Raw genomic sequence first — 71,599 nt, 5'->3', positions numbered from 1 at the left:
GCCAGCCAGGTTACCTGAGCTTCTTAACCCTTTACAGGGAAAAGGATTTTGGAGTCTTTGGCCAGGAGGGATTTTATAGTACTGTACACAGGACAGCTGTTACCCTTCCCTTTATAGTTATGACACGCCCCCCAAATCACAGATAGTGTTGGACGTTTGGTTTCACATTGGCTGTGATTTTTTTCTGGAGTTTTAGGAGAAAACAGAGTTAATAAGACACATGTACCTTTAGACATACTACTGATTATATAAAAACTAACAATATGTTTTATTTTAAGAACAATTGTTAATCAGTTAACTCTGGGAAACTTTTCCGGGAGAGTGCATTAGCCACTTTGTTAGAAGCTCCTGAAATGTGTTGTATTTTAAAATTAAAATTTTGGAGAGCTAAACTTCACCGAAGAAGTTTTTTGTTATTTCCCTTGGCGGTATGAAGCCACTGTAGCGCAGCATGGTCTGTTTGTAGTTGGAAACGCCGTTCCCAAACATATGGGCGTAGCTTTTCCAGCGCGTACACAATGGCATAGCATTTCTTTTTGCTGATTGACCAATGGCTTTCCCTCTCAGACAGTTTCTTACTGAGAAACACGACAGGATGGAATTTTTGATCCGGTCCTTCCTGCATTAAAACTGCTCCCACGCCTCGCTCGGACGCATTTGTGGTTACTAGGAACAGTTTGTTAAAGTTTGGGGCCCTTAGTACAGGGTCAGACATGAGTGTTGCCTTAAGCTGGTTAAAGGCCTTTTGACACTCATCAGTCCACTGAACTGCATTTGGCTGTTTCTTTTTGGTTAGGTCTGTCAGCGGGGCGGCGATTTGGCTGTAGTGGGGTACAAATTGCCTATAATATCCAGCCAAGCCTAAGAAGGATTGGACCTGTTTTTTAGACTTTGGAACCGGCCACTTTTGGATAGCATCCACTTTGGCCTGTAGGGGATTTATAGTTTCTTGACCCACCTGGTGCCCCAGGTAAGTTACTCTGTTTTGGCCTATTTGACACTTTTTAGCCTTAACAGTTAGTTCTGCCTGCTGGATGCGCTCGAAAACTTTTTTCAGGTGCTCCATGTGCTCTGCCCATGAATCAGAAAAAATGGCCACATTACTGAGGTAGGCAACTGCAGATTCTCCCAATCCCGCTAGGAGACCATCTACAAGTTTTTGGAAGGTGGCGGGTGCATTTCGCAACCCGAAAGGGAGTACATTGAATTCATACACCCCTGCCTGGGTGACGAAGGCTGACCTTTCCTTAGCGGGTTCATCTAGTGGTACTTGCCAGTACCCCTTGGTTAAGTTTAAAGTAGAGATGAATTGGGCATGTCCCAATTTCTTCAATAGCTCATCTGTGCGTGGCATTGGATAGTTGTCAGGACGAGTTACAGCATTTAGCTTACGGTAGTCCACGCAAAAGCGTATTTCCCCATCTGGTTTGGGAACTAGAACCACTGGAGATGCCCATGCACTCTTAGTGGGGCGACTTATACCCATCTGTAGCATGTCCTGGATCTCCTTTGTATAGCAGTTTTGGCATGAGGTGACTCCCGGTAGGGTGGGGTTCTAATAGGGTGAGCATTACCTGTGTCAATGGAGTGGTATGCCCGTTCTGTCCAGCCTGGAGTGGCTGAGAAAATTGGTGCAAAGCTTGTGCACAGCTCCTTGATCTGCTGTCGCTGCAGACGTCCAAGGGTCGTGGAGAGGTTCACCTCTTCTACGCCACCATTCTTTTTTTCTTCGTAGTAGACACCTTCAGGCCACTCCACGTCATCTGTTTCCTGGGCTGTAAACTGGCAAACGTTTAATTCTCTGGAATAAAAGGGCTTAAGGGAATTAACATGGTATACCTTAGGCTTTATGTTGGAGGTGGGGGAGGCTATGAGATTGTTAACAGCTTCTAGGCGCTCCTGGACCGTGAATGGTCCTTCCCACGATGCTTCCATTTTATGGGCCTGGAGCGCCTTTAAGACCATGACTTGGTCTCCTACTTTGAAGGACCGTTCTCTGGAATGTTTATCATACCAGGCCTTTTGCTCTTCCTGAGCATTCTTTAGGTTTTCTTTAGCAAGGGCTAAAGAGTGTCGGAGGGTGCTTTGTAGGTTGCTTACAAAGTCTAGAATGTTAGTTCCTGGAGAAGGCGTAAACCCCTCCCATTGCTGCTTTACCAACTGTAATGGCCCCTTAACCTCGCGGCCATACACAAGTTCAAATGGTGAAAACCCTAAACTGGGATGTGGTACAGCCCTGTAGGCAAAAAGCAACTGCTGCAACACTAGGTCCCAATCATTGGAGTGTTCATTTACGAATTTACGTATCATGGCCCCCAAAGTTCCATTAAACCTCTCCACCAGGCCATTGGTTTCATGGTGGTAAGGGGTGGCAACCAAGTGATTCACCCCATGAGCTTCCCACAGGTTTTCCATGGTCCCTGCCAGGAAATTAGTTCCCGAATCTGTAAGGATGTCGGAGGGCCAACCTACCCTGGCAAAAATGTCTGTTAATGCCTGGCACACACTTTTAGCCCTGGTGTTGCTTAAGGGTACTGCTTCCGGCCATCGGGTAGCAAAATCCATGAAAGTCAGTACGTACTGCTTTCCTCTGGGTGTCTTCTTTGGGAAAGGACCCAGAATATCCACAGCTACGCGCTGAAATGGGACCTCAATTATGCGTAGTGGCTGGAGAGGGGCTTTAACCTGGTCTTGGGGCTTTCCCACTCGTTGGCACACCTCACAAGACCGGACATATTTAGCAACGTCCTTGCCCATTCCCTCCCAGTGGAAGGACTTCCCCAACCGGTCCTTGGTTCTGTTCACCCCAGAATGACCACTGGGATGATCATGGGCTAAGCTCAAGAGCTTTACCCGATACTTAGTGGGAACTACCAACTGTCTTTGAGGATGCCAATCTTCCTGGTGCCCACCAGAAAGAGTCTCCTTGTATAAAAGTCCTTGTTCTACAACAAACCGGGATTGGTTCGAAGAGCTGAGAGGCGTTGGGGTGCTCCGTGCCGCCACCCAAGCTTTCTGAAGGCTGTCATCTGCTTCCTGCTCGGCCTGGAACTGTTCCCTTGATGCTGGAGACATCAGTTCCTCCTTGGACTGTGGACTGGGGCTTGGTCCCTCTGGAAGTGATGCAGGTGCTGGGGCTGTTTCCATTGACTGTGGTCCGCTGGTGCACTATGTGGTATCTCAGGCTCTGGCTGAGCCTCTTGGGTAGGGTTATCTGCTGCTTCCGCCAGGTCAGGCTCGCTGGTGCCCTCTGGCGTTGGAGTTGTAGACGGGTTTGCAAGCGCTGGACTCAGTGCTGGCAATGGTCCTGGTGCTGGTTGCGTTGCCAGTTCCGGTTCTGGGACTGGCTTTGGCTGGGTCTCTGGGATTGGATCCACTACGGCTGTTGCAGTCGTTGGCAGGGGATCCGGTTCCACCACCTTTGTCTGGGTCTCTGGTAACCCAGACGGGGCCCTGGTGGACGGCTTAGGAACAGGGATGGGGGTGAAAGCTTGCTTAGCCTTGGCTAGTTCCAGATCATGTTTCCTTTCTTTTTCTCTCTCCTCCATCTCTTTTTCTTTCATCTCCATCTCTCTCTTGTGGGCCTCCTCTTTGGCTTTCTCTTCTCTGTCTCTCAGCTCTATCTCTTTTTCTTTCAGCTCCATAGCTCTCTTGTGGGCCTCCTCTTTGGCTTTTTCTTCTTTTGTAGTCATTTTCCTGTTTTTTTGTGCTGGGTCACCCCCTCTGCAGTTGACTGAAACTGGGAAGCTCTCAGCTCTGGCTGCTGCTGAGTTAACAGAGACTTTCTAACTAGCTACTCCCGAGGATGTAAAAAGAAAAAAAAACAATTCAGCTTCTAAATTCCCTTTCCCTTTGTTTGCCCATTTGAACACTTCTCTTAACAAAGGACCTGTTAAAAAAACTTAACACCTCTGCCTTCAGGCAAGGAGAGATAAGATATGCATCTATCTACCTCCAGCTCGACTTTCCAAGCAGCTAGAAGGAAAAAAAAAATCTCACTGGCTTTTGGGTTTAAAATGATCCCACCACTCTACCACCATGTCAAGGCTGGATCCCCACTTTGAACTTTAGGGTACAAATGTAGGGGCCTGCATGAAAACTTCTAAGCTTAACTACCAGCTTAGCTCTAGTTCCGCTGCCACCATTTCAATTTTTCCCTTTCTGAGAAGCCTTGAAAAACCTTCACCAATTCCCTGGTGAATACAGATCCAAACCCCTTGGATTTTAAAACAAGGAGAAATTAACCATCCCCCCTCCTTCCTCCCACCAACTCCTGGTGAACACAGATCCAATCCCCTTGGATCTAAAAGAAGGAGAAATTAACCATTCCCCTCCTTCCTCCCACCAACTCCTGGTGAATCAAGATCCAAACCCCTTGGATCTTAAAACAAGGAAAAATCAATCAGGTTCTTAAAAAGAAGGCTTTTAATTAAAGAAAAAGGTAAAAATCATCTCTGTAAAATCAGTATGGAAATTAACCTTACAGGGTAATCAAACTTAAAGAGCTCAGAGGACTCCCCTCTAGTTTTAGGTTCAAAGTACAGCAAACAAAGATAACCACTCTAGTAAAAGGTACATTTACAAGTTGAGAAAACAAAGGAAAACTAACACGCCTTGCCTGGCTATTTACTTACAAGTTTGAAATAGGAGAGACTTGTTTAGAAAGATGTGGAGAACCTGGATTGATGTCTGGTCCCTCTCAGTCCCGAGAACGAACACACTCCCAAACAAAGAACACAAACAACAACCTTCCCCCCCCCCAAGATTTGAAAGTATCTTGTCCCCTTATTGGTCCTTTAGGTCAGATGCCAGCCAGGTTACCTGAGCTTCTTAACCCTTTACAGGGAAAAGGATTTTGGAGTCTCTGGCCAGGAGGGATTTTATAGTACTGTACACAGGACAGCTGTTACCCTTCCCTTTATAGTTATGACAGGGGTATTGGTTTTCATAACCATTCATCCCCATAACGAGTGGCACTGGTAGTGATACTGGGAAACTGGAGTGTCTAAGGGAATTGCTGGTGTGACTTGTGGTTAGCCAGTGGAGAAAAACCAAAGTCCTCTCTGTCTGGCTGGTTTGGTTTGCCTTAGAGGTGGGAAGACCCCAGCCCTGGGCTGTAAGTGCCCTGCTTGAAGCGATTTGTCCTGAACTGGCACTCTCCGTTGGGTCCCGCCAGAATCGCCTCGTCACAGCCTGGCTGAGAATTCCCAGCAGCAACAACTGAAGGGCAACACAGTCAGACTCCCCAATAGGCAGCGTTGGTTCTAGGAGCCCTGGCCAGGGTGTTCTCCTGGGTTCGATGGTAACCCTGCCCCACCGTGCAGGCTGGGGCAAGTCACGGAGCTCTCTGGGCTTCAGTTTCCCCAGGTGTCCAATGGGTAGAATTCCTACCTCCCAGGAGGGCGGTGGAGCTTCATTAATCAGGGGGAGTAAATGATGCCAAGAGCCTCCTACCCAGGGGACGTAGAAATGAATTCTGCCAGAGATCTCCCTAGGCCAATCTAATTCACGGGGGAGGCACTCAGGTCTGTGGGGATGGGCAACAGGATCAGAGCTTGGGAGAGACAGAGAGAAAAGTGCAAAGCCAAATTCCCAGTTTGACTTTTTCTGTACTCTCCTGCAGCTTCACCTCCTCTGACTCCACCTGGGTCTCAGCTGCTTTCTTCTTCAGGGACAAGTGCGTCCACCTTCTTGGTGAGGAAACTGTTCTCTCCTCATCGCTATCTGCCATCGAGGTGTCAGATTGGCTACAGACACAGAGTCTTTTCATGCCTGATAGGATGGTCCATGAGAATTTGCTTCTCTGGGGCTTCTCTGGCAAGGCCTGTTCTTGCTGGCTGAGGACAGAGCATGCCTCAATTGCTGCAGGTTGGACGAACACTTTGTGCACGTAGATCTCTCTCTGCAACCTAGAGGCGAGTCTTTGGAAAAAGGAACGAAGCCTGGAGTAGAAAGAAGGAGGAAATGGGTTTTTCTGTCATTCTCTAAAGGAAGGGAATTAGTTTGCCCAGGATTCACAGATCCAAGAGACTGGTCTTTTGAATCCATCTGCGCCTCTAATAGCCAGCACTGGTTCATACAACCAAGAACATAAGCAACACAAGACCGCCCAGACTGGGTCAAACCAAAGGTCCATCTAGTCCAGTATCCTGTCTTCCGACAGTAGCCAGTGCCCCAGAGGGAATGAATGATTTAGTTGGGAATTGGTCCTGCTTTGAGCAGGGGGTTGGACTAGATGACCTCCTGAGGTCCCTTCCAACCCTGATATTCTATGATTCTATGAATGAACAGGGAATCGTCAAGTGATCCATTCCTGTTGCTCATTTCCGGCTCCTCGCAAACAGAGGTTAGGGACACCATCCCTATCCATCCAGGCTAATAGCCATTAATAGACCTCTCCTGCATAAATTTATCGAGGTCATTTTTGAAAGCTGTTATAGTCTTGGCCTTCACAACGTCCTCCAGCAAAGAGTTCCACTGGTTAACTGTGCGTCGTTTGAAAAAATACTTCCTTTTGTTTGTGTGAAACCTGCTGCTTATTAACAAAGACTTCAAAGGGGGCACTAGGATGTGAACCAAGGACCACTCGATCTGCAGTCAAACACTCTACCCCTGAACTCTACCCCAGCTGAAGGTGAAGACACATGGGACCATGGTGAAACAGGAATTCTTCTGGGGACGTTCTAGGGCCTGAGTTATGCAGGGGGTCAGACTAGATGATCAGGGCTGGCCTTAGAGCCGTTGAAACTATGAATTTATGAAGCTAAAGTTGGCTGTAACTGCTAGTGTGAAGGTTGCTGCTCCTCTCCAAGAGGAGATGCTTTGTCTGAGGTTTCCTTGGGGAGAGGCACCAGGATCCCTGTTCCCTCTTTCTCATAACCTTCCTTGGACAGAGCACATCACAGGTTCTCCCCTTTTGTTCTCTAACAGGAAACCTCCATCCACCAGATCTGTAATTCCTCCCATCCTAGCACAGTCGCTGGCTACATTTCCTAGCCTGACTCTCACCCCATGGATCTCACACCTCCTCTGCCATTGGGCAGACATTGAAACAACAAAGGTCAGTTTCTATTTTCTTTGGTCATTGCCTGAGTCTAGTTGCAAAACTGCTTCATTATTAACCCCACTCCTTTGTGCACAGAATGTTGGGACTCTGGGAACAGATAGGGCCAAGCTGAAAACCAATAAACCTCTGTTCCCAGAGAACCCAGGAAAAGGAACAAAAGATTGTCATCCAGAAGGTTTGAGGGTCTGGAAGGATGGATTAGCAGCTGCAAATATGTTGACTGATTTTAGTAGCGTGGGGAAAATAACCAGTAAACTTTAAATGTAGAACTTCCCATACTATTTATAACATCCAGTCAGAAGTTGGGCCACCAACACAATAACAAAGAAATCACACCGAGACCCATGACAAATGTAGGCTAAAGTTTATTTAAACCCCGTTCCTGGAAAGGAATTGCAGGGGGGAATTTACACATCTATTGTATATAGCCCAATGGGGGCATAGTAGAATTTGTAGAGAGTTTTGAAGTCTATCTCCATGAGATTATTTCTGAGAGAACTGCCAAGATGACAGCCAGGGGATGGGAGTGGAGCCGTATCACTTTCAATAGCTTAAGATTTCTTTCTTCTGCATTATTTGATCTCATTTATGTGTGTTTCAGTCATGTAAATTCTGAGATAGATATTGTCTCAATACACATACATTAGCCAATCATTACATGAGACAAAAGGTTTAGATTCACAACTTGAAGGCAAGGAATGTATTGAGGCAACTCCAAGGAAAATACTATTTATGGAGATATCAATCTAAATTCTACACGAGTTTTGTTATCTTCCCTTTAGGTTCTATCCATGGAAATTCACCCATACTCGTCTGCTGAAAGATCAAATAATGGAAATCTGCCTCCAGAGAACGTGGAAGGCTAACGCAGAAGGGGAACTGAAAGATGCCCACATTCAAATCAAAACGGGATGTTGAGAACTGACTGTTGCAACGCTGGCCCCCACCAGTCCCTAGGACAGGGGTGGCCAACCTGAGCCTGAGAAGGAGCCAGAATTTACCAATGAACATTGCCAAAGAGCCACAGGAATATGTCAGCAGCCCCCCATCCACTAACCCCCTCCAGCCCCCAGCACCTCCCGCCCACCGCCAGCCCCGCCAATCACCCGCAACAATCAGCTGTTTTGCAGTGCACAGGAGGCTCTGGTGAGGAGGGGGGAGGAGCGAGGGCATGGCAGGCTCGGGGGAAGGGGCTGGGGCCTTGGGGGAAGGGGTGGGGTGGTGGCAGGACCTGGGGCAGAGCAGGGGGTTGAGCAGTGAGCACCCCGCAGCATATTGGAAAGTTAGCAGTTGTAGCTCCAGCCTCGGAGTCAGCGCCTATGCACGGAGCCACAAAGTAACCTCTGAAGAACCGCATGTGGCTCCGGAGGCACAGGTTGGTCACCCCTGCCCTAGGAAAAGGAGACACCAACCTGTCGTGTGCGATCTAATGAGCAGGAAAAGAATCTGGGAGCCTAGAGCACCCAGAAGGAAAAATTAGTGGGTGTTTAGCACCCACTGGCAGCGAAGCTCTGCCCTGCCCGCAGTGCATCTCGCCCGCCAGCGGCCCCACTGAGCAAGTCCTCCCGCTCCCTCCCAGCACTTCCTGCCCACTGCAAAACAGCTCTTTCATGGAATTCAGGATGCTCCGGGAGGGTAGGGGAGGAGCGGGGACATGGCATACTTGGGGGAGGAGATGGGGAAGAGGCGGGGTGGGGGTTGGGGAAAGGGGTGGGATAGAAGCGGGACGGGGGTGGAGCAGGGGCAAGAAGAGAGGGGGCCGGGGGTTAGAGGAAGAGGTTGATTTGGGGGTGCGGCCGGGGCAGAGCAGGGGCGGGAAAAGGTGGGGCGGAGCTTTGGGGAAGGGGTGGAGTGGGGGCGGGGCCTGGGGCAGAGCAGGAGTTGAGCACCCACTGGCCAGAGGGGAAGTCGGTGCCTACTGAGGGGATGGACAAAGGACTGATAGAATCATAGAATATCCGGGTTGGAAGGGACCTCAGGAGGTATCTAGTCTAACCCCCTGCTCATGGCAGGACCAATCCCCAACTAAATCATCCCAGCCAGGGCTTTGTGAAGCCTGACCTTAAAAATCTCTAAGCATGGAGATTCCACCACCTCCCTAGAGAACCCAGTCCAGTGCTTCACCACCCTCCTATTAGGAAATTGTGTTTCCTAATATCCAACCTAGACCTCCCCCACTGCAACTTGAGACCATTGCTCCTTGTTCTGTCATCTGCCACCACTGAGAACAGCCGAGCTCCATCCTCTTTGGAACCCCCCTTTCAGGTAGTTGAAAGCAGCTATCAAATCCCCCCTCACTCTTCTCTTCTGTAGACTAAATAAGCCCAGTTCCCTCAGCCAATCCTCATATGTCATATGCCCCAGCCCCCTAATCATTTTCCTTCCCCTCCGCTGGACTCTCTCCAATTTGTCCACATCCTTTCTGTAGTGAGGGGCCCCAAACTGGACACAATACTCCAGGCGTGGCCTCACCAGTGCCGAATAGAGGGGAATGATCACCTCCCTCGATCTGCTGGCAATGCTCCTACTAATGCAGCCCAATATGCCGTTAGCCTTCTTGGCAACAAGGGCACACTGCTGACTCAAATCCAGCTGCTTGTGCATTGTAATCCTCAGGTCCCTTTCTGCAGAACTGCTGCTTAGCCAGTCAGTCCCCAGCCTGTAGCGGGGCATGGGATTCTTCCGTCCAAAATGCAGGACTCTGCACAACCTCATCAGATTTTTTTTGGCCCAATCCAGTTTGTGTAGGTCACTCTGGACCCTATCCCTACCCTCCAGGGTATCTACCTCTCCCCCAAGCTTAGTGTCATCTGCGAACTTGCTGAGGGTGCAATCCATGCCATCATCCAGATCATTAATGAAGATGTTGACTAAAACCAGCCCCAGGACTGACCCATGGGAAAGCAGGGGAGGGAGTGGAGGAGAGGAGGCACAGGGTGAGCGGAAGGGACTCCACAGAGCGGCAGTGTAGTGCAGGAGAGGGGGAACTCAGCCTAGCAGCGATGGGGGCTGGGAGAAGGGGCTAAGCAGATACAGGAAGAGATGGAGCACAGGAGCTGCCCCCCCCCCAGCCCTGTGCTCCTCGCCGCACCCCCGTGCCGCCCCAGCCCTGGGCTCTCCCCCCCCACACACCCTGCCACCCCAGCTCTGGGCTCCCCCCTACCCCTCCACCATTGCCCCCCACACACCTCCTGCCGCCCCAGCCCTGGGCTCTCCCCCCGCACCTGCATCTTCCTTCCGCCACAGCCCTGGGTCATTGGTAACTCGCTCCCAGGGCAGGTCATTCAGCAGGAATTTTGGATGTGCACAGAACACAGACAGGATTGGTTCCCATATGGTTACAGAACTGCAGTAAAGTGGAACAATTTTCAGCTTGTGTGATTGGAGGATATCTGGATGCATATTATAAGACTGTCCTACATAAATGAGGAAAAGTTGAGGTGCCTTTATTATTCTTTTGTTCCACTCTTTGATTCTATGGGGAATTTGCCAATGCAATATCACTGTCTTCCTTTTAAACAAACAAACAAACAAACAAACAAAAGGCAATGGCTGTTGAAAATAGCAATTCCAGTCCTAATAACCACTGGGAAGCATTTCTTGCTCAATTTTATCCTACTTTCTCTACAGCAAGTTACAGTGGATCAGTATATTTGATTTGGGAGAAATGAAGTAACAGCTGCCCAAACTGAGCTTGAGCACTCCTGAATTTTGAGGTATTCAAATCTGGAAGGCAGGTGCTGGGGACAGGAGGGCTGTAGCTCCACAGGGGAGCACGGCAGCATGTATGCAGCAGCGTGTCTGGCGCTGCGCTAAGCCAGACATACTGGTCTGAGTGGCACGGTAAGGGGGCTGGGGGGTTGGAGAAGGGGTAGGGGGCTCTGGGGGGGCAGTCAAGGGACAGGGAGCGGGGGGGGTTGGATGGGTTGGAGGTTTGGGGGGGCAGTCAGGGGCAGGGAGAAGGGGGGGTTAGATGGGTCAGGGGTTTGGAGGGGCAGTCAGGGGGACAGGCAGCAGTTGGATAGGCATGGGAGTCCCAGGGGTTTGTCAGGGGACAGGTAGGGGGTGGGGTCCTAGAGGGGAAGTTGGGGGGGTCTCAGGAAGGGGCAGTTGGGGACAAGGAGAAGGGAGGCTTAGATAGGGGGTAGGGTCCCGGGAGGGGGCAATCAGGGGACAAGGACCAGTGGGGTTTAGATAGGGGGTGAGGTCCTGGGGGGCAGTTGGGGCAAGGGTCGGATGGGTTGGGGTTTCTGGGGGGGCAGTTGGAGGGAGTGGATGGTGGCAGGGTGGGGCTACCTTCCCTCCCCGTGGAGTGTCCTATTTTTTGAATGTTAAAATATGGTATCCCTACTCCCAGTGCAGCTCTCCATTCATAGCAGGCTGCAGTATGAGGTCTCAGCTTCCTCACTCCCTCCCCCTCTTTCCTGTTGGTAGTGGCCAAGGGAATGCTGGGAAATGTAGTTCTTTCCCTGCTCCTGGGCTGGCTCTATAGGCAGGGAGCTAACCAAGGAACTACAGCTCCCAGGGCCCCCTGCTGGTTCTCAGCTCCCAGGCTGGCTCCCTGCCGCCCCTGCACATGGGCTGCCCCAAGCACCTGCTTGCTTTGCTGGTGCCTAGAGCCGCCCCGGCCCGGGAGCATGTAACAATGAGTAGATTTGTTTATGATTGGCATAGTCAGGAGGATTGAATTCCCCCTGTGATCCCTGAGGGCTGATGGAAGTCTTGGTTGTTGAAGGAAGGGTCTGTCCACCGAAGTGGGTGTATCGAAGGACCAAGCTGGTCACTGGATTTCCCACTTCAGTTCCAGGGACTGGTTAAGCAGCCAAAGCAGTTCTAGGGGGTTCTCCAGCAGCTCCTAGAAAAAGCAGAAGGAAGTGCATGCACAGCAGCAGCAATACCTGTGAGAGATCCTGCAAAGGGAAATCAACCCAGGGTCTGCTATGCCAATGGACAAAAAGAGCAGAGAAGGAGAGCGCGCCTGGGCTGTGCCGAGAAGGTTAGCCCAGGGAGAAGGGCATGAGAAAGTGTACAAGCATGGCCTAATACCAAGATGGGGACAAGAGTTCTTTGTTTTGGGTGCAGAGAAACAGGCCATATCAAAAGACAGGGCCCGCTTAGGAAATTGCTGAGTGGCAAAATGAGGGGCCAAAGCCCCAAGAAGGTAGAAAGAAAGGAGGTGTCCTCTGACACAAACCCACATGCGGCAGGCAAGGTGGAGGTGGCAGGGATGGCCGTGAACCTTGCAGACCCTCCACCAACACACCCTGTCGAGTGCTGCAAGGGGTGAAGGACGAAATGGTTGGCCCAGAGATGAAGCAGACTGAAGTAGGGACAAACACAAGGATGGAGCAGTCCATGGTGGGTTTTCAGACCCTGTGACAGGGTCTGCTTACCCCGCACTAGCCCAGACAGGGTTAAGCCCATATTACTGACAGCGGAAGTCCCGCCTCCCCGGCGAGACTGGGTGTGTTCCAAGTGCTCTAGCAGTAGAAAGGGAGGAAGCCCAGCTTATTCTGGGCTGGAGGCTGCAGGGGAATGACCTGTCTGGGAAGCTCCTGCGAAGGGCCAGCCACAGCCCCTGACTGCGCCAGGATTCAGAGCCTCCCTGGGCCCACCTGCACCCCGGCGACTGGAGGAGCCACCGGAGGTGACCAGACCCACTGACCACAGAGAACCCAGCATCTCATGGGAGATCCCAATACAGACTCTGGTAGGAAGTGACTCAGGGAGGGTGACGGAGTGGTACCTCCCACCCAGGAAACCTCAGCATGTTTCGGTAGGCTGAGTCAGTGGCAAGTCGCTATGCTACTGTTAGGGCCCTGGGTTGGTGTCTGGTGGAGTTGGGGGCCCAGGCCCCGCTTCCGGGGCCACCACAACCCTTGGTGGGTGCCCCACCATTATAGACTCTGGCCGTTAGGCCCCACTGCCCCGCACCGAAGGGCGGCTTTATAGACTCTGGCCACTAGGCCCCGCTACCCTGCACCGAAGGGTTTCTTTATAATCTCTGTGTGGGAGATTATGTTGCCCCTCTGTGGGGAATCCCTTCCTTGCAGATGGTGTGCTTTGGTTCCTGGACTCTGCCAGGAAGCCCAGCTCCCATCCCTAGCAGCTTGGCTGTTCCCTATCATGCTGTGCACCAGGCCCTCTGCAGAGAGCTGCTCTGGGCAAGGACTGCAGAGCCAGCTATCATCCTGGCCGGTGTAGCTCCAGGTTCCATAACCCTGACCCATGGTCTCCCTCCGCTGACAGGCTCTGAAGAAGGCCTGCCCAGAGACATGGATGACATGCTGAAGAGCTTGCTGACAGCAACCCCCAGCACAGACAAACTCCAGCACATCTTGGAGATGAGCAGAATGGGCAGGGGCAGCAGGACTTTTACCTTAGCCATGTGGAGGCCCGGAAATGAGCGACTGGATGATCCATGTTTCTATTGTGTCCTGCTGCCTGAGAGCCATTGGGCCACCGTGGTCAGGGCAGTCAGTGCAGAGCAGTGTTGGGGCCCTTCCTCCTTCAGGGACAGAGGGAAGGCGCTGGTGCTTGACAACAGGTCTCTGCCTGGTTCTGTTGAGCACTAACTCCAAGGCTCCAGGCAGGCTTGCAGAGTGAGAGCATCAGACCCCTGTGAGGTCCAGGAGAAGGTCCTCAGAGAAGAGCACTGGCTCCTTCCTAGGAAGCTGCTGAGATTCTCAAGGAGGGATTCATCTCTTCTCTCCCATGGACACAGAGGATTGTAAGGAGCAGGGCGTTGTCCTTTGTCCAACAGAGACCTGTCCTCGCTCTAGCCATTGATGGACCTATCCTCTATGAACTTACCTAATTCTTTGTTGAACCCTGTTATAGTCTTGGTCTTCACAACATCCTCTGGCAAGGAGTTCCACAGGTTGACTGTGCGTTGTGTAAACAAACAAATACTTCCTTTTTTTAGTTTTAAACCTGCTGCTTATTAATTTCATTTGGTGACCCCCAGTTCTTGAATGATGAGAAGGAGTAAATAACACTTCCTTATTTACTTTCTCCACACCAGTCATCATTTTATAGACCTCTATCATATCCCCCCTTAGTCGTCTCTTTTCTAAGCTGAAAAGTCCCTGTCTTCTTAATCTTTCCTCATTTGGCCGCTGTTCCATACCCCTAATAATTTTTGTTGCCCTTTTCTGAACCCAATTCCATTATATCTTTCAAAGACGGGGAGACCACATCTGCACACAGTGGGAGTACCATGAATTTATAGAGAGGCAATATGATATTTTCTGTCTTATCTATCCCTTTCTTAATGATTCCCAACATTTTGTTCAAATTTGTTGACTGCCACTGCACACTGAGTGGATGTTTTCAGAGAACTATCCACAATGACTCCAAGATCTCTTTCTTGAGTGATAACAGCTCACAGGAGCAGCCACACTCCAGCACTCCACCTGGCAGCCTGCTGAAAATTGCTTAGCGAGGACCCATGAAGTTCAGCCCCAGTTTAAGGCTCCACTCCTGAGGTCCTATTGGAGGAGTCCCAGAGAAGCTAATTGGCCCCTGGCCCTGCTTAAGGCAGCAGCAGGAACAGGAAGCTGACTGAACACCAGGACTGCTCCCTGTTCTGGACCGTGCGCTGCCCCTTTCTGCTGCCGCTCCCCTGGCTTGATTTCCTGGCATCTGATTTGTGGTTGTGTGTATTATCTACCAGGCAAAGTATTAACAACTTCAACAGAACTTTATTTACAGTGCAAGTCTCTTCTCCAAGCTGTAGCTGCACACTCTGTAACTCTCCCAGCCTCCTCAACTCCTCCCCCCTCCTTCCTGATTCCTGTCCTTTCAGACTCCCAACAGCCAGTGCTCCCAGTTCTAATAATTACAAGCAGCATCTAAACACCACATTCCCTCCTCTCTTAAGAAACTTTCCAAATTAAAATAAACATTGTTGTTCTAACCAGAGGAACAAATATGAAACAAGACACTATACTGTTGGCAGGAATATTACACTGAAAACACTGTAGATACTACATAACATAGTCTTTAGTCCAGGCAGGTGGTCGTCTGGGTCTGACAGGCCGTCTCTCAAGCCCCGGTTCCAGTGCAATGTCTTGTTGTGTTGGTTCTACAGTGAAGTCATCCAATGCAGACTGGGTATTGGCATAATCTCCTCTTGGTGCATGGGCAGGTGCAAGATAAGAAGCATTCCATACCTGCCCATCAGAAAGTCGATAGGTGTAAGGTCCCTTCTTCTTTATGATTTTAAGAGGAGCTGTGAATTTATGGTTCCCTTTGCGTAAGATTCCAGGTTTTCGTATTCTAACGAAGGAACCACACTCAAACTTTGGTTCCTTAGCACCCCGCCGTTTGTCTGTGAAAGCCTTAGACTTTGCTTGGTTTTGTTCAATTGTCTTTCTCACATCACCCCTGTTTGGGGCATCAGGTCCAGCCTGTGAAATTGTATGCCCCAGAAAGGAGAGTTCAGTTTGTCTAAATTTGCATTTGGACCTATTGAGCTTGAGGCCTGCTTTGCTGATGCAGTTTAGTACAGACTGCAGTTTATTGTCATGCTCCTCAGTAGTATTTCCAAACACAATAATATCATCCAAATAGCACTGAACTCCATGTTGATTCTTCAGAATCAATGACATCATTTTTTGAAAGGCACTTGGGGCTCATGCGAGACCGTATGGAACACGTTTAAAACGAAATAGTCCCTCATGTGTAATAATTGCTGTGAGGTCTCTGCTACCTTCATGCAACATAACCTGGTGGTATGTTCTACTCTGCAAATCAAGAGTAGAAAACATCTTTGCTCCGCGGAGTTCTGCAAATACTTCCTCTATGTGAGGAAGAGGATGACTGTCAATCACAATAGCTTTATTTGGCTCCCTTAAGTCCACACAAAGGCGAATGTCTCCACCCTTCTTCTGCATCATTACTATAGGTGAAACCCATTCCGAGGAGTTAATCTCTTCAATAATGTCCTTTTGAACAAGTTTTCTACGTTCCTCTGAAACAGCTTCCCTGACTGAAAATGGTAAGCGCCGTAATTTCTGTCGTACAGGCAACACATTATTCCGCATTTTAACTTTATGCAGAAACCCATAAGCACAGCTGAGTTTCTCCTCAACCTGGAGTTGGGTCCCAGCTGAAACTGGTGTGTGTACCGCAAGAGTGCTTTGCTGAGGAAGATCAATTCGTCCATTAACTACCCTGAGATTTAAAGCAGCTAATAAATCTCTGCCAAGGATAGCAGTGCCTTTGTGGACAATGTAGAACTCCACAGTTACACAGCGATCACCAAAAGTACCTATTGCTGGCAGGCAGCCATGTACTGGAATATGGTTTTTCAAATAGCATACCAAGTGAAGTTTGGGTTCAGTAAGAGGCACATCTTTAACGTAATGCAAATAGATGGAATCAGGTAGTATAGATACTGCTGAGCCAGTGTCCAACATTAGCTGAATAGAGTGTGATTTGCCTGAAGGTATGGCAGAAACATTTACAGTGCACTTGATCTGTTCTGGAATATGTGCAGTAGTGATTTTGTCTACACTCAGCACAGTAACATCTGGCATTGTAACTGCATGCACCTGTTGATTGAACTGGCTACTGCAACATACTTTAGCAAAATGCCCAATCTTTTTGCAATGATTGCACCGAGCTACTTTTGCTGGACATCCTGTGTAGCTTGCAAGATGTCATGGGGATCCACAGCGAAAGCATGCTTTTACTGTATTTTGCATTCGCTGATTCAGTGGCTTTTCATTAGTTTTCCTTTTGCAATTGTTTGTCTGCAGTGATAGTGAACTTTTCTGCAAAGGAGTCACAGCCTGGACTGGGCCTCTTGTACCCTGACTCATTATTTTGGCTTCAGCTGTAGCTGACTCAATCTGAGTAGCAATGGTTATTGCTTTTTCTAGTGTAAGTTGTGGTTCTAGAAGTAAGCGTTCTCTTACATGAAGCACTGTTGTTTTCTCAATGAGCTGGTCTCTAATCATCTCATCTGCCATATTCCCAAAGTCACAAGTTACAATCAGACTCCTCAGGGAAGCCATATACTGCATTATAGTCTCCCCTGGTTTCTGCTCACGCTGGCGAAATCTATAGCGATTAGCTACTACATTCACTTTTGGCACAAAAAAGTTCTTTAATGCAGTGAGTGCAGTCTCATATTTATCATCTGCAAGGGGAAAAGTGTAAAATATACACTGCCCTTCTGCTCCAAGGCAGTGGATTAGCAGAGCACGCTTTCTTACTTCAGAAATCTCTGTAGCACTGATTGTAAGCAGATAAGTCTCAAACATACGGATCCAGGCAGTAAAAGCAGTTGGAGGCTCACCTGGGCTTTGCAGAAAGGGTGCAGGTGGGTTCAGAGGCAGAAGATCCATCCTCATCGCCAAAATGTTGTATCCACCAGGCAAAGTATTAAGAACTTCAACAGAACTTTATTTACAGTGCAAGTCTCTTCTCCAAGCTGAAGCTGCACCCTCTGTAACTCTCCCAGCCTCCTCAACTCCGCCCCCTCCTTCCTGTTTCCTGTCCTTTCAGACCCCCCAACAGCCAGTGCTCCCAGTTCTAATAATTACAAGCAGCATCTAAACACCACATTGTGATCACAAGTTTCTTTTGCTTCTGATCTTCCAGTATCCTGACCGAGCTGACTCTCGACTCCTGTCATGTGAGTGTGGACTCTGGCTCTGACCAGTAGGTCTGGCTGCCCTTGACCCAGCTGTGACATTGACTTTTGTACAATTTCTCCAATGCCCTTTTCTGCTCTCCAGCAAGATACACCAGTACCTTGCCTCCCAAAGTCCTAGTTGCCGGCTATTCAAGGGCGAGAGGGGTAGTGCTTGTATTTCCCCCACCCCCAGCCCAGCGGCTTTTCCTATTGGAATCTCCCTAGAGCAGAGGAGAAATGTGCTCTTCTCTTAGGATCAGTCCCAGCAGTAATTCCACCCACCCTGGCCTCAGCTCAGCTACTGTGTTTACCTGGGATCAGGGACCAATTTTGAAGCCCTTACTGTTAGAGGTGGGAGCAGAGCCTGAAGCTCCAGCAGTTTTCACCAAAGCACACCATCCAGTCTTTCTGTGGTCTGACTAGGGCTCCCCATCCATCTTGGAGCTGAACACCAGATGGGAGCTGATCAGGGCCAGCTCCAGGCACCAGCCGAGCAAGCTCGTGCTTGGGGCAGCAGATTCTAAGGGGCAGCATTCCGTCCGCCTTTTTTTTTTTTCTTTTTCGTTTTGGTTTGCCGCTCCAGCCGCCCTGTAGGGGGCGGCGGCGTGGAGGAGGGGAGTGCCCTGCAGCAAACTCGGCAGGGCAGCCCGCGTCCTTCCCTCCCAGCCGACTGGAGTGGCGCAGAGCCCTCCCGGCAGGTGGCGCGGCAGGAAGGGCCGCGTGGTGAGTGCCCCGCTGAAGCCCTGGCCGCCCCACTTCTGTCTCTCCCCCCCACTCCCTCTCCTTCCCCTCCCCGCTAGACCAAGCGTGCACTCTGCTGCACGTCTGCAGCACAGGGAATCCTCCTGCACCCTGGCTCTGGCTGCCCTGCCGTTTTGGGTTTTTTTTTTTCTGCTTTGCTGCTCCGGCCACCCCACAGGTGGTTTTTGTGTGTGTGTGTGTGCTTTGCCGCTCTGGCCACCCTGCAGGGGTGTGTGTGGGGGCGTGCGCGCTTGGCCGGTCCGCAGGTGTGGTTTTTTTTTTTTTTTTGCTTCGCTACTCCGCCCACACCCCCCCGCAGGTTTTTTTGTTTTTTGCTTGGGGTTGCAAAAAAGCCAGAGCCAGCCCTGGAGCTGATAGATTGTCCTTGGTGGGCCATGTTCTTGTGTGTGATGGTGCTGTGTGCCAGAGAGGGCCAGGAGCAGATGCACCACGCATGGCCAGGACCGGGCTAAACAGCCTGTAATGCTAGGTGAGTCAACCATGGCCACATATAGACACCTTGGGCATCCATGGGGACTGAATCTGGGTGCTTCACTGCTAAGAGCACAACTCACCCCAGTTTGAGTCATTACGGTAGTGACCCCTGCCAGCCCCTCTGAGGGGGGTCCGTATTGTCTCTCTAAGCTGGCGCACTGGGATGGAAAGCAATTGGCTGCAAGGTCACACACAAGGTCATGCCAGAGGCAGGAACGAAGCATGGTACTGATACCAGTCCAGCTCCAACCACTAGATACCACCCACTTCCAAAGCCAGAGAACCCAGGAGCCCTGACTCGGACAGCTAGGCCTTAAATGACAAGACCAACCCCCCTCCCACTCAGGAAGCCATAGAAGGGACCATCTGCTGAGCTCCCCTTTGCAATGCTGCTGTCAGAGACCATTGCTAGTGGATGCCAAGTGACTGAGCAGGGAACTCCTTGAGAGACTCCTAGAGACTTGCAGGTGTTTCACTGTGACCCTCTGGGAGCCATGGAAAGAGCGCTGCATTGAAGAGACTCTCCTGCTCTAACAAAGGGTTTCTGTTCTCCTAACTAGTCAGCCAGTGAGGCCAGTTTGCAGAATGTGGAAGAGCTGTTTGGCGATGGGTTGAAGGATTCACTGTGTAGATGGCAGCAGCTGCAGTGCCTGGGGTGTCCATGGGCCAAGCCTCCACTCCTGACACTCCCAGCTAATTTCCCACTGCTCTCAGTGGGGCTTTGGCTTTAGCTGCTGGGCCTGCGTGCCTAGACAGAAGACTCAGGTATTTCCACCGGTTGCTCAATGGCAAATGCAGCCACCCAAAGAAGTGAAGAAGAATGGAAATGAAAGAGCAAAGCTGGACCATCCGCTGAGCTGCTGCAATCAAGTGAGCAGAGCCGGGGAGAGAAGAGGGAGAACTCGAAGGTAGCTGGCAGCAGTAGGGAGGAAAAGCCAGGAGAGTAGAAATAAAGAGTTAATGATGCGGGCTTTGTCTTGTGTGGTGAAGGGTTGAAAACGGGTCTCTACTATCACACTAAACTTTGAAATAGCCGTGTGTGATGAAAGGGCAGGACTATAAAGGGAAGAGGTAACTCTAGGGGCTTGAATTCCCAGATCCTGTCGCTATTGCGTGCTTCTACCAGCCGATCTCAACCCAACAAATCCCTGAGGTGGTAGCAGTAGTGAGCTCTTGTCCTCTTTTTCTGGACTAGCCACCAGAAAAAGAACACGATACATGTGGCCAAGGAAATAGAGAGGCATGGGGGTCACTTGCAGTGTTGCCTGTTAACATGGCTCTTGTGGGGGAGCACCGCAGGTTATATTAGACTCGGTAGGAGCCACATGTCTCCAAACCTGCACATCCCGAGACTCCAGAGACCTCTCTCCAGATCCCAGAGTTTCCTCAGAGTCCTAAGGAGCCAGATGGAATCTGGCCTCTCCCCTCTCCCCCCCACCCCCCAGCTCAGCAGTCCAGAAAAAGCTATTTGTAGACATGTTGTGTGTCCTCTGCCACACTCACCTGTTGCTGACTAATGCAGTCACAGAGTCCAGGCTCAGTGTCATGCATTCCTCTGGGCTGTGACAAGCAGGAGGACGTGAGCTGCAATGGATCCCCCTGTGCATTGGCTGAGTGGGTAACCTCTCTACTGCCATATCTGGTTTCCAGCCCACACGCACTAAGGAGGAGGGTGAGGGACTTACCCCAAAAGTGGGTGTGGGAAGAAGCAGAGTGAAGAGGTGATCAGAGCACCATCCCATAGCATTCCTCCTAGAGTCACTCCAACAACCCCCTGGCTCCTTCCTGCCGTAGGCCACAGCCCCTAGGTTCCATAGGGAATTTCTGAATTAACCCTCTAGAAAGCTGCCTCTGGCTCTACAAGCTCTCACACAGCCCTGTCACCAGAGGTAAGGAATAAGGTCCTGCCCCCCGCAACTGCTTGGGGGAATCCGCTCAGAGAAATCAGTGCAGGGCTTTATGCATCTCTACAAACAGATCACTTTGTGTGGTGTTGTCAAGAAGCTGCACACTCCTTGGCAGCTCTTTTTAGAGCAACATTAACTCCCACAGGGATTTCTGCTCTAAATGCTCTGGGCCTGAGGGAAAGATTCTGTGGAAAACAGGCCTTTCCCTTGCTCCAATCCAGGCTCTGCTGTTCTGATGCTGCAGAGCCGATAGGGAAGGTGTGAGGGTTCCTGGGCAGCATGGTTCTCTTTCTTTCCCGGTACTTTCCAATGGAGGGAAGAAAGGGAGACATGAGATGGAGTCTCTCCCTGGCTTACAGATAACCCATTCTGCAGTAACACAAGTGTGGACTCAGGGGAATGCTGTGCTGCGGAGCATGTGCCCTGCAAGATATCACTCATGAAGGGAAGCAACACTGCTCTTGGCACTGGAATCTGGGCAATAAGGAAGAGAAGTTGGAAATTCTCCCTGGGGAGGGGAAATGGGGAAACCCAGTGGGATGATGTGTATGACTGGAATGTTCGTGTCGCTGTGACGTTCCCTTCTGGTGTTATCTGGACCAGTGATATACTAGGCCACTCCAATCCTTGACTCTGGGAGCCAGCCTTACCCTGCTCTGCTGTGAAAACCCCACTCCTGGGCTTTTCACCCACAGCCTCTCGCATGTAAGCTGCTCCCAGCTACTCGCAAGCGAATGACACCAGCCAATATCTCCGGTCCCAGACGCAACCCTAGAAACCTCCATCTTGCAGTGTCCAGTTATGCCCACTGGATGCTGCAAGGTTATATAAGTTCGTCAATTTAACAAAGAAATTGATATGCACCAGGCTTGCTATCACAAGGGGAGCCTCCGACACACTTCAAACCAAACACACTGCTTCACGTAGAATAAACAAACAGATTTATTAACTATAAGTGATTATAAGTCAAAGCATAACAAGTCAGATTTGGTCAAATGAAATAAAAGCAAAACGCTGATCTTAACACTTTCAATGTCCTTAAAAATGCTTCTCACCGCAGGCTGGCTGATTACTTTTCAGTCAGGCTCTCCCCTTTGATCAACATTTCAGTTGCTTGATGGTAGTGGTGTCTGTAGATGTAGGTGGAAGAGAGAGAGCATGGCCTTTCTTTCCTTCTGACTTTGCTCCCCGTCCCCTTCAGAGTCAGGTGAGCATTACCTCATCGCAGTCCCAACCTGCCTAAAGGAACAGGGTGACTCCCTTGAGGGTCTAATAACAGATTATTTTGTTGCTGCCTGCCTAAGCCAGTTTCCATTGTTCCTGTGAGGCTGGGCTGGAGCTATCTCTAGACCAGATCCTGCATTCCCTGGGCACTCTAATTCCCTTTGGCTTTGGGAGGTGCACAAGGAAAGTAGGTGCAGGTCTGAAAAGCAAATTCATATTCCCCCAGCAACACCAAAACCACAGCAGTACTCAGAAATTCGAAAGCCACTAACAGTGGGGAAACCTCGGGAAAAGTTCCCCAAAGCCCTAGCTACAAAATAAAATATTGATCATTATTAATGCAGTTTGTTAAAGAACAAAGGCCCAGTGAGGAATCAACTGCAGGAGACATAAGCCATTCAAAACTACATAAAGTACAGTGAATATGATCCAGGCGTAAATCAACATCTCTTCATTTCCATGGCATTAGCATGATTTACACCCGCTGAGAATCTGGCCCATTATGTGTTTGCACATGTTTGATGGGAGGTTGGATTGGTAAACAAAAGCACAATGTTGTCAAGGGGGTAATAATTACTAGGAAATTACTAGTTCTAAAATACATGGCTGGCAATGTGCTCCCTTGCCTCTCTTAACAGCTGTATGGAACTAACAAATCTTAAAAAAAGGCAACATATCAGTGAAATCAGTCGGGGGGAGGGTCAAAAGTTATCCAAAAAACCTGTTTTTTGATGGAAACAGGTTTTCAACTAATAAACATTTTTCACAAAAAGGATCTGCTTTCTGTGGAAAAACTCAAATACTGCAAACTCAAAAGATTTTGGCCCAAAAACAGATGATTTGGGGCGTGGATCAAATTTTGGGAGGGGTTTCAGCTGAAAATTATCAGGTTTTGAATTTTTGCAGGAAAAAATATCAAAATTTTCTGCAAGAAGAAAACCAGCCCATTTTTCTTTCAGACAGGGCTGGCTCTGCCCAAGTGCTGGCAAAGTCCACAGTTCCCACTGACTTCAATACGACAGTGGGCACTCAACTCTGGAAAAATCAAGCCCTTAGAGCTGCTCCTAGAGCGGGGAACTGTATCTAAACCCGCTACGGTTTTCTAGCCATGTATTTTTTTAATGAGAAAATAAAAAAAATTTGCAAGGAAGGGAGCTTGCAGGGACCGCCCCACGAGCCCTGAGCTCAGCGTTACGCGGGGGCTCGCTGTCTGCCAGGGAACTGAGTCTTTGAGTTCACTTGGCTGCTGCCAGGGGGACGGGACAGCTCCTCTGCACTGGGCATCTCTGGAGCTGCAGGCGCCTGGCGTGGCCTTGGGGCTCTGGCTGCCCCTGGCTCCCGGCTCTGCCTGGCCCTGGGGCTCTGGCTGCCCCTGTATTCTCCACACGTTGGGTGGCCCCCGCTCACCTTGAAGCCTGGCGGCTCCCGCAGGTCCCACCGGCAGGCACAGCAGCAGGATGCCCATGATGCCGGTCACCTTCCTGGCCATGGTGTTCAGTCCCCGCAGGACTGGAACCCGCCGGGCTGGGGCTGGGGCTGGGCCTGGGGCTGCTGCATTAGCAGGCGGGGCTTCCTCCTCCTTCCTGGTGCGCTGCCCAGGGCCTGAGATGGGCCAGGAGCCCGGATGCTGCGGCAGGGGGCACAGGTGATCGGCCCATGGCTCCTCCTCCCGGGACTGCTGCAGCGTCGGTGTTTGACACAGGCCATTGGAAATTGGAAAGGTGCAGGAAAGAGCCACAAATACGATCCAAGGGGCTGGAGAAAATGTCTGATGGGGAGAGATTTACAGAGCTGAATCTATTGAATATCACAAAAAGAAGATCAGAAGTGACTTGATTACAGAGCATAAATACCATCCCAGGGAGAGACTCCCGGGTACGAAAAGGCTCTTTAGCCCAGCAGAGACCACCAGAACAAAAACCAATGGCTGGAAGTTAGAGCCAGACTAATTCAAATGAGAAATAAGCATATACGCTGACTTTTATTTTTCCTGGTGGGTGCTCCATCCTCACTGCACCCCAAGGCCCCCCCACTCCACCTCCTCCCTCGAGGCCCCACCCTCACTCTGCCTCTTCCTGCCTCTGCTCTGCCCTCTCCTCCGAGGCCCCATGCCAGCTGCCAAACAGCTGAATGGCAGCCCAGCTGTGACTGGTGGGTGTTGACCACCCCTGCTATTTTTTTCCATGGGTGCTTGAGCCCTGGAGCACCAATGGAGTCAGTGCCTATGCCTGATTCTCTTCTCACTTGTAGCCGTGTAAATCAGGAGCAACCCTAAGGAAATCAGTTAATGAACCCCAGCGGTTCACCAGCCTGGGAAGAGCCTAATGAGTGGCTGTGGTTCAATAACAGATATAAACCCAATCTGACAAGCCAGAGAAGGCACGTCAGACTGGCAGTGCCAGCAGGAATCTGAAACACACTTCTTGAGTTGAAGAGGGTACTCAGCAGGGGTAAGGCTGACTGGCATAGCTATACTGGCAAAGACGCTATAGTGTAAACAAGACCTGCATTAACCACGTTTTCAGGCAGTTAATTTCCCTTGTTTCCTGAGGAAGTGGTGTTAGTGAGGGGGCATGATTGGAGGGCACCTGTGGGAGGGGAATGATCTGCCACTTTAGCTACCAGCTCTGAGCAGAGCAGCTTGGCACGCACAGAATTGGGGAAAGGCAGTGGCAGTGAGTCTGCATGCCCCCCACCCCCAAACTGCACCCATGGTGGAACTCCCCATCCCCCCCCAACACTGCAGCATCACCACCCCCGCCAGGCTCCCTCTGCCTGAAACAGGACTCACCTAGTGGTGCCTGCAGTTGGCACTGGCTGGGAGCTGGAGCTTGCCCAGGAGATCTAGGTAGCAGGCGGGGCGACCCAGGGGAGCAGGGTCTCACCACTGCTGATCAGACTGGGTTTTTGCAGAGCAGAGGGAGCCTGGTGCTCCCCCCTTACCCACCTCTAACCCTAGCTGGAGCAGTGGAGCAGCTCCCTGAGGCTGCTGGAGGAGGAGCCCCACCCTCCACCGAAGTCTGACTCAGGCCTGGGTCAGCCTTTGCTGCAGCAAGCCCAGGGGGGCTACAAAAGTTGAACAGCTAATAGGTGATTAATGCAGCCATCTACCAGCTGATCGGTGGGGGTGGGGCTACTTATCCCTGGCTGGGGCTGCAGCTCTATTGCTGGTGGGTGTTAAGCACCCGCTAATTTTTTTCACTGAGTTCTCCAGCTCTGGAGCACCCATGCAGTTGGCACCTATGGAAATAAGGCCCAACATTATGACAGTGGGGGGTGATTAACCACTAGAACAACCGGCCAATGGAAGCATTTGATTACCCAGATTCTGATTCCTCCAGATCCAACCTGGAAGCCCTGCTGGAAGGTGCTTTCGCCAAACATAAGTCATTGGGTCAATATAGGGGTAACTGGGAGAAATTCTCTGACCTGTGCTATACAGGGGGTCAAAGTCAATGTTCTAATGTTCCCCTCTGGCCTTCAAATCTCTGGACCTATGAAGCTGCTGCCAGGCAGCACTAGGTATGACGGCTTGAGTGTGTGCCAGGCGCTGGGAACAGGCCTGCTCAGTGCATGGCACAGGCCCACATTGCAGAGACTGGGGTGTGGAGCTGAGAACAGAGAGAACTGTCATTGTAGGCTGTGTTCAGGATGGGATTGGAAGGGACAACAGGTGTCTGGAGTTGCCCGTGTCTGGGGTCTTGGACAGACAGCAGAGGGGAAGCTGTGTGTGGTGTACATTGCCCTGGTACAGTTTCCAGTAGCAGGGAAGGGAGAGAGATGAGGAGCCAGAGAGGGTTTCTGGAGGCAGGTTGGGTGGGGACTGTGAACCTGGGACAACAGGGGGTGTTTTCATCAGAAGGATGTGAGTTGTGTCAGGTCCTTCCAGAAAGATCCAGACTGCTGACCCCAGCTTTGTGACCTGGGATCTTTCTGTGTGGGACACAATTCCTCATTTCTCAGTCTAGTCATCTAGACATCTGAATTCCCATCACAATTAAAAACAGACTGTGTCTCCTGTTCATAGAATCATAGAAGATTGGGGTTGGAAGAGACCTCAGTAGGTCATCTAGTCCAACCCCCTGCTCAAAGCAGGACCAACACCAACTAAATCATCGGAGCCAGGGCTTTGTCAAGCCGGGCCTTAAAAACTTCTAAGGATGGAGATTCCACCACGTCCCTAGGTAACCCATTCCAGTGCTTCACCAACTTCCTAGTGAAATAGTGTTTCCTAATATCCAACCTAGACAGGCAGGAGTATAAAAAATATTGCTCGAGCATGCAGGGATGTAATCAGAAAGGCCAAAACACAACTGGAGTTGCAGCTATCATGAGATGTGAAGGGTAACAAGAAGGATTTCTACAGGTATATTAGCAACATGAAAAAGGTCAGGGAAAGTGTGGGACCCTTAATGAATGGTGGAGGCAACCTAGTGACAGATGATGTGGAAAAAGCTGAAGAACTCAATGTTTTTTTTGACTTGGTCTTAGCAGACAAGGTCAGCTCCCAGACAGCTATCCTGGGCAAAACAGTATGAGGAGGAGGTGAGCAGCCCTCAGTGGTGAAAGAACAGGTTAAGGACTATTTAGTCGATTTAGTTGGTGTTGGTCCTGCTTTGAGCAGGGGGTTGGACTAGATGACCTCCTGAGGTCTCTTCTAACCCTAATCGTCTCTGATTCTATGATTGTTTTTCTATTTTTTCCAGTCATCCTCCACCCCTTTCTAGTCAATGTCATTTTACTGGTGCCAGGGGCAGTGTCTTCATGTGACCAGACCAGGCTCCACACTGAGATTTCTGGGATTACACTCAGCTGTTTGCAGACTATGAATAGTGTCATGATACAAATCACTCACCTATATTACCATCATAACTGGAACTGGTATCACAGATCCTAGTGAGTGCTCCTTCCTGGCTACCCGCTAAGGCTGCTGTCAGGGCCGGCTCCAGGTTTTTTGCTGCCCCAAGCAAAAAAAAAAACAAAACAACCGGCGAGCCACCGCCGAAGCAAAAAAAAAAAAAAAAAAAATCTACACAAAAACCCCCGGAATGCCGCCCCTTGAAAAGTGCCGCCCCAAGCACATGCTTGGAATGCTGGTGCCTAGAGCCGGCCCTGGCTCTGTATTCCCAGGGGTGTTTCAAGCTCATGGAGCATGAGCAGAGTCCAATCACACCCCCAGTTTTGGGGTCCTTGGCGCAGTCTCTTGCCACTTAGGACTTGGTCAGATAAAAGAAAGACTTTGAAGCTTCTCCATTCTGATTCTCCTTCCATATGTTTGTGTCCTTCCAGCATCCAGCGAGTCTCCTTTTGAGCCTCCAAGGAGAGGCATGTGTGTAGTAAAGGTTGGCTTTTCAGCCTGGATTATCACACACACATCGCCAGAGGAGCAGAGGGGAGTGAAAAAGTCAACAGACAGATTGGAAACATTGTTTGTTGATGTTTTTTAACTCTCATGGTTTGTGGGGCCAATCTGATGGTTTTTTAGGATCTGACTCATGATTTTTGATCTCTGAGGCTGACAGTCCTGCCCCAGTGTGTCAGAAGTGAGTGAAATCTGCTCTCCAAAGCAGGAGTAAAGGAAGAAAATGGCCAGAGTGGTGAGTGAGTGGGGACAGTGGCGACTCAGGGTGGAGAGCTGTGGGAGCTGCGGCAGGAGGAGGCAGAGTCGTGTCTCAGCGCAGCACTGCAGTCCCTAGTGCAAACGGCTCTGCGACAGAAATGTGATTGTGGCAAATCAGGCAGCTGGTCTTGCTGGAAGCAGAGATTTGAGCAATTCCAGACGACTGCTGGTTTAATAGAGGAAGCCCAAGAATACCAGGTAAATGCCTGGCCATTTGCCATGGGTGATGCTGCTGATGACATCCTGTGTGCCAGACTCCTCACTCTGAGGAGAGGAAAGACTACGCCAAAGGGAAAGAGGTGTTTAAGGCCCATTTCCTGGGCACATAGAATGTTATCTAGGAAAAGGCCAGTTTGAATAGCAGGTGCCAGGAACCAGAGGAAACAGCTGAGATTTTCATTACTGCAGTTCATAGTCTGGCTGAACGTTGGAAATATGGAACATTTAAAGATGAACTAATAGGAGATGGGCTAGTTATAGGGTGACCAGACGTCCCGATTTTATCGGGACCGTCCCGATATTTCCTTGTTTGTCCCGCGTCCCGACCGACATGCGGTCGGGACAACCGGACAAACAAGGAAATGCCCCGGAGCCTGGAGCCCGGAAGTGCTCGCGCCCCCCCCCCCCACACCCCGACTCCACCCCCTCCTCCCCCGATTGGCTCCCTCCCCGAATCCCCGCCTCTTCCCCAGGCTCACCATTCCTCCCCCCTACGCAAGCGCTGGAGGGAGGCCTGGGAGACGCAGGGGAAGCGCGGGACCAGGGTGAGTAAGAGTCCGGCCTGGCCCCGAACAGGCAGGACTCAGTCGGGTGGTAGGGAGAGGAGGGGGGTGGCCCGTGGGGCCAGGCGGCGGCTGTTGTTCTCCCCCCCCGGGCAGCGGGACACAGGAGCAGCTGCTGCTGCAGCTCCTACTGCCGCGGGGGAGGAAGCGGCCATGGCGCTCCGCGGCTGCGGCGCCCCCGAACCCCCCGAGCCGGGGCCTGCTGCGGGGACCCAGCAGCGCGCACGCTGGGCCCAGCCCCTGGCCAGTCGCGTCTGGGCTGCTGCCCAGCTGGTGCTATCCCGCGGAGGCATCGGCAGCCCAGCCCCGTTCGTTCCCCTGCGGGACCCGAGCGGGACGGGGGGGCTGGGGCCTGCTGCCCCCGCTCCGGGGCCGCCGTGGGATAGCACCAGCTGGGCAGCAGCCCAGACGCGACTGGCCAGGGGCTGGGCCCAGCGTGCGCGCTGCTGGGTCCCCGCAGCAGGCCCCGGCTCGGGGGGTTCGGGGGCGCCAGAGCCGCAGCCGCCAAGTGCCATGGCTGCTTCCTCCCCCACGGCAGTGGGAGCTGCAGCAGCGGCTGCTCCCGAGTCCCGCTGCCCGGGGGTGAGAACAGCCACCGCCTGGCCCCGCGGGCCGCCCCCCTCCTCTCCCTACCACCCGACTGAGTCCTGCCTGCTCGGGACCAGGCCGGACTCTTACCCTGGCCCCGCGCTTCCCCTGAGTCTCCCGGGCCTCCCTCCAGCACTTGCGGAGGAAGGGTTTTTTTTTTTTTTTTGGCCCCGCCCCCCGCCATGCCCCCCCCACGTCACCCCCCCCCCCCCGCGTCCCGATATTTGTCTTTGGTGATCTGGTCACCCTAGCTAGTTATAAGAGACACTGACTGATCAACACAGCTTCAGTTAGACCCAGACTGCACACCAGCAAGTGTGATAGCAAAAGTGAGAATGGTGATGTAAGCAGAGTCTGAATGAATGAGCTCTTCTCTGATTTCTAGTGATGAGCTGGAACAGGAGTAGTCAATTATTTTTTGTCAAGGGCCAAATTTCTTGGTCAAGGTATAGTCAAGGTCCAGACTCCGGAGAAAATAATAAAGACATTATAACAACAATGATAATTATAAGATTTTGGGTCTGTTCAAAAACATCTGGTGGTCCGGATTTGGCCCGCCATCATCTGCCCATTGACTGCTCCTGGGGGGAAAAGACTTCAGGAGCAGATTGTATTTGCACAGACACACCTACACTGCCTAGGCATGCAGCAGAGGGAGCTGCTCTGCCAAAATGATCAGTTTTGGCTGGTTTTGGGTTACAAATCACTCTAGTATTTGAGTGGAAGGGCAATGAAATGTTGTTATCCTGAGTGTGTGAGCAAAGGGCATCAGAACTGTGATTTGCAGGCCCCTGACTGAGTGGGTCACGCAGGGATTCTCACTTGCTAAGCAGGGGGTAGAGTTGCCAAATCCCAGTGAAAGAGAGACAAGGGTGGAGGCGGGAATTCTTTTCTGGTGGTGTGGGCTCTGGCTAAGAGTGGTCTCTCCCTTGTTTAAAGACAGAGCTGGTTAGTCTCAGTGGTGAGCCCTTGTTTTGTTCCGTGGTCACTACCCCTGCAATCACTGCTAACCAGCTGTAGGTGCTGAGCCTTAGACCTGGTGTGGGGCCATGTTACAGTGAAAGGGACTGTCCAGCCTGCACCAGCAGGGAGGTTCCCCACTACTGGCTGAAATCCCTGAGAGCTGGGTAAGTGACAGAACCTCCGAATGTGGCAGCGGAGAAAGTGGTGGCAGCAGCGGGCCATGACAAAAATGGGTGGAGCAGCAGAGTGAACAACAGCAGTGGTGGGTGACAGCAGCGAGTGAATGCTAGCAACTGTGAGCCAATTGCAGAGGCAGCAGCTGAAGCATTGCTCAATGCCTCCCCCCACACCCATGGTGGGAGGTTGTAACGGGGTCCCTGAGGTGTAACGTGGACTGTGGGACTGCTGAGCCCTCCAACCCCACCTGCCTGGGCCGTCCCTCACACTGCGGTGCTAATGTCAAGCTACAAGCCTCGGACAGGCCCTGCACTCACACAGCCATCCACAGGCAGGGACACACCTGTTACCCGAAATTGGGTCAGCTAGTGAGCTTAGGGAGGACTAATGACCTACCAGAGTTTGGCAGAAAGCAGTACGTTTATTATATTGATAGCTAAGCTCAAAATAGAGGGTGGTGTCACATTCACACTTGCATACTCATGCTCCCAGGACAGGCATGGCACTGGAGATGTCAGGATCCTTCAACGTAAGTGTCCCACAGCATAGCGATGGATTGTGCGATGAAGGTAAGTCTTCCCGAGGCATGATGGAATGCAATGCGGTGAACCACTGGCCAGGCGGTCCGGGCGAAGGGCCTTCACGGGAGGTACAAGCTTGTGAGTGCACTGCTGAGCACATGGCCCCTTCCCCTTTTAAGGACCTGCTCCTCATGGCCTGTGACTAGAGATGACTTGGCTGCATCTGGTTGGTCACACTCCACCTCAGCCAGTGTCCATGCAGTGTCCATGCATTGGGTGTGTGAACGCTGCCTAATTAGAGTCCCAGACACCTTGTGGAGCTTGGGGGCGGAGGCTCGACTGATTAGGGGGCCTATAAAAGCGGCCACCCAGCCAGGCAGTGGCACAGGAGGCTGCTAACAGGGGAGTTTGAGTGGGAGTCTCATTGGAGGAGAAGGTATCTGTACTTGTGTCTGTCTTTGTAGTGCTTGTGTGTGTAGAGGCCTGTAGGGGCACTGTGCTGGGAGGGCAGCCGAGCCCTGAGTAGGGGGCGGAGCTTGGCTGATTAGGGGGCCTATAAAAGCAGCCGCCCAGCCAGGCAGCGGCACAGGAGGCAGTGAACAGGGCTGCTAACTGGGGAGTTTGAGTGGGAGTTTGCAGGGGGAGGTGGAAGGGGAGGCAGGAGGGCGCGGTGTCCCGTGTGCTCTGTTTCCCCAGGTGCACTGGGCAGAGACTACAGCGGCCATGAGCCAAGCAGCAGGGGACACAATGCAGATGATTGCATGTGGAAGCTGCGGTATGTACATGGTACTAGAAGGGGGAAGCCTAAACAGAGGTATGTCTGTATGAAGTGCCGTCTAATAGAGCTGCTGGAAGAAAAGATCCGAGGGTTGGAGATGCAGGTAGATACCCGGGTAGAGTTTAGAAGGGGGTTCGAGCAGCTGATGGAGGAAAGGCAAGGAGGGGCTGAAGGGGAATGCTCAGGGGTTCAGGTGGAAGCAGGGGCTAAGGTCTGTGAGGGGGGAATATCTGAGGGAGAACAAGGGCAGTGGAAGCATGTGACCATGAGAAGCAGGCCAAGGAAAAGGAGGGCTAGTGAAGGGGAAATAGAACTCAGGAACAGGTTTGGGTGTTTGGATAGCGAGGAGGGGGGGCAGCAGGTGGTAACTGAAGGTGGGAGGGTGAGGAAGAAGAGAAGAGCAGCTAGCCCAATAGAGAGAGGGGAGGAGTTGATGGAGACAGCACCAAATCTGGGCCCCGGGAGGATACAGGATGGCACAAAGGGGAGTATAAAGGAAAATAGGAACGGACACGGGTTACGACTAGAGGGAACAGAGGATAGATTAGTAGATCGCACTGTTGCCAGGCAAAGGCAGGTTTACGTGATTGGGGACTCCTTACTGAGGAGGCTAGACAGGCCTGTGACCAGGGCGGACCCAGAGAACAGAAGGGTGTGCTGTCTACCGGGTGCTAAGATACGGGATGTGGACCTGCGGTTGAAAAGGATCCTCAAAGGAGCAGGTAAGAACCCCTTGATAATCCTTCACGTAGGAACAAATGACACAGCTAGGTTCTCGTTAGAGAGAATCAAGGGAGATTATGCCAGACTGGGGAAGACGCTCAAGGAAATCGAGGCTCAGATCATCTTCAGTGGGATTCTGCCTGTTCCTAGAGAAGGGCAGCAAAGGGCTGACAGGATTGTGAGGATAAATAGCTGGCTAAGGGAGTAGTGCTATAAGGAGGGCTTTGGGATGTATGGTCACTGGGAGGCTTTCGGGGACAGACAACTGTTCTCACGGGATGGACTTCACCTGAGTAGGGAAGGAAATAGACTTCTGGGAGGCACGCTGGCTCATCTCATCAAAAGAGCTTTAAACTAGGAATCTGGGGGAGACGGTTGGGAGATGTCCAGTTAATCTCCACGCCAGATTCCAACATTGAAAAGGAGGGTGATGAGATAAGAACAGATATGTCCAAACCCTTCCCCCCGGCTATAAGAAGGAGAGGGGGGATGAACAGCAAGGGGTCCGTACCAAATTGCATAACTGATGGGAGACAGGCTAAACGGCATACATTAAGATGTTTATACACCAATGTGAGAAGCCTAGGTAACAAAATGGAGGAATTGGAGCTCCTGGTCCGAGAAATGAAACCGGATATCGTAGGAATAACCGAAACCTGGTGGAACAGTAGTCATGACTGGAGTACAGATATGGAAGGGTATGTGCTGTTTAGGAACGATAGGAACAAAGGTAAAGGTGTGGGGGGGTAGCATTGTATGAGGTAAACTGTAAAGAAATAATAACTGATGGAATGGATAAGACGGAGTCTGTCTGGGCAATACTCACACTGGGTAAAAGAACTACTAGAGCCTCCCCAGGATAGTGCTTGGGGTGTGCTATAGACCGCCGGGACTACCCTGGATATGGACAGAGAACTATTTAATGTTTTTAGGGAAGTAAATACTAATAGGAACTGTGTAATCATGGGAGACTTTAACTTCCCGGATATAGATTGGGGACAAATGCTAGCAACAATAATAGGGCTCAGATGTTGCTAGACGTGCTAGCTGATGAATTCCTTCATCAAGTAGTAGCTGAACCGACGAGGGGGGAGGCCATTTTAGATTTGGTTTTGGTGAGTAGTGAGGACCTCGTTGAGGAAATGGTTGTAGGGGACAACCTTGGCTTGAGTGATCATGAGCTAATTCGATTTAAACTAAATGGAAAGATTAACAGAATTATATCAGAGACTAGGGTTTACAATTTCAAAAAGGCTAATTTTAATAAATTAAGGGGACTGGTAAGGGAAGTGGATTGGGCTAACATATTTATGGATCTAAAGGCGGATGGCGCCTGGGATTATTTTAAGTTGAAGTTGCAGGAGCTGTCGGAGGCCTGTATCCCGAGAAAGGGAAAACGGTTAGTAGGAAAGAGATTTAGACCAAACTCGGGGGTGGTACCGTTGGACTGGAGAATAGCTAATGTGGTTCCTATTTTCAAGAAAGGGAAAAAAAGTGACCTGGGTAACTACAGGCCTGTTAGTTTAACATCTGTAGTATGTAAGGTCCTGGAAAAAATTTTGAAGGAGAAAGTAGTTAAGGACCTTGAGGTCAATGGCAATTGCGACAAATTACAACATGGTTTTACGAAAGGCAGATCGTGCCAAACCAGCCTGATATCCTTCTTTGAGAAAGTAACAGACTTTTTAGATAAGGAAAATGCAGTGGACCTAATATACCTCGATTTCAGTAAAGCGTTTGATACGGTACCGCACGAGGAATTATTGGTTAAATTGGAAAAGATGGAGATCGATATGAAAATCCAGAGGTGGATAAGGAACTGGTTAAAGGGGAGACTGCAGTGGGTCATACTGAAAGGTGAACTGTCAGGTTGGAGGGAGGTCACCAGTGGAGTTCCTCAAGGTTCGGTTTTGGGTCCCATTTTATTTAATCTATTTATTACTGACCTCGGAACCAAATGTAGGAGTGGGCTGATAAAGTTTGCGGATGACACAAAGTTGGGAGGTATTGCCAATTCGGAGAAGGATTGGGATATTCTGCAGGGAGACTTGGATGACCTTGTAAATTGGAGTAATAGAAATAGGATGAAATTTAATAGTGAAAAGTGTAAGGTGATGCATTTAGGGATGACTAACAAGAATTTTAGTTATAAGCTGGGGACGCATCGGTTGGAAGTAACGGAGGAGGAGAAAGACCTCGGAGTCCTGGTTGACCGCAGGATGACTATGAGTCGGCAATGTGACGTGGCCGTGAAAAAAGCTAATGCAGTCTTGAGATGCATTAGGCGAGGTATATCTGGTAGGGATAAGGAGGTGCTGCTTCCGTTATACAAGGCACTGGTGAGACCTCATTTGGAGTACTGTGTGCAAGTTCTTGTCTCCCATGTTTAAAAGGGAACTCAAACTGGAATGGGTACAGAGAAGGGCCACTAGGATGATCAGAGGAATGGAAACCTGTCGTATGAAAGGAGACTCGAGGAGCTCGGTTTGTTTACCCTAACCAAAAGAAGGCTGAGGGGGGATATGATTGCTCTCTTTAAATATATCAGAGGGATAAATTCCAGGGAGGGAGAGGAATTATTTCAGCTCAGTACTAATGTGGACACGAGAAGGAATGGATATAAACTGGTGGTGGGGAAGTTTAGGCTTGAAATTAGACAAAGGTTTCTAACCATCAGAGGGGTGAAATTTTGGAACAGCCTTCCGAGGGAAACAGTGGGGGAGAAAGAGCTCTTTGGCTTTAAGATTAAGCTTGATAAGTTTATGGAGGGGATGGTTTGATGGGATAACATGATTTTAGTCAATTAATCAACAGTGTGCCATCACTGGTAAATAGTATCAATGGTCAATGAGGGTCTGGCTAGAGAATCTTGCCTGCATGCTTGGGGTTCTACTGATTGCCATATTTGGGGTCGGGAAGGAATTTTCCTCCAGGGTAGATTGGCAGAGGCCCTGGAGGTTTTTCGCCTTCCTCCGCAGCATGGGGCGGGGGTCGCTAGCTGGAGGATTCTCTGCGACTTGAAGTCCTTAAATCACAGGATTCGGGGACTTCAACAGCTGAGTCAAGGGAAAGGGGGTGGGTCAGCTTTTGTGGCCTGCATCATGCGGGAGGTCAGACTAGATGATCATACTGGTCCCTTCTGACCTTAAAGTCTATGAGTCTACCTGGGAGCTCTCCTGATCTTCCAGCTGTTCAACCAATCCATTCATCCCACAAGCATTCCAGGAGGGAGGGGTGGGGGAAAGTGTAACAGACCTTTTGAGCATACAGGTTATACATAGCATACAGATCACTGCTGCTCCTACAACAACACCCAACTGCATTACATGAATACTCTCCCAGCCACTCATGAGCCATAGTAGGGAGGCTCCAGTCAATTCCCCCCAGCTCCCCAGCCTTGCACCCCAGGATTGTACCATTGTGCACTTGTCAGCAGCCTAGCCAGTGTAAGCTCATTACCTAGTTCACCACACCCTCAGTGTGGAATGGACACACATCAGCCTTTGTAGTCTGAGCTGCAATTCCCCAAGCACTTCAAACAAAACACACTGTTTGAGGTAACATATCAAACAGGTTTATTAACTACAGAACAGTTGATTTAAGTGATTATAAGTAGCAGATGCAGAGGTCTTAATTCTAACTTAAAGAGGCTAAGCAAGATTTGAATCAAGCAGTGTCTCACCCTAAGAGCTGGTACAAGCAGCTTCCACTTCTCCAATACACAGACTGAACCCCTTTCCAGCTTGGGACCAAACTCCCTCCTTCAAAGTCTTCGGCTACACTACGGACCTTACAGCGGCACAGCTGTACCGCTACAGATGTGCCGCTGTAAGGTCTCCCATGTAGCCACGCTTTGCCGATAGGAGAGAGTTCTCCTGCTGGCATGATTAAACCGCCCCCAATGAGCGGCGTTAGCTATTTCTGCAGGAGAGCCTCTACTGCCAACATAGCGCTGTCCATATCAGCACTTCTGTCTGTGACAGTTGTCTGTCAGGGCTTTCTTTTTTCGCACCCCTGACCGACAGAAATTTTACCAACAGAAGTGGTGTTGACAAAGCCTTTGTCTTTCAGACAATCTTCCAGGTGTTGAGCTGAGCGGGGAGAGAGGCCAAGTAATGATGTCACTCTTCCTCTTTTATACTTTTTTCCGGCTGCTCGAAAGATTCTTGCTGTGACGTGGGTTAGCGTATCCCCATGGCATACGTGCCTTCTCCGAAAAGTCTCTGGGATAGTGGATTGAGTGTTGATGAGCCCTTAACTCCTGTCTGGCCACTGATGGCTGCTCCTTTGTCCCTACTGAAAGGCTGGCTTTGGGCATCTCCCAACCCCATGACATATTTCAGTAACACAAAAGGCAATACCTCATAACTTCACACACAATGATAGCAGAGACAATCCAACAGGATATTACGGTTCAACAGATCATAAAGTAATCGTTCTAGATTACTACATTTTTAATTGACTGAAACAAAGACATTATTTTAAATTAATCAGTCACAGAGGTTTAGTATGTTCATAACAATGTTCATTGCTTTTAGAAAAAGGGAACACTAATTTATTTTGTGTTATCTCCATAACCAGACATGTTTATGAAATTTCACCAACTTTATGTTTCCAAAGATTTTAGGCATAACAAAGGATTTTAAATCTTACTAAGGTACTGATTGTGCTGGAGGGTTCTCTTAAAACTAGTTCATCAAATAGTTCAGAGGTAAAGAAAGGGAAACTTGTTTGTCCAGCTATCTGGAAGGAAAGCGTTGTCCCTTTAAGGGCTAGCCTCTCTTCAACAGGGGGGTGAAGGGAGAAAGGGATGGACAGAAAGGACAGGGAGACTTTGGAAGCAAGTTTTTTGTACTATAGTAACTAAAATTAAAATATGTATTTTAGATAAGAGTGGTCTTTTGAAGGATTTATTTTAAAAACTATATGTCTGAAGAGCCAAGCATGTGAGGCTAAAGGTGAATACTCAGATCGTGGATCTAAAACTCTATGCAAGGATTTTTTAGAGATGTGATTTCATAATCTTCAGCAATCTTCTAATGAAATAGTTTAAAATTTGCTTTAAAAATAAGGTCCCGTAGACTAACATATTCTGAGTAAATATTACAGTAATGCACAACTGTTTTTGTCAGTAAATTCAGAAACTGAGACCTGGTCCACACTAACCCCCCCACTTCGGACTAAGGTACGCTAATAACGTAGCTGAATTCGAAGTACCTTAGTCCGAACTTACCGCGGGTCCAGACGCGGCAGGCAGGCTCCCCTGTCGATGCCACGTACTCCTCTCGCCGAGCTGGAGTACCGGCGTCGACGGCAAGCACTTCCGGGATCGATCCCAGAAGATCGATCGCTTACATCCGGACCAGGAAGTAAGTATAGACGTACCCTGACAGTATATACCTAGGGGTTGGCAAATGCCTGTTAAATGGCTTCATTACCACTCGAATGGCTCTTTAACAGTTTCAATGTTGTGCTAATAGGATTGGCAGGCTGGAGGCTTTTTCACTTTTAAGTTACTAGCTCCCTTCCGGAGTAAGAGACACCAGGCTGCAGCAGCCAGCTGTGGGAGCCTGCAGGAAGGGTCAGAACAGGGATAGGAAGGTGGGGGGGTGGACACTAAGACCCAGGAGGTGCCCCGAATTTTCCGGTGCCCTACACAGCTGTGTATGCTGAGTATGCCTAAGGACGGCCCTGGGTGAATGTCACCCCCGTCCCTCCATCTCAGGGACACCGTCTGAGCTGGGAGTTCATCTGAAAGAAAGGACGGATTCTCTCCCCAGCGAAGGAGGCCTCAGTGAAAGTGAAGATCGGGGCCTCATTATCAGCACTGAAAAATGCCACCTGCCCCTGTTCATAGTCCAGACAGACCCGAACCTGCCGGTGCCAGCTGCTCTGGGGCAGCGTGCTCTGAGGGGCAGGTTGAACCTTAGACACCCATCCCCACCAATTCATGGCCCAGATCCCCTCCTCAGGGGAAATGCCGATCCAGCCTTTCCTCCACACAGACTCCCTGGCCACCCCGATGGCCCAGAATTCCTCATCCCCCACCTCCACCTCCCAGTACCAACTCCCCGTGGTGAACCCTGGAGAGCCCAGCACACAGTGCCAACGATCAAATCGCTCAGGATTGTTGGGCAGGTCCTGCCGTGTGTCTCCCCATCTCACACCCCGCCGATCCTCAGACAGGATGAGTTCAGGATGAGCTGTGTCTGGATCCAGAGTCACATGCACTGTGGGGAATTCAAGGGAATGGGTTAAAAAACCTCGGGACAGGAAGGGGGACAGCAGCTGAGGGGGGGGTAGGGAGTGGGGGGAAGGGAAAGGACTGCAGTAGAGGACAGTAGGAGCTGAAATAGGGGGCAGAGAATGGGGAGGGGATAGGTAATTTTAAGTTGAAAAGATCGTAAATGTGTTATAAGACTGAAAACTATTATAACTGTACTTGTCATGAACCCCCCTTTCAGTGACAGGTGGGTCCCCCTTGCCGTCCCTTCATTCCCCATATTCGTCTCCTCACCAAGGGGTGAAGGCAGAAACCCCCCCTCCCTTCAACCCCCGTTGTGATAACTGTCCCTACAGGCTGACCCTGACTGTGAGCGCCGCTGGCAGACGTGAGTGAGAGCTCATCAAAAGTCACAGTAACCCATGGTAATAAATGTTGAAAGTAGGGTGACCAGAGAGCAAATGTGAAAAACGGGACCAGGGGTGGGGGGTAATAGGAGCCTATATAAGAAAATGTCCCAAAAATCAGGACTGTCCCTATAAAATCGGGACATCTGGTCACCCTAGTTGAGAGGAAAGGGGTTGAAAGGGGAGTGAAACAGACTGAAATAGCCCAGACAAAGAGACCTCCTGCTATAACTCAAGGATTGAGTTAAGCTCATGCCTGGTGAACAAGCGACGTGTGGGACTGGTACTAAGGAGACCAAAATTGGTGTGTCAGAAACTGGGTGTAATTGGTGGACAATATAATGAGTGAACAGAGCTATTCCACCTCTCCCTTCCCTGTGGGGTTCTTGAAAGAAAAGCCTGTGGCAGGAGAGTCTGAGACTCACTGCTGATGGGGGGAGGGGTGACTGAATGGAGTGAGCTGCATCATCATGGCTGCCACCCCCACTGTCCCCTGGAACCCCGGGATCCCCCATGACACCGTTGGATCTTTGTCATCCTGAGCCTGAAAGGCACCTGACCAGACCAGGCCAGAATGTGGGACCCAGATGACATCACTACCTCCATTGGGTCTGGCTAAAACCCACCACCACCTGGGATGTGAGACTTTGCCCCTCACTTCCTGTGTCCTCTTCCTCCCTCACGTCTTCTCTTTCCTATAGCCAGGGCTGCCTGGGGGGGCAAGTGGGGCAATTTGCCCCAGGCCCCACAGGGGCCCCCACGAGAACGTCATAGGCTCCCCCCCGCCTCTGCCTTCTCCCATCCCCCAGCGCCACGGCGCGCCGCATCCAGGAGCAGCCCTGGACAGCGCTGCAGCGGCATGGCTCGGGCGGGGCCTGAGCTCCTCCCGCTCAGAGCCGCGAGGTAAGGGGCGGGATTGCGAGTTGCGGCCGAGCGGCGGGAGCTCAGGCCCTGCTGGAGCCACGCCGCTGCAGCACTGTCCAGGGCTGGGCTGTGTTTCTCCAGCAAGGGTCACACTCCACTTCTGAGCATCTCTCATTGCCTAGTTTGTGTGAATCACATTCATAGGCCTCACGTCTCCCCACACATGGTATCAGGGGCCTAGGTGCCTGACTGAGGCTTTGTAGATGCCACGGGGGGGGAGGGGAGGGGCTAGCTGAAAGTTAGGCATAGTGTCCAAGTTCCTTTGTGGATCTGGGCCTGAGTGCAGAAGGCTCTGGGTGTGTTATATTTCACCCAAACCCACAGGGCTGCACTAATGATAATTCTTTAAACTTATCCCAGACCTTTTTCCCACCATCCTGTTTGTTTCCTACAGCAGTCTGAGGTGCACTCAGAGTTTGCTTCTGAGCTTCAAAGTGAACTTAGTGCCAGAGATAAAAGGAGGATTCAAACTCCTTTGAAATCCCTGGGTATAATAATAAATAATCTCAGAACAACAGTTTCTTCCACCAACAAAGCAGATCTCTGGAAGGGCAATGTCTAGAGAAAGGTTTCTCTCCCTAGCTGATTTAGCCAATATTCTGCAAATCAGTCAGATACACCTCTACCTCGATATAATGCTGTCCTCGGGAGCGAAAAAAATCTTACCGCGTTATAGGTGAAACCGCGTTATATCGAACTTGCTTTGATCTGCCGGAGTGTGCAGCCCCCTTTCCCCCCGGAGCACAAGGGGGAATGATGTTAGCTAAGGTGATGGAAGCACTCTTCCACTGGCCTGGAAGACTTTCATACCCCTGACCAATGTAGCTACACTGATAGAATTTTCATGTGTAGACCAAGCCTTAGCTAGACTCTTATTTTAAGCTCTTAAGTGGTGCTATATATATAGCTATACTTTTTCCAGTTCATTGTAGAAAAAGTGGAACTATGCTTTTCATTCATCTCTTCAATCTCTCACACATTTAAAAAACATAACAATGAATACATTTCAAATATTGCTATATTTGAAAACAAAACAGCTTGTGGAGGTGTCAGCAAGAAGAGGTGTCAGCAAACATTTCTAACAAGACCTTTTAACTTATTTATTTCTAGTTTTTTAATCAGATTCTTAAATGTGTAGAAATAAAATGTTAAGGTTCCACATTAAAAACAATTTTCAAAAGATCATACAACTCCCATCCCTTAGTGGGAGGTGTTTCTCTGTACTCCAGGTAGAAGGAAGAGGGAAAATGGAACTTACCAGATTTAGCAAGAATTTCCTCTAAAAGACAAATAAAGAAAAATAAATAATGTATGAAAATGATGATAGTTGTTAAGATGTTTCATAATAGAGGTATTTTTTCTCCCCTGTCCTTTTTTGTATTTTTGCAAAGTCAAATGGTCAAATATGGATCAGTAATAGAAACCTGTGTTCCCAGGAGCCACATCATATGTCAGGGCAATCCAAGGAACCACGCTGATTTTAGAGCAGTTAGGAAAGACCAGCTTCAAACACAGGCCTGATCTAAACCTTAACTCTGGCAGGGCTGTCACCTTTATATGTTTAATACTTAATATACCTTAGAGAATATTTATGAAAATACTTATGTACCTTAATATTTAATACTCATTGGCCCAGAAAACAAGTGTAGGCTCTGTAGGGTAGGGATTAGGATGGTCACTGGGGAGGGGTGAGCTCCTGGGTTTCAGTCTCTGTGCCTAAGACTATTTAATGATTTATACCACCTAGAACAGCTTCGACAGAGAGATTGAGAGAGACCCACTTAGAATAGCCAGCAGCCCTGCAGTTAGGGCACTCGCCTAGGAAAGGGGAGAGCAGGGATTCAAAGCTGGGCCGCCGCAGTTCGTCTGAGTGACTTAATAACTGGGCTATCGGTGATCAGAGGGACATCATCTCTGCAGTGCTGTACATGTAGACAAGCCATGACGCATCATTCGAAAAACTAAGGAGGTGCTCCTTAGTTTTTAGAATGACGCGTCATGGCTTGTCTACATGTACAGCACTGCAGAGATGAAGAAGCTCTCTCGTCAACAAAGCGCTGTCTACACCAGGGTTAGGTCGGTATAATTTTTCACATCCCTGAGTGACGTAGTTATACCGAGATGTTTGTGGTGTAGATCTGGCCTAAGGCACCTTGTGAAACCTAACAGCATAGGACTGGAAGGAACCACCTGAATCATTGAGCCAGTCCCCTGCTATCACTGACCACCTCTTTAAATCTAGCCCTTCATTTCCAAACTGACTTAGCTTTTAATTTAAACAATGTTTTCAAAAGCCCCAAATCACAATGAAATAGTTTTGAAGTTTTTATAACTACCAGACAAACAAAAAATCAATTATTTCAACAGCTCTTTCTCTGACTCTGTCATTCACCAACCAGTCTGCCTGCACAGACCAGGGAGCAGAGGCGTTAAGTTGGAGAGGTTGTAGCTGATAGACTTTTTGACCTTTGTTACATCTGAATACCTCAGCTCTTTGACTAAGCAATGGCACTGTTATAAAATAACTGTGCTCTCTGATGCTCAACCATTGCTATTCTCCTGAATTTCAAAAGGTGTGAAGTAAACTTTCTTGTCTGAAATTACAGCACGTTGCTTTGAATATACAGCAGGGAAACAGATTTCCTCCATTCGATGGAAAATTTTATCTCTTCCACTGTCTGACTGAAAACGACAACATGTACTCAGTAAATCCATTGTACCCTGCTTTGCTGCTATTTGAAATGACAGCTGTGTCAGAGATGATGGTGCACACCTTGGGCTGGACTGTACACTGCGCTAACACCTCTGAAATCCAGGAAATACAAAGTTAAGTTACATGCCACCTGTTCAAAGCATCCTTAGTTCTGCCCCTTTTAAGCTGTGTCCCACCATGTCCACAACATACCATTCCCATCAGGCAGAGCAGTTTTCAATCAGTTTTAGCTCAGTGAGAAAAGTTATCTTTTAAACTGCGAGTCTCAATCCTAACTACAGCAGAGTTGCTGCTCTATTATCAGACTTCACTGTTAGCTACATCCATGCAGCCTACCTTGATATACACCTGGACCTTTTCCCTAGTGAAGCCTGCACTTACTCCAGTCCCCTGCTCTCACAGACAGCTCCTGTGGCACTTTGTACCTCAAAGCAGCCCCCTGAAATCCCTATATTCACCCCATCATATAATTATGATATGTTTCCTACAAAGTATCCATTGTAAAGTATCATTTTAAAATTCTTGATCTGTTTAACATTAATATCCTGTTGGATTGTATGTGCTATGATTGTATGTGAAGTTATGAAGTTTTGCTAGGTGTGTGTTACTGAAATATGTTGTGAGGTTGGAAACATCCACAACCAGCCTTTCAGGTGCAACAATGGAGTAGCCAGATGTGCTGATGGGCCATTAAAGGGAATTCACTTTCCCAGCAGCCATCCCAGAAGATTTCTCAGAGAGGTCACGTAGACAATGGAGATTACTTGACCAATGGAGGCAGACCCCCACCTCGCAAGCATAGATCTTTGCAGCAAACTGGAAGAAACTATAAAAGAAGGGATGTGACATCGTGATTGGCTTCACTCCTGCCACAACTCAACACCTGGAAGAAACATCTAGCGGACAAAGACTTTGAACTGTGGAGGGTGGTCCGGTGCTGGAGGAGAGACCCAGCCACTGTATTGAAGATCTGTGACCTGTTTGTACCATCTGTCAGGGTGAGACACTGCTTGATTCAAATCCTGTTTAGTTTATAGAACTCAGATTGCAAATTTACTTTTCTTTCTTAGGTAACCAACTTTGATCTCTATGTCTGCTACTTATAATAACTTAAAATCTATCTTTCTGTAGTTATTAAATCTGTTTTATATTTTACATAAAATAGTTGAAGTGCTTGGAAAATCTCAGCTCAGGATACAAAGGTTAGTGTGTGTCCTCTCCACATTGAGGGAGGGGCAGACTGGGTAATGAACTTACATTGCTCAGGCTTCTGACCAGCGCAAGACACTTCAGCTCTGGGGTCCTAGGCTGGGGAGCTGTGAGGATTGGCTGGAGCCTCTCTGCTGACGATTCATGAGTGGCTGGGAGAAGCATTCATGTAACTCAGCTAGGTGTGTCCCTTCCTGTGGATATCCGTGTAAATGCAGAACCTGCCAGAGGTCTGTAGCTTGCCAACAACCACCCAGTGGTGGGACAGAGGGCTCAGCAGTCCCCCAGTCCAGGTGACATCCTGGGATCCCCATCACAGCCCCTTCATAAAATCCTATTAAAAAACTTAGCAAGTTCCATTTTAACATTAGTTCTGTTTCATAGATTCATAGATTCTAGGACTGGAAGGGACCTCGAGAGGTCATCGAGTCCAGTCCCCTGCCCGCATGGCAGGACCAAATACTGTCTAGACCATCCCTGATAGACATTTATCTAACCTACTCTTAAATATCTCCAGAGATGGAGATTCCACAACCTCCCTCGGCAATTTATTCCAGTGTTTAACCACCCTGACCGTTAGGAACTTTTTCCTCGTGTCCAACCTAGACCTCCCTTGCTGCAGTTTAAACCCATTGCTTCTTGTTCTATCCTTAGAGTCTAAGGTGAACAAGTTTTCTCCCTCCTCCTTATGACACCCTTTTAAATACCTGAAAATACCTGTTGTTTTCTCTCACAACACTTCCTGGCAGTCTGCTCCAGAACCTCACTCCTCTGATGGGTAGAAACCTTTAGTTCCCAGCCTGAATTGAATTCAAGGCCAGATAATCCCCATTTCTTCTTGATCGATTTGATTGTTAGCTTCAACAGTTCATCTCTCTCCATGTTGTTTACTCCCCTGATGCATTCGCAAAGAGCAATCACATCCCCTCTCAGCCTTCCCTTTGCTACCCAAAACAAGCTCAGTTTTTTTAGTCTCCTCTCTTACGGCAGGCCCTCCATGACCCTGATCATCCTGGGAGCCCATCTCTGAACCTGAAATTCATCCACCTTTGGCTGAGGTTGTGGGACACCCCACAGATGCCAGGACAGGAGAGCAGCCCCTCTTACAAAATATCCAGCTCCTGGGTGCTGATCCTTGGCATTGAGGAGAAGCTACAATTTGCTGCAGAAGTAGAAGAGGAGCCAGGGGAGGGATTTGAGTAGGGAGCGGACGACATGGTTGGAGAACAATTGAGGCAGCTGATTTTGCTGGCACAATGTTCGATCAGGCTCTTCATTTCTCTGGTGGGAGAGAAGAGCTTGAGAAGCAACAAAAGCACCTGGTGCCAGGGCTGAGACCCAACCAGAGTCCCCCTGACCACAGGGGAACCAGCCCCATGTAACCTCCTTGCCCAGCCACATGGCGATGGGGGAAATGACAGCAGGAAAACTTAGAGGTGTTCCAAGCCCCTGCAGCCAGAAGGATTCCTCCAGCAGTAGCCGGCAAAGCAGCAATAGCCTGCTGCCCAGACAGCCTCTGGCCTTTTCAGTTTGCTGGTTTCCTCTTTGCTCTGCTCCGTTCCCTGCCTCCCTCTGCCCTCCATGGTCCTAGGCAGGACCTGAATTGCTAATATATTGAACAATCACATTCTAAAAAACAGTGTTTCAGCCCTTCTTCTTTCATCTTAAAGGAAGAGCAGAAGCTGTGTTTATTTCCCCTTTGCTAGTCTTTTGAATACACCCCACTGGTCCCAGAAATTACCTTTGTCTTTCTTCATTTCAGATCGCAAGGTTGCTAGAAGGAGAAAAAGGCAAATTATGAGCTTTCGTTCTGCCATGGTTATGGTGATATTCCAACGGTTGAACACAATGTGTTGTGCTTGTGAAAGAGAGGGACAGATTTACAGTTAGTGGTTTAAAACACACCTGTCTCAAATGCACCGTGTGATCAAGTGGGGTCAAGTGAAGGCAGGGAGGAGTCGGCTATGTGGGATGAGGATAGAACTTGGGGGCAGAGAGGTGTGATGATCTGGCAGAATTGGGAGGGGAAAGATGAGGAAAGGAAGGAGATGTAGGACTGTTGTTTTTTTGGGGGGATGCACAGGTCAGGAAAGCCTCATCCCTTAGTGGGAGAGGTTTCAGGGGACTCCAGAAACAAGGAATAGGAAAAATTGAACTTACCAAGTTCAGCAAGAATTTCTTCTAAAAGACAAAAAAGAGGAATTAATAATGTGTAATAGCTGTTAAAAATTTTAGTACAGTGGTTCTCTCCCCACCCCTGCTACCTTCATCCATTTTGTTATGTTTGCAAAGTCAAACACAGGCAGTTTTTGTTTGTTTGTTTCCTGTTTTGGGCATGCTCTCTTGTGACGTTTTTTATCACTAGAGTTGGGCAACATTTTTCAGCTGAAATCATCATCATCGGCAGTTCCTTGGTTCGCGGATGATCTCTACCACAGATTTACTTATGGGTCCTGAGATATCTCAGGAGTCCAATCCTGGAACCACAGATCTGCCCGCAGTAGGTACAGACATTTCCTAGCGGGTCAGCTCCCCATTGTGAGAAAGTTCTTTTTCCTTCCTTCAGCTTTGAGGGAAAGGCGCTTCTCCTCGAAGCGGGCCACTACCTGATGGAGGCTGACCACTGAGGTCAGTTGGTGGCTTGCTCCTCCCAGCTTGTGATGTCCACATCAGTTTTCTTGAGATACATTTTCAGTGTCTATTTGTAGCGTTTCCTCTGACCACCACGGGATCTCTGACCATGGGTGATCTGAGAGTAGATGGCTTGTTTTGGGAGGCGAGAGTATGGCATCCGCACACAATGTTCAGCCCAATGAAGCTGGTTCATGAGAATCATTGCTTAGTGCTGGTGACATTGGCTTCAGTGAGGATGCTGGCGTTAGCGTAGCAATCTTCCCATTTGATGCGAAGGATCTTCCAGAAGCATTGTCGGTGGTACCTCTCCAGACAGTTGGGTTTGCATCCCTAAAGGAGTGTAGGAGTCATATTTGTCTTATGGGTTATGTAAAAGGCCTGAGGCAGGCTGATGGAGCACTTTAGTCTTCCGAATATTGAGTCAGAGTCCTAGGCTTCGATGAGCTTGTGCAAAAAAATCCAGTGTGGACTGAAGGTCAGTCTTAGTGTGCACGAGGATGTCATCAGCATCTGGCCCTGCTGCCTTGCTGTTCTTCATTTGCATGATGGATCATGTTACTTCTTCAAGGGCAGGAGGATCAGCAAGAGATTCTCTTTCATGTCACTGAGGTATAGATTCGATGGTGGCATTAGAGACGGTTGACTCACGATTCAGGAGTGACTCAAAATGCTCCTTCCATCTGGCTTTGATGGCTTCATTGTCCTTAAAATATGTCAACCCGTCTTAGGCTCGGAGTGGTGTAGGACCATGGGATCATGGATTGTAGACTTGTTCATTTAAATTGCACAGATTACAGCTAATAGCCTTTTTGACTATTGGTACATCTGAATCAGGGCCGGCTCCAGGCACCAGCTTCTCAAGCAGGTGCTTGGGGCGGCCGTTCCGGACAGGGGCGGCAGTTCCAGGTATTCGGCAGCAATTCGGTGGAGGGTCCGTCACTCCGCCTGGGAGTGAAGGACCTCCCGCCGAATTGCCGCCGCAGATCGCGATTGCGGCTTTATTTTTTTTTTTTTTTTTTTTTTTTTTTTTTTTTTGGTACAAAGGCCCATGGTTCAGAAATCCCTTTCCTAGGCCAGTGTTCTCGACTCGGCTGACACATTGTCCCTGAAAGGGTCAGTTGAGAACTCAGCGTGCGCACAGCAAGCTGGAAATCTGCACAGTGTGTGGAGCGTGTGTATGTGACTTGGAGCTTGGCAGGGCAGCAGCACTGGTTCGTGGGGTTAAGGCAGCTGGGCTGTGCAGGAGCACTCCACAAAGCAGGGTGGCAGACATGGGGTCTGCAGCTGGGAGTGTGTCTGAGAGGCCCAGAAGCACATGGGATCCTGGGGTTAGGCCCACCCACAGCAGACTGGCGTCAGTCCAGAGAGGGGGTGACACAGGGCCTTGAAGTGATTTAATTAGCTAGCAAAACACCCCTACCTTGGACCCATGAGCAGCCTTTGCCATGGGAATCACAGCGTGAGAGCGGTGAGTCGGGGATCCTTTGCAATCTTCACAAAGAGCTTTGGCAATCTCCTTACAGAACCATGTGAGCTCCTTGCCATGTTCCCCACAGACATTCCCTTCCCTTCCCCTTTTTCCTGGTTTTAACCCCAGTTGTTTGATGAACTCTGCTATGCTGTCCAGCTGAGTGTTGGAAAGGTCTTTTCCAGAATGTGCATTTGGATGTTTAAAAGCGCGCTGGCGCAGCTTACTGACTCGCTCAGACCTCAGCGAAAAGAATATCCCCATTGTTATTGCTGCTTGCTGTGCACTCCACAATATCTGTGAGTGTAAGGGGGAGACATTTATGTCGGAGTGAGAGATTGAGGCAAATCGCCTGGCTGCTGATTACGTGCAGCCAGACACCAGGATGGTTAGAAGAGCACAGCAGGGCGCGGTGCGCATCAGAGAAGCTTTGAAAATGAGTTTTGTGACTGGCCAGGCTACGGAGTGAAACTTCTGTTTGTTTCTCCTTGATGAACCGTCCGCCCCCACCCCACCCGGTTCACTCTACTTCCCTGTAAACCAACCACCCCACCCTCCCCTCCCACCCTCGAGCAGCACATGCAGAGGCAATAAAGTCATGGTTACTTCACATTCATGCATTCTTTATGAATTCATCACACAACTAGGGGGATAATTGCCAAGGTAGCCCGGGATGGGTGGGGGAGTAGGGAAGGAAAAGGACACACTACAGTTTAAAACTTTAACTCTTATTGAAGGCCAACCTTCTGATGCTCGGGCAATCATCTGGGGTGGAGTGACTGGGTGGCCGGAGGCCCCCCCCCACCGTGTTCTTGGGCGTCTGGTTGAGGAGGCTATGGAACTTGGGGAGGTGGGCTGTTGGTTACACAGGGGCTGTAGCGGCGGTCTCTGCTCCTGCTGCCTTTCCTGCAGCTCAACCATACGCTGGAGCACATCAGTTTGATGCTCCAGTAGACAGAGCATTGACTCTTGCCTTCTGTCTGCAAGCTGACGCCACCTATCATCTTCAGCCCGCCACTTGCTCTGTTCATCCCGCGATTCAGCCCGCCACCTCTCCTCTCGTTCATATTGTGCTTTTCTGTAGTCTGACATTGACTGCCTCCATGCGTTCTGCTGTGCTCTGTCAGCGTGGGAGGACATCTGGAGCTCCGAGAACATATCATCCCGAGTCTGCCGTTTTCTCCTTCTAATCTTCACTAGCCTCTGTGAAGGAGAAACATTTGCAGCTGGTGGAGGAGAAGGGAGAGGTGGTTAAAAAAGACACATTTTAGAGAACAATGGGTACACTCTTTCACGTTAAATTTTGCTGTTCACATTACACAGCACATGTACTTTCGTTACAAGGTCACATTTTTCCTCTTATATTGAGGGCCTGCCGGTTTGGTGTGAGAGATCACTCACGCAGTGCCAGGCAACAGATTTCGGCTTGCAGGCAGCCATGGTAAGCCACAGTCTTTTGGCTTTTTTAACCTTCTTAACATGTGGGAATGGTTTCAAACAGTAGCACCCTCCTTTCCCATACCAAGCACCCGTTGGGTTGGCCATTTAAAAGGGGCTGCGGTTTCCGGGTTAACATGCAGCACAAACCCAACTAACACCCCCCCCAAATCTCTGGGATGATCACTTCACCCCTCCCCCCCACGGCGTGGCTAACAGTGGGGAACATTTCTGTTCAGCAGAGCAGGAACGGGCACCTCTGAATGTCCCCTTAATAAAATCGCCCCATTTCAACCAGGTGACCGTGAATGATATCACTCTCCTGTGGATAACAAAGAGCGATAAGGAATGGATGTTGTCTGCATGCCAGCAAACACCGAGAACATATGCTGCCATGCTTTGTTATGCAATGATTCCAGACTATGTGCTACTGGCCTGGCGTGGTAAAGTGTCCTACCATGGCGGACGGGATAAGGCAGCCCTCCCCAAAAAACCTTTTGCAAAGGCTTTGGGAGTACATGAAGGAGAGCTTTCTGGAGATGTCCCTGGAGGATTTCCGCTCCATCCTCATACACGTTAACAGACTTTTCCAGTAGCTGTACTGGCCGCGATTGCCAGGGCAAATTAATCATTAATCATTAAACACGCTTGCTTTTAAACCATGTGTAATATTTACAAAGGTACACTCACCAGAGGTCCCCTGTGTGCCCTCAGGGTCTGGGACCACGCCTTGGGTGAGTTCGGGGGTTACTGGTTCCAGGTCCAGGGTGATAAACATATCCTGGCTGTTGGGGAAACCGGTTTCTCCGCTTCCTTGCTGCTGTGAGCTATCTACATTATCTTCATCCTCATCTTCCTCATAGCCCGAACCTGCTTACCTGTGTGTTTCTCCATTGAAGGAGTCAAAGCACATGGTTGGGGTAGTGGTGGCTGCACCCCCTAGCATGGCATGCAGCTCTGCGTAGAAGCGGCATGTTTGCGGCTCTGCCCCGGACCTTCTGTTTGCCTCTCTGGCTTTGTGGTAGGCTTGTCTTAGCTCCTTAATTTTCACGCGGCACTGCTGTGCATCCCTGTTATGGCCTCTGTCCTTCATGGCCTTGGAGACCTTTTCTAATATTTTGCCATTTCGTTTACTGCTACGGAGTTCAGCTAGCACTGATTCATCTCCCCATATGGCGAGCAGATCCCGTACCTCCCGTTCGGTCCATGATGGAGCTCTTTTGCGATCCTAGGACTCCATCCATGGTTACCTGTGCTGATGAGCTATGCGTGGTCACCTGTGCTCTCCACACTGGGCAAACAGGAAATGAAATTCAAACATTCGCGGGGCTTTTCCTATCTACCTGGTCAGTGCATCTGAGTTGAGAGTGCTGTCCAGAGCAGTCACAATGAAGCACTGTGGGATAGCTCCTGGAGGCCAATAACGTCGAATTCCGTTCACACTACCCCAATTCCGACCTGCTAAGGCCGATTTTATTGCTAATCCCCTCGTTGGAGGTGGAGTAAAGAAATCGGTTTAAAGGGCCCTTTAAGTCGAAAAAAGGGACTTAGCCGTGTGAACGTGTCCAGGCTTAATTCAATTTAACGCTACTAAATTCGACCTAAACTCGTAGTGTAGACCAGGCCTCACTCCTGTTGTGTCTGTTGTGTAGATTGTGAGCTCTCTGGGCCAGGGAGTCTCTTGTTACACATCTGTGACTGGGGTTCCTAGGCACTAACACACCATCACTGATACTGATAACCATTAACAGCGAACAGGGGAATAAACAAATGTGCTGACTATACTGTGGCCTTCATCGCTCCTTCATCACTAACCCACCTCAGAGTAATACAGCACCACCCACCCCTCCTGAACTTCCCAGAGAGGGGCCACCAGTACAGATGTGGACAAGGGAGCGGGGTTGGGCAGAGGGAAGGTATTAGAGGGAATTACTGGAGACAGGCCCATCCAGCTCAGCATATCGGGGGGACCAGTAAAGGGCAGGGAGCCATTAGCTCAGCTGTAAATAGGGCCAGAGATCTCCTGCTGTTACCACTGGGCCTGCTGCCTCTGCCTAATCCTTTCTAGCAAAGTTACACAGACAACACACATGGTGACAGCCCAGCCTGGCACACCCACTCTGGCTGCCACCCCTTCCCCCACACACTGCTCGGCCTCGCTCCTATTGAATGTGGCAGTTGCGTTATAGACACACGTTACAGCTTAGCAATATCGCCTGTGTGCCCAGCACCACGTGTCCCTGCTGGGCTCCCCACTCAGCCCCTCTCCCTTCCCTTCCACTGTTCTCTGCTGCCCTTGGCTTGCCCAGCATCGCCTCGGGTTAGAAGCAAAACGAGGTCTGCATGAAGCATGGTCTGAGTATGCCTCTGCCCCACCCAGAGACCAGGGTGAAGCCCTGCCAGTCAGGTTTACTGGACCCTGCTTTAGCGCAGGGGGCTGGACTTGGTGACTTCTCCAGGGCCTATCCAGCCTGACATTTCTATCCATGAGCTCTGCTCTGTTTGAGACGCTCTGGGACTTGGAGCCTGACCAATTGCAATCAATGGTGAGATTCCCATTGGCTGCTGGGTTTGTCCCTAGGGCACATCTCATCACCCTGTGTATTGCAGTGTGTGTTGTTAGGGTCCTAGAGACCCCTGGGTTATTGTTATGGGGGCCACTGAGCTGAGCTCACAGAGTTCTGTCTCCTCTGTGACATCTCCTCTGGGTTTTGCTATCCTGCCCCTGAAAATGAAATTGTCAGAAAGTAACAACATAGATCAATGTATTTGACAAACGTATTTAGCAACTATTTATGATCAGTTCTTGGGCAGCTGACAAACCAGAATGGAGGTTGAGCTCACTGGACACATCACATGCTGCACATTATTCCCCCAGCTCTGCTTTTCAGCCCTTCTGTCCCTCCCCACAATCCCCCCTGCCCCCCCCCCACACACACATACACTCTCTGGGTCTTGGTCTCCTGACTTGTATTTACCCCTTAGCTCTGCCTGAGGAATTACTAGGGTTACTCCCATGTTATTTCTGTAGCCCCCTCAGTGCCCTGGGCATGTTCTATGGTTCCTGCCCTGGGAGCTTCCAGGCTGGGCTGGGTTTAGGGGCTCACTAATGGGTGTAAGCAGGGAGGAGGAGGAGACATCTGCAGGCCCAGGGCAGTAGGTCAGGGTGGGTGTTCCAGGCATGGAGGAAGATGCAAAGATAGAAGGACATTGGGCAGGGGCAGGCAAGAGGCTGGCATGGACTAACACATAGGGTGAGGGGCAAAAAGCTTCCTGGGTTCTTTCCTCTATCCCCTTCCCCTGGCCCAGCTACCAGATTCCCTTCCCCAGCTCTCCCCATTCCCCATCCCCTCTCTATTGTGCTGGGACCAACTCCCCTCACACGGCTGAGTCTGCAGCACAGAGCAGACCATCTATTCGACACTGGTGACGCCGCACCTGGAGTATTGTGTCCAGTTTTGGTCCCTCCACTACAGAAGAGATGTGGACAAATTGGAGACAGTCCAGCGGAGGGCAATGAAAATGATTAGGGTGCTAGTGCACATGACTTATGAGGAGAGGCTGAGGGAACTGGGCTTGTTTAGTCTGCAGAAGAGAAGAGTGAGGGGGGATTTGATAGCAGCCTTCAACTATCTGAAGGGGGGTTCCATAGAGAATGGAGCTAGGCTGTTCTCAATGGTGGCAGATGACAGAACAAGAAGCAATGGTCTCAAGTTGCAGTGGGGGAGGTCTGGGTTGGATATTAGGAAACACTATTTCACTAGGAGGGTGGTGAAGCACTGGACTGGGTTATCTAGGGAGATGGTGGAATCTCCATCTGTCAGGGTTCCCTCCCCACGCTGAACTCTAGGGGACAGACATGGGGACCCGCATGAAGACCCCCTAAGCTTATTTCTACCAGCTTAGGTTAAAAACTCCCCAAGGCACAAATCCTTCCTTGTACCTTGGATTAGGTAACGCTGCCACCACCAAGTGATTTAAACAAAGATTTAGGGAGGGCCACTTGGAGACCTACCTTCCCCAAATATCTCCCCAAGCCCCTACACCCCTTTTCCTGGGCAGGCTTGAGAATATATCCTCACCAATTGGTACAGGTGAACACAGACCCAAACCCTAGGATCTTAAAACAATGAAAAATCAATCAGGTTCTTAAAAGAAGGATTTTAATTAAAGAAAAGGTAAAAGAATTACCTCTGTAAAATCAGGATGGTAAGTACTTTACAGAATAACAAAAGACTCAAGAACACAGAGGATCTCCCCTCTAAGCAAAACCTTAAAGTTACAAAACCAGGCATAGTATCAGAGGGGTAGCCGTGTTAGTCTGAATCTGTAAAAAGCAACAGAGGGTCCTGTGGCACCTTTGAGACTAACAGAAGTATTGGGAGCATAAGCTTTCGTGGGTAAGAACCTCACTTCTTCAGATGCAAAACCAGGCATAAACCTCCTCTTACACAAAGGAAAACACAAGCCAAAATAAAAGTAAACTAACACATTTCCTTGCTAAATACTTACTAACTCTATAGGAGTTGGATTGCTTGCTTCCTTGATCTGACTCCAGCAAGCACACAGAACAGACAGACAAAGCCTTCCCCCCCACCCAGATTTGAAAGTATCTTGTCCCTTTATTGATCCTTTTGGTCAGGTGCCAGCTTGAGCTTCTTAACCCTTTACAGGTAAGAGGATTTTGTGCCTCTGGCCAGGAGGGACCCCATAGCACTGTATACAGAAAGGTGGTCACCCTTCCCTTTATATTCATGACACCATCCTTTTAAGGCCCAGCTTGACAAAGCCTTGGCTGGGATGATTTATTTGGTGTTGGTCCTATTTTGAGCAGGGGGTTGGACTAGATGACTTCCTGAGGTCTCTTCCAACCCTGATATTCTATGATTCCATGATGGGTACAGCAACGCTTTGGTGGTCTCAGTCCTGCTCCCTGTGGCTGTTTCACTCCTCCTCATGAGCAAAGAGTCCCTAGGGCGGTAAATGGCAGGACGTTCCCTAACACTCACTGGCCACGTCGCACTCACTGGGCCCCCGGGACTGGCTTCCTTTGGGAGTGGCCCTGAGGGAATCTGGGAATCCCCCTGACTTGGAGCTGATGCCACTGGGATGCTCTTGGAGATTGTGTGGGAGGTGCTAAAATGAGGGGCCCTAGGCCCCAGGACATTCTGAAATCCTGCTGCAATTCTCTGAATTTTATACGATTTAAAAAAAAATTGAGGACAAAAATTGCAAGTGCCCATGTGGGACTCTGTGAGTGTGTGTGTGGGGGGGCAGCCTGCGTTGAGCTGGCCTAGTCGTTCTTGTTCTGAAAGGGCCTCACCACTGTACCGAGTCCCTTACAATGGACAGTGTCAGTGTTATGGAGGCCCCGAGAGATTGTGGCTTGGTCTACAGATAAATGTTGTGTTGGCAAAGCTAGCTTGCTTAGGAGTTTGAACCCGCCTCACCCCCAGCCCACATAGGTATGCCAGAAAAAGCCGCCCTGTGGCCCTTTTGTTGGTACAATTTGTTCCCGTCAGGGAGCTGGTGTCATCTCTCCTGGGGAAAGCATTCTCTGCTACTATCCGCTGCATCTCCACTTGGCAGGAGGGGCTGCTGCTCATCTTGCTGCATAGACGAGGCTGAACCATCTCCTCAGCCCACAGCCTCCCAGCCTACCCATTGCAGCAGCTGCCCCCCACAGGCGCTCCCTTGCATACAGGTACATGGGGCTCCCTGCGCAGCTCCAATCCACAGCCAGGCCGTGTCAGCAACTAGCACACGATGTTCTCACGGTGATGTGATTCTGGACAGTCTGGAACCTGTCCCTTGATAATACAGGAAGCTCCATCCCTCCACCACGCTGCTCTTCCCACATCCTGGGGCTGAACAGTTGATCAGGGCTGCCACAGGAAGAGCTCCCCTTCCCCTCCCCCAGCATCCCGAAGTCGTTCTCACGGGAGGGGAGCTGCCGCCTCTGACATTACAAGAGGGTGACACAAGAGGCGATACAAGAGGCTGCTGATCTGGGCCAGGGTTACTGACCAGTGTGTGCTCTAGGGGGCCCAGAGACATTGGGGTCACACAATACAGCCCCGCGGTACCAGTACAACCCTTGCCCTCCTCACATGACATACACACACCACACACACACACTGCATTTGGGGCCAGCAAATGAGTGAGGGCCAACACCTGAATGAGAAGCAGGAGGCAATGGGATTTCGGGGAGGGGAGAGATATAATACCTTTGTGTCACATGTGGATTCTTCAGCCACCCCCTCTCCTGCCTGCAGCCACTGCCCCCTCTCCTCCCCACCCAGAGAAGGGCCGTAGGCCTGGCTGCTTCCCCCCAGCCTGGCTGGCCAAACTCGGCAGTACAGCCAGTGTAGACATGCCCCAGAGCCAGGCAGGCCTGGAGTTATTGCCTGGGCAGATTCCTGGCACATGGCTCTGCTGGCTTCTGCCTTCAGCCACCCCCACGCCCCCACAGATTCCCTGCAGCAGTGGATCCTTCCCAGAGATCTCCTGCTCTAACTACTGGGCCTGCTGCCTCTGCCTAATCCCTTTCTAGCAAGGTCTCACCGAAAATGCACATGGTGACAGCCCAGCCTGGCACACCAACTCTGGCTGCCCCCTCCCCCCCCCACCACACACACACATACCCCTCTTCCCCTGTGCTATACTCTGCCTTGCTCCTATTGAATGTGGCAGCTGCATTATAGACAAACACGTTACATCTCAGCAATAGTACCTGTGTGCCCAGCACCCCATGTCCCTGCTGGGCTCCCTGCTGAGTCCCTCTCCCTTCCCTCCTGCTGTTCTCTGCTGCCCTCGGCTTACCCAGCATTGCCTCCTGTGAGCAGCAAAATGAGGTCTGCACAAAGCCTTGTCTGAGGATGCCCCTCCCCCACTGCACCCAGAGACAAGGGTGAACCCCTGTCAGTTTATTGGACCTTGCCTCAGTGCAGGGGGCTGGACTTGGCAGGGCCACCCGGGGTGGGGGAGAAGTGGGGCAATTTGCCCCAGGCCCTGCAAGGGCCCCGCGAGCCCTGGCCCGGTGGTGGTCCAGGTCTTTGGTGGCATTTCGGCGGTGGGGGGTCCTTCAGTGCTGCCGAAGACGCGGAGCGACTGAAGGGCCCCCCGCCGCCGAAATGCCACTGAAGACCCGGACCGCCGCCGGGTGAGTACAAGTGCTGCAGCTCCCCCGCTTTGCCCAAGGCTCCCTGAATCCTCTGGGCGGCCCTGGGACTTGTTGATATCTCCAGGGCCCTTCCAATCCCACATTTGGAACTAGTGGTCACCAAATGAAATTAATAGGCAGCAGGTTTAAAACTAATATAAGGAAGTATTTCTTCACACAATGCACAATCAACCTGTGGAACTCCTTGCCAGAGGATATTGTAAAGGCCAAGACTATAACAGGGTTCAGAAAAGAACTAGATAAGTTAATGGAGGATAGATCTATCAATGGCTATTAGCCAGGGTGGGCAGGGATACAAAACCATGCTCTTGAAGTGTCCCTAGCCTCTGTTTGCCAGAGGCTGGGAATGGGCAACAGGGGATGGATCACTTGATGATTACCTGTTCTGTTCATTCGCTCTGGGACACCTGGCATTGGCCACTGTTGGAAGACAGGATACTGGGCTAGATGGACCACCGGTCTGACCCAAAGTGGCCAGTTTTATGTTCTTATGACATTTCTTATCAGTGGGCTCTGACGTATCTGAGACTCTCTGGGCCTTGGAACTGACCCTAGCGCACAGCTCATCACCTGTGTATTGCTATGTGCATTGTTAGGGTCCTAGCAACCCCTGGGCTATTGTTACAGGGGGGCACTGAGCTGAGCTCACAAAGTTCTGTCTCCTCTGTGAAATCTCCTCTGGGTTTCCGCCACCCTGTCCCTGAAAATGAAAATGTCAGAAAGTAACAACAGCCCTTGCGCTGACCCGAGTGATTCTGCAGGGACACGGTGGTCCAGAGTCTGACGTTCACAGCCCAGCCCAATCCAGGCTCAGATAAGACTCAGGTGCAGCTTTCACTTTGAATGTGGCAAACCCCAAGTTCCTGAAGAGGAAGGAGCAAAGAGAAACTAACAATGTGATTTTATCAGCTGTTCTTTTATGTGGCCATATTATTGTTTCCAAGGAAAGAGGTGAGAATGGGAGAGAAAAATCCTATTTAAAAATTAAGGGGAAAAGCTATCAAGACACCCTAGTTACTGTCCAACTGTTCCCGATCATTACTCAGGGCATTCTCCCCTCCCCCATCATTTACAATCCAGCTGAGATGATGACCTTGGGTAACAGCAGCAGAAAGGGGCAAGTGACGAGCATCAGGGACAAAGGGTAACAATAAGCATCAGTTGATTGAGCTGCAGAGGGGAGCGATGTCCAGTGGGAGCCTCTGGGGGTCAGAGTCTCCTTTTTTATTGCACATCATTGAACTCTTATCTGACAGAGAGGCCCTGAGTTGGGGTAATAGCAAGGCTGAGCCCATGTGCTCCAGAAAACACTGATAGGAAATGATAATTAAACACTCCACTGCCTGTGCTGACAGAGCTCAGGGGCTCTGAGATGCTTCAGGTGCAGCTCTGAAAGAAGTTCCAGTGTCAGGCTGCACAATTCCTTGCCCTGCTACAGATGCCCTGGGTGGCCTTAGGCAAGTCACTTGGGCCCAAAGTTTCAAAGGTGTTTTGATGTCTAAAGATGCAGATAGGTATCTAGTGGGATTTTCAAAGGTGTCTGGGCACTGAGCTTCCAATGGGAGTTAGGCACCTCGATGCTGTTGAAAATCCCACTAGACACCCAACTGCATCTTTAGGTGCCCACAGACCTTCCAAACTCTGCCCTTAGTCTCTGTCCCAGGTTTGTAAAGCTATTTAGGCACTTAAAGATTCAGACAGAAGCCGAGTGGTATTTTCAAGAGTGCCTGTGTGAGTGAGGTGCCTGGCTCCCATGAACTCCCTTCAGCTGTGATCCTGCCCCTTCTCTATTCGCCCCAGGTATAATCAGTCGAAGGCGCTTCCTGGTAGGAATGGCCATGCAAACCAGGGATTTCTGCTGAATGTTATAAAATATTCATGGGAAGCAATGTTTGAAAATTAAGGCCCTAATCTAACAAGCACATGCATAACTCTCACAATGCAAGGAAACCCACCAAAGCCTGAATCACAAATATTTGCACCAAAATCCTGTTTATAAGAATTAAATTCATCCATTCAGGACTCAGAAACAATCCCATGTGACCTGTGTGTCCAATCAGAACTAACCCATGCAGATCAATGTATTTGACAAACGTATTTAGCAAATATTTTTGAATAACAAATAAATCTGAAAAAATTGTGGTCAGTTTGTGGGCAGCTGAGAAACTGGAACAGAAGCTGAGCTCACTGGATACAACACATGCAGTACATTATTTCCCCCAGCTCCGCTATCAGCCCTTCTGTCTCTCCCCCACCCCCACACTCTCTGGGTCTTGGTTTATTTACCCCTTTGCTCTGTCTGAAGAATTACTGGGGTTACTCCCATGTTATTTCTGTAGCCCCCTCAGTGCCCTGGGCATGTCGTATGGTCCCTGTCCTGGGAGCTTCCAGGCTGGGCTGGGTTTAGGGGCTCACTAATGGGTGTAAGCAAGGAGGAGGAGGAGAAGTCTGCAGGCCTGGGGCAGTAGGTCAGGGTGGGCGTTCCAGGCATGGAGGAAGGTGCAAAGATAGAAGGGGTAGGCAAGAGGCTGGGGTGGAGCTAACATGGAGAGGGGCAAAAAGCTGCATGGCTCCTTCCTGTGAGTGGGTTTCCTTCACCCAGCCAGGGCCTATTGCTCACACAGTCCTGGGGCAGGGGTCTCACTCCCCTTCCCCTGGCCCAGCTACCAGATCCCCTTCCCCAGCTCTCCCCATTCCCCCTCCATAGGGTTACCATATTTCAGCAAGCAAAAAAGAGGACGGGAGGAGCCCCGCCCTAGCCCCGCCCCTGCCCCTCCCACTTCCCACCCCCCCAGAACCCTCAACCCTCCCCCCATTCCTTGTCCCCTGACTGCCCCCTCCTGGGACCTCTGCCCCTAACTGCACCCCAGGACTCCACCCCCTATCTAAGCCTCCCTGCCTCTTGTCCCCTGACTGCCCCAACCCTTATCCACACTCCCACCCCCAGACAGACCCCTGGGACTCCCACGCCCCATCCAACCACTCCCCACCCCCTGACAGCCCCCCCAGAACTCCCAACCCATCTAAACCCCTCTGCTCCCTGTCCCCTGACTGCTCCGATCCCTCTCCCCACTCCTGCTCCCTGACAGCTCCCCCCCAGAACTCCCAACCCCCCACCCCTCCCGCTCCTTGTCCCCTGACTGCCTCCTCCTGGGACCCCTGCTCCTAACTGCCCTCCAGAACCCCACCTCCTACCTAAGCCTCCCTGTTCCTTATCCCCTAACTGCTCCTTCCTAAGACCCCCCCCAACTGCCCCCCAGGACCCTACCCCCTACCTGTACCCTGACTGCCCAAAACTTTCTCCACTCCCCCCAAAAAGCCCCCCCGAACTCCCGACCCCCCCCCCCGTTTCTTGACTGCCCCCTCCAGAACCTCCCTGCCCCTTCTCCTGCCCCCCTGGCCCCCTTACCCTGCTGCTCAGAACAGGGTGTTGGGCTCTGCGCGAGCCGGAGATGTGGCTGCGCTCCCCAGCACAACACACAACACGGTCCCTGGCCCTGCACAGTGCTGCTGGAGCCGGGCGCGGGGCTGCCGGGGAGGAGCTGCCGGCTCAGAATGCAGGGAGGGAGGGAGGAGGAGGAGCTCCTCTACAGCTGCTCCGGAGTCCAGCCCGTGACTTTCCTGCAGCCCTCCCAGCCGCTCGCTCTGCTCTGCCGGGGGGGGGGGAAATCCCGGACATTTTGAGTGATTTACAAATCCCCCCCGGACGCTATTTTTAGCACAAAAAGGAGGACATGTCCGGGTAAATCCGGACGAATGGTAACCCTAGCCGACCCAGGCTGGAGACGCGCCTCCTCCCCCCACACCCTCCTTACCTGCTTCAGGCTTTCCGTGAATCAAATATTCGTGGGAAGCAGGGGAGGGGGCGGAGTTGGGGCGGGGACTTTGGAGAAGGGGCGGAGTTGGGGCAGGGGGGCATGGGCGGGGCCCCGTGGAGTGTCCTCCTTTTGGAGGCTCAAAATATGGTAACCCTAGACCGGGTCGGCCCGCCCAGCACTGCCAGTCCCCGGCCGAGCACCCGCGGCCCAGCCTCGCCGACCGCCGGCCCCCGAGCCCCCGGCCCGGCACCGCCGACCGCCGGCCCCGCACCGCCGGCCCCCGAGCCCCCGGCCCGGCCCGGCCGACCTCCGTCCCCCGAGCCGCCGGCCCCCGAGTCCCCGGCCCGGCACCGCTGGCTCCCGAGCCCCCGAGCCCCCGGCCCGGCACCGCTGACCGCCGGCCGTCGGCCCGCATGTCCCGATTTTCCCAGACATGTCCGGCTTTTGGGGATTTCCCCCCGGACGGGAATTTGGAGCCCAAAAAGCCGGACGTGTCCGGGAAAATCCGGACGTATGGTAACCCTACCCCTCCATCACACTGAGACCAGCTCCTCTCACAAGGCTGAGTCTGCAGCACAGAGCAGCCCTTGCAGCAGAGCCTGGTGCTCTCACACCTGCCTCCTGTGCCGTTTCACTCCTTGCCATGGGCACAGAGTCCCTAGGACAGTAAATGCCGAGGCGTTGGGACTGGCTTCTTTTGGGCGTCAGATCAGGCAGTTAATGGCCCTGAGGTGACCTGGGAATCTCTTCAAACCTAGCTTACAGCTGACCCTGCTGGGAGGCTCTGGGAGGCTGTGGGGGAGACACTAAAATGAGGGCACCTAGGTCTGCTCCACTAGGACAGTCTGAAATTTTGCTGCCATTTTATACAATTAAAAACAAAGTTGAAGCCATAAATTGTACGTGCCCATGCGGGATGCTGTGTGGGGCAAGCAGCCTGTGGTGAGTTGGTCTAGTCATTCTAGCTATTGTAATGAAACGGCTTCACTGCCATACTGCGCCCCTTGCAATCACTAACAAGACAGACAGGCAGAAATCAGCAATTTCTCAAAAGGACAATTTCCCTCTGCTTTGCACAGTCTCCTCCCCTCCACTCCCCTCCCCTCTGTCCGGCTGACAGCCCCAAATCCTCCTACCACCCTGCCTACCCCCATAGGAAGATACTCAGCAGCATTCTGGTTGTAGAAGAGGGATTTGAAATACCAGTATAACCAACCACAAGCATAGGAGCACAGAAAATCATGAGCCTGGCCCCCAAAAGATAAAAAATAAATCATGCCTTCTGGTCTGCTTGGGGATTTTTGAACTCCTACTCCTCCACTCCGTCCCCTATCCAGCCCCTGATGTTCCCAGCCACATCCATCCCCTGAGGAGACCCCTTGCATTTGCCCCCTGGCAGGAGAAACCAGGCAAGCCAGCTGGTAAATAGATGATATGGTGGACTGGCTATTTGGACCAGGATCAGTTATGGTTGGCATCATGTTACCAGGATTGCTGACCCCAAATGTTAGAAAGTCATGAACCTGGCCCCCAAAACACCATGAAATTTATTTAAAAAAACCGAAACAAAACACATTTTCTCCCAAGACTTCTGGCCGCACTCACTTTCAAGCTTCTGTCTGCAACCAGGAGGGCTTAAAAACTGACTTTTTTTGTTTAAATAAAAACTGAGTCTCTCACCTAGTCACCTGACTCCAGGAGCTGGGGTTCTCTGTCAAACACCAAGTATCACGAGACTCACAATAAAATCGCAGGAGCCGGTGACATTGTGTTAGCTCGCTCTGTTGTTCACTTTGTGGCGCAGAGCAGGTCTGTTTGGGCCCCTCCTAGACCTTTCCCCACATCATCGCATGGGGGGAGTGGGCAGGGTTGGCCCTTTGTGAAAAGGCTGCAGGACCTATCCACAAACCAGTGACAGCCTCAGGCACCTGCACTGATCCTAGCCATCTGTGCAGAGCCCCTGGGCTTGATCACTTGATCATTGCCTATTAGGTTCACTCCCTCTGGGGCACCTGGCATTGGCCACTATCAGCAGGCAGGATGCTGGGCTGGATGGACCCTTGGTCTGACCCAGTACGGCCGTTCTTACGTTCGTATGTTCTACACTGACTCTGCTCCCTGATGCCCATCCTAGCTCCATAGCAGCATCAGTCCATTGGAGCCGCACTGCCAGGGCTCCCCTTGCCCATGGCTGCCCTGGCTCACTTGCTGAGGGGCAGGAGCTGGACTCTGAAGGAAAAATGATGCAGCACAGATTGAAAAATCCCTCCCAGGCTAGGTCTCTTCCTGGGGCCTTCATTCTTCCCCTCCCTTGGCCTGAGCCTGCCAGACAGCAGTGCCCACTCCCCCCCCCCCAGAGGAAGGGAAGGGTGAGAAAAAAGGAACAGAGATCAACTAATTCCTGGGGAGAACACAAGAAGGACAGGGCTAAGCCAGAGAGTGCCAGTGGGGTCATCAGGCAGAGAACCATGAATTATGCCTGCTGCTCTGAGGAGATGTCTGGGGAGTGACTGGATGCTGCCTGGGGAGCTCTGCCTGGACTTGTGAGGGAATGAGGAAAAGGAGAGAGCTGCATAGGCTGAGCTGGGCCAATGCCAGGCCAAACTTATGAAGAGGTCCCTGGGCTTCCTGAGGCTTTGGGCAGGGTGACCATAAATAACCAGGGGAGGGGAGAAGAGAAGCCAGATCTGAAGGGGATGGTCGAGGTGCTGAACCCCAGCTGCAGAAGGGGCAGGGATGTGTGAGAGGCAGGCCACTGCTGTCTGTGAACACCTCAGGGCTCCATGAAGGAGCCTCCAGCTCATGTTGCCAGTGGGCTGTGGAACCCAGGTGCAGTGGGGTCTCTCCCAGGGATTCATTTGTGCCAGGGCTTGCCAGGATTGAGCCCCAGCACCTCTAGGCTGGCCGCATCAGTTATGAAATTTAAAAAATTGCTTGAGCCCAGGCACCTTTTCATTTCAAATGACCAGTCTGCCAACGATTCTTAAACATAAACATCAGCCATAGCACAATGCTCACTGGGTGCACCAAAGTGCAAAGGAGGAACAGAAAATCAGGAATTGATACTGTTTATCCCCCAAAATGGCTTTTTGTATGAAAAAAAGAATATTTGCTTCCCTCTTTAATTTGTGAATGTGGTGAGTCCTCCATCCCATTTATTTAAAATATATAAAATTGTATTTTTATTTACAAATGTTTGCATGAAAGATATAAAACAAAATCTGAATGCCGAACACTGACGTTTTATAGCAAAGATACTATTCATTCACCAGTATAGCTCATGACCCCTATTAATCACTGAAGTATTGGTTATTCAATTATTCAATGATTAATTAGTAAGCAGGAATTGCTGCACATTGATGGTAACATGCTACTTCAGACACTGAATGAACCCAGCAGAAATGGGCTTCATTGCTGTAAACACTATGATAAAAATGTGAGAACTAGTGGCAGTACAATTAGGCAAAGAGTCAGACCTTAGTTATGTAAGTCATAACTTAGTTTCATTTTTATATTCCAATACACTAGTGATTCTCCAGAATCCAAGAATAAAACAGTTGATGACCCAAGCACTTGGGACCAGTAGCTTTAGAGAGACGCTGGTCCATGAGGGATTCTCTGGTGAAGTGATCCATGGACTGAAAGAAAGGGAGAAACACTGATCTGCAATCATTCAGTGTCAAGGTAATGTATTGAATTCAACTCGAAGGCTGTTGATGTTTACTGACTTTAATATGTTCACTGTTGTTATATCTATTTCTAGTCATAATTCTATTTTTTAAATCTATTTTGCTATGTCTTCATAGTACACAGGCAAAAAAAAAACCTCTATGTTGAAGGCAAAAGTGAGAATAAATATAATTAATTTCAAGGTAAAAATCCTGACAAGATCATTATAGTTAAGGGGGGAAATCTGTCAAATGTTAAGAATTTCATGATCTTGGTGGTCTTGAATATATTTATCAATAACTTCGACTTGTTATTTAACAGTTCTATTTCTGTAAGGAATTGTAGCAGGGTACTGATGCAAAACCACCTCATTATCATGTTCTTTCTTCCCTCTGGGGGTACGTCTTCACTACCCGCTGTATTGGTGGGTAGCAATCGATTTATCTGGGATCGATATATCACATCTCGTTAAGACGCGATATATCGATCCCCGAACGCGCTCACCGTGGACTCCGGAACTCCACCAGAGCGAGCGGCGGTAGCGCAGTCGACGGGGGAGCCGCGGCCGTCGATCCCGCGCTGTCTGGACCCCAGGTAATTCGATCCAAGATACTTCGACTTCAGCTATGCTATTCGCGTAGCTGAAGTTCCGTATCTTGGATCGATCCCCCCCCAGTGTAGACCAGCCCTTGGCTTTGCCCCCACCCCCCCTTCAGAGTCAGGTGAGCATTACCTCATCGTAGTCCCAAACTGACCAAAGGAAGGGAAAGGGGGTGACTCACTTGAGAGTCCAACAGATCCTTTGTTGCTGCCTAGGCCAGTGTCCTTTGTTCCTGTGAGGCTGGGCTGGGTTCATCCCATATATGCCTCGATGAGGTGTGAACTGCCCCTCTGTTCCTGGAGAGTTTTGCCTGGGCTTGTTTTAAGCCATGAGGACACATTTTCAGCCTCACAACTATATAGATGAAATTACTACCTATAACATTATTGTAACAACAATGCTCAGTGCATCATAAACCTTCTGAAGACACCCGACATGACAAACTTTGCATTGGATACCACGCAATTATATTACAAAGATGAACATGGGGTTGCAGGGTGTTCCCCCGAGATACAGAGTGTCACACCTACACAAAAGAGGAAATAGTTCTTATATAGCAATTCCCATCACTAGATCTCAAAGGGAACATTTACACGGCAACAAAAGACCCACGGCAGGGCAGCAGGAGGCACAAATCAGCTCACAGGGCTCTATCTCCAGGATTACAAATTGCAGGGCAGACGTTTTGGCTTGGTCTGGAATCCAGGCTGTGAAAGCCCACAAGGAGGGAGGGTCTCAGAGCCTGGGGTCTAGTCTGATCCCAAATGTTTACACAGCAGTATTTAGCTCCACAGTCCGAGCCCTAGTCAATTGACCATGGCTCTCAGACTTGGTGCCGGGAATTATTTATTGCAGTGTAGACATACTCAAAGTGTCCTACAAAGGAGGTCAGGGAGTAATTATCATCAATTTACAGATTAAAAGCCTTTAAAATGGCTCATCTAAGAAACTGAAAAGTATCTAATGGTTATTTCCCTCCCTCTGCTCCAGAAAAAAAATCACGTTATGCCATGAAATTGGACAGTTTTAGCACTGGCTCAAGCAGGTGGCTGGTTTTAATGATCAGAATATTAAAAGGATGCTGAAATTGCCATTATTTGAAACACTACCTATGATTCCCGGTGAGGAAATGTAGCTCATATAAAAAATCTTTGTCAACAAAGCTGTGAGATTCATTTTCCCTGTTGAATTGATAGAGGGTGTATGTTGGGGCCAGCAATGGTTGAGGAGATTGAAGGCTCTTGTATATAGTTGCAGCACTAAACACTTACTTATGGTAAGCGGGTTTGTGTCAGAATTATTACTGATCACTGCCCCTTTTCCATTAAAGGGCGGGGAGAGAACATAAATCCTTTTAACCTTCTATTAAAAACACAGGGGAAGGAGAAGGGAAAGGAAAACTCTTAAAGCATTTACAACTGAAAGAACTAAATAAGACTTTCATTGTGGCTGCTTCCCATACTCCCTTTCTCTGTACAGCATTTTCTTTAGTGGAAAATCTCCTCACCTTTGTCTAAACTAGAGATCTTGGCCATATCAGACAAGTGACTTGTTTGCCAGCTATAGCAGGGGTGTAAATGGTCATCTAGACACTCTAGAAATGTTTGTTCCTGGCTGGACTATCCTTGGGCTCTGGTGCTGAAGAAGGATTGAATGACCCTGTTGGGGACATGAGGTAGATACAGTAAGATGGTTGCTTTGGGGGTGTTGAATTCCAGTCCTGTTTCTTTTAAAGACAAGACAAAACAAAGCAGACACACACAGGAGAAGAAATATAAGAAGGCCCAGCTTCTGTCCCTATTATTTGCCATTTAGCAGCTGCAAATTCCAAGAGTTTTATTAGTAGAGCAGTGCAAAGAACTGACTTTTAATTTTGCTGGCAGTTCCAAAAAATTTGGCGGGGGGGAATGTTTTAGGTAACCCTGAATGAAAAAAAATTCAAAATTTTGGCCTATAAAATTTTTTTTTCAGTGACATGAAGTGTTTGACATGAAATGTAACATTTCATTTTGTTTTGGAGCTTTTAAAATGTTTTTATATATTTTAAATAAAATTGAAGAAAATTTAAAAAAAAAGTCATTTTGAATTGAGAAATCAAATGTTTCCATTCAACAATGTCAAAACAAAACAATTTCCTTTTTTCTGCATGTTTGTTGGTTTGTTTTTCACCAAAATAATTCTGCAAAATTAACATGAATTCGCAAAATGTTTTAGTCAGCCTAAATCTGCATTTTTTACTGGAAAAAGAGGTTCAGACAAAAGGTTTCACGCAGCTCTACTTATTAACCTGAGATTTAGCTGTTACTGGCTGGGGTGAAAGCATGGCTCTCAGGTTGTCTCTTTCAGTACAGCAGAGTTGCAAAGGTGGAGTTTTTCTGGCTGCCTAAGCTAGACTCTCATGAGACAGAAGGCAAAACAAGAAAAAGAGGAAGCGTAATGTGGAGTGCTCCTGTGTGGGAAGGAAAAATGATGTGCTAGAGCATGGGTGATATTAGGAACTTCAGGTTCTCATCATCCCAGGCATTGCCCAGGATTCAGCTGAACCCAATGGAGATTGTCCCAGTTTTGGGGTTAACTGCACCTGTTCCCCCTTCCTGGCCTCCAGCCATCATCCCACTATGAGCAGGATGATTTAGTTGGGGTTGGTCCTGCTTTGAGCAGGGGGTTGGACTAGATGACCTCCTGAGGTCCTTCCAATCCTGATATTCTATGATTCTATAACCCCTGTCCCTCTCCCTCCAGACCACAATTTTAGGGCTGCAGTCCCCCGGCAATTCCCTGTGACTACCCTAGCAGGTCTGACTTTAGGTTAGCACCTGCAGTTCTGCTCTCCCCCAGGGATAATGACAGGGTTACCAGTGACTAGCCAGCTTTCACAGAACACAGTATCTTGATTTAGTACAAGTGTATGTCAAAGAAAACCTATCCTAAAACAATAGACAGCACAGATATTAACCTTAGCCAGTGTCACCCATCATCCACAGGGAGTCCTGGTAGGTCCATACACTGGTCCAGAGTGAGTCTGACCTAAGTCAGATCAGGCTGAATCGTTATACTATTTGGGGCCTTTGTCGTCAGGCCTCCAGGACCAGGTAAAACCAATCAGTGCTACTTCTCCCCAGGACCAAAGCTTCAAAGGTGCTGGGTGTCTGAGTAACTGGCATTGGGACTTGCATTCATTACCCTCCCCACCCCGCAGTGAGTCCAGATTCTGCTGAAAACTCACTCAGCGAGCCAGAAACACACAGCTGCATATACCGATTATTGATACAGCAGTCTGTGAACATCCCCTGTGCCCATAGTGGCTATCACATCTCAGTAGAACAGTCTTTGAAGTTTCCATGCTTGCAAGGTCTCACGTTTGTCACAGTGATCTTGTCTGGTTGCTTCCTCTTGTCTGGTCAGGACGTCTTTCAAGATGTGATGGCTAAATGAGTGGGCTGATTTTCGGAGATGCCAAGCTCCCATAATTACTTCTGAAATCAATGGGGACTGTAGGTTCTCAGCACCTCTGAGAATAAAGCCACTTACTTTGATACCTAAGTAAAGATTTAGGTGCCTAATTTTAGACACTAAGAGTAACATTTTCAAAAGTATCTAAGTGATTTCAGTGTCTAAGTCCCATTGAAAGTCTAGAACAATATTTTTGGAATAAGAAATTACAATATGAATATTAGTACTAGAAGTTCTCATATTAATTATGATATTAAAATGAATATAGAATCCTAGAATATCAGGGTTGGAAGGGACCTCAAGAGGTCATCTAGTCCTACCTCCTGCTCAAAGCAGGACCAATTCCCAGCTAAATCATCCCAGCCAGGGCTTTGTCAAGCCGGGCCTTAAAAACCTCCAAGAAAGGAGACTCCACCACCTCCCTAGGTAACGCATTCCAGTGCTTCACCACCCTTCTAGTGAAATAGTGTTTCCTAATATCCAACCTGGACCTCCGCCACTGCAACTTGAGACCATTGCTCCTTGTTCTGTCATCTGCCACCACTGAGAACAGCCGAACTCCATCCTCTTTGGAACCCCCCTTCAGGTAGTTGAAGGCTGCTATCAAATCCCCCCTCATTCTTCTCTTCTGCAGACTAAACAATCCCAGTTCCCTCAGCCTTTCCTCATAAGTCATGTGCTCCAGATCCCTAATCATTTTTGTTGCCCTCCGTTGGACTCTTTCCAATTTTTCCACATCCTTCTTGTAATGTGGGGCCCAAAACTGGACACAGTATTCCAGATGAGGCCTCACCAATGTCGAATAAAGGGGAACGATCACGTTCCTCGATCTGCTGGCAATGCCCCTACTTATACATCCCAAAATGCCATTAGCCTTCTTGGCAACAAGAGCACACTGTTGACTCATATCCAGGTTCTTGTCCACTGTGACCCCTAGGTCCTTTTCTGCAGAACTGCTACCTAGCCATTTGGTCCCTAGTCTGTAGCAGTGCGTGGGATTCTTCCGTCCTAAGTGCAGGACTCTGCTCTTGTCCTTGTTGAACCTCATCAGGTTTTTTTTGGCCCAATCCTCTAATTTGTCTAGGTCCCGCTGTATCCGATCCCTACCCTCTAATGTACCTACCACGCCTCCTAGTTTAGTGTCATCTGCAAACTTGCTGAGAGTGCAGTCCACACCATCCTCCAGATCATTAATAAAGATATCAAACAAAACCGGCCCCAGGACCGACCCTTGGGGCACTCCGCTTGAAACCGGCTGCCAGCTAGACATGGAGTCATTGATCACTTCCCGTTGAGCCCGACGATCTAGCCAGCTTTCTATCCACCTTACAGTCTATTCATCCAGCCCATACTTCTTTAACTTGGTGGCAAGAATATTGTGGGAGTCCGTATCAAAAGCTTTGCTAAAGTCAAGGAATAACACATCCACTGCTTTCCCCTCATCCACAGAGCCAGTTATCTCATCATAGAAGGCAATTAGGTTAGTCAGGCACGACTTCCCCTTCGTGAATCCCTGCTGACTGTTCCTGATCACTTTCCTCTCCTCTAAATGTTTCATAATTGATTCCTTGAGGACCTGCTCCATGATTTTTCCAGGGACGGAGGTGAGGCTGACTGGCCTGTAGTTCCCCGGATCCTCCTCCTTCCCTTTTTTAAAGATGGGCACTACATTAGCCTTTTTCCAGTCATCCGGGACCTCCCCCGATCGCCATGAGTTTTCAAAAATAATGGCTAATGGCTCTGCAATCTCACCCGCCTACTCCTTTAGCACCCTCGGATGCAGCGCATCCGGCCCCATGGACTTGTGCACGTCCAGTTTTTCTAAATAGTCCTGAACCACTTCTTTCTCCACAGAGGGCTGGTCACCTTCTCCCCATATTGTGCTGCCCAGTGCAGCAGTCTGGGAGCTGACCTAGTTCGTGAAGACAGAGGCAAAAAAATCATTGAGTACATTAGCTTTTTCCACATCCTCGGTCACTAGGTTGCCTCCCTCATTCAGTAAGGGGCCCACACTTTCCTTGACTTTCTTCTTGTTGCTAACATACCTGTAGAAACCCTTCTTGTTACTCTTAACATCTCTTGCTAACTGCAACTCCAAGAGTGATTTGGCCTTCCTGATTTCACTCCTGCATGCCTGAGCAATATTTTTATACTCCTCCCTGGTCACTTGTCCAATCTTCCACTTCTTGTAAGCTTCTTTTTTGCGTTTAAGATCAGCAAGGATTTCACTGTTTAGCCAAGCTGGTCGCCTGCCATATTTACTATTCTTTCTACACATCGGGATGGTTTGTTCCTGCGACCGCAATAAGGATTCTTTAAAATACAGCCAGCTCTCCTGGACCCCTTTGCCCTTCATGTTATTCTCCCAGGGGATCCTGCCCATCTGTTCCCTGAGGGAGTCAAAGTCTGCTTTTCTGAAGTCCAGGGTCCGTATTGTGCTGATCTCCTTTCTTCCTTGTGTCAGGATCCTGAACTCGACCATCTCATGGTCACTGCCTCCCAGGTTCCCATCCACTTTTGCTTCCCCTACTAATTCTTCCCTGTTTGTGAGCAGCAGGTCAAGAAAAGCTCTGCCCCTAGTTGGTTCCTCCAGCACTTGCACCAGGAAATTGTCCCCTACACTTTCCAAAAATTTCCTGGATTGTCTGTGCACCGCTGTATTGCTCTCCCAGCAGATATCAGGGTGATTAAAGTCTCCCATGAGAACCAGGGCCTGCGATCTAGCAACTTCTGCTAGTTGCCAGAAGAAAGCCTCGTCCACCTCATCCCCCTGGTCTGGTGGTCTATAGGAGACTCCAACCATGACATCACCCTTGTTACTCACACTTCTCAACTTTATCCAGAGACTCTCAGGTTTTTCTGCAGTTTCATACAGGAGCTCTGAGCAGTCATACTCCTCTCTTACATACAACGCAACTCCCCCACCTTTTCTGCCCTGCCTGTCCTTCCTGAACAGTTTATATCCATCCATGACAGTACTCCAGTCATGTGAGTTATCCCACCAAGTCTCTGTTATTCCAATCGCATCATAGTTCCCTGACTGTGCCAGGACTTCCAGTTCTCCCTGCTTGTTTCCCAGGCTTCTTGCATTTGTGTATAGGCACTTAAGATAACTCATCGATCGTCCCTCTTTCTCAGCATGAGACAGGAGTCCTCCCCTCTTGCGCTCTCCTACTCGTGCTTCCTCCCAGGATCCCATTTCCCCACTTACCTCAGGGCTTTGGTCTCCTTCCCCCGGTGAACCTAGTTTAAAGCCCTCCTCACTAGGTTAGCCAGCCTGCTGGCGAAGATGCTCTTCCCTCTCGTCGTTAGGTGGAGCCCGTCTCTGCCTAGCACTCCTCGTTCTTGGAACACCATCCCATGGTCAAAGAATCCAAAGCCTTCTCTCCAACACCACCTGCGTAGCCATTCGTTGAGTTCCATGATTCGACGGTCTCTACCCAGGCCTTTTCCTTGCACAGGGAGGATGGACGAGAACGCCACTTGCGCCTCAAACTCCTTTATCCTTCTTCCCAGAGCCACGTAGTCTGCAGTGATCCGCTCAAGGTCATTCTTGGCAGTATCATTGGTGCCCACGTGGAGAAGCAGGAAGGGGTAGCGATCCGAAGGTTTGATGAGTCTCGGCAGTCT

The 71,599-nt window shown here is 49.9% G+C and overlaps 1 long non-coding RNA gene across 1 annotated transcript; it reads right to left on the bottom strand.

The window, feature by feature from the left end:
- Positions 1–21,819: 21,819 nt before the first annotated feature.
- Positions 21,820–50,500, bottom strand: LOC135978379 (uncharacterized). The gene is made up of 4 exons (XR_010595786.1): positions 48,552–50,500; positions 45,867–45,887; positions 45,448–45,480; positions 21,820–23,875 (listed from the first exon to the last, which is right to left on the bottom strand). It is a non-coding gene; the product is annotated as an uncharacterized LOC135978379 (long non-coding RNA).
- Between the last annotated feature and the right edge of the window lie 21,099 nt (positions 50,501–71,599).

Source organism: Chrysemys picta, unplaced genomic scaffold (genome assembly GCF_011386835.1).
Source record: "Chrysemys picta bellii isolate R12L10 unplaced genomic scaffold, ASM1138683v2 scaf233, whole genome shotgun sequence".
NCBI lineage: Eukaryota > Metazoa > Chordata > Testudines > Emydidae > Chrysemys > Chrysemys picta.
This window is presented reverse-complemented; position numbering and strand designations above follow the sequence as displayed.